Raw genomic sequence first — 60,948 nt, forward strand, 5'->3', positions numbered from 1 at the left:
ACTACTAGACAGGTGTCGTATACCTTGTATGACAAATACTGTGCTGCTCTTAGAAAACTTTGCCATTACAAACTGCTTGTGCGAGTGACTTAAAGGGAATTAATTCATGCATTCAGGGGAGCTGCTTAAGTAAATCATTTGCATATTTCTCTGACTTTTCATTGCTAACCTGCATTCTCATTTAACATTAACCTCTGCATTACTGGTTTACTCTGCATATACTTGTTCACCAGAACCTGCCAATCTTAACTCCCACTAATAGACCCTCCAGTTATTGGGTATTAGTTTATTGGCAATATCAACTACAATAGTTACACAGTGCACTAAAAGATAATATTGTACTGTCATCTTTTCATTTTGTAACACAACCTATACTGGTAATTCCAGACAAAAAGGTTGCTGAGTATTACATAATAAACCAGCCTATTAAAAGTAGTTATGGAGCCCTCTGACATTGCTCCCCAGCTACATAGCCTAAATCAAAGGCTGGATAACCTGACCCAGGCTTTCAGGGATTTGCAGGTGGAAAACCAAAGCCTCAAAGCCTGCTTAAGGGAAGTTTTATCCAATAGAAACTCTGGGAATGATCATCAGGCTGAACCCCAGGTTTCATACCCTGAGAAGTTCTCAGGGGACCGCTCCACTTTTCGTCAATTTCGCAATGCCTGTTTACTGCTATCTGATTTACGCCCTAGGACTTACCCCACTGACAGGGCTAAAGTACTGACCATTCTATCATACCTGAGGGGAGAGCCTAGGGTGTGGGCTGACTCCTTCTATGAGTCACAAGACCCAATACTAAATTCCCTGGATTCCTTCCTTAAAGCCCTCTCATCTCTTTATGACGATCCCTATCGCCAGATTGCAGCTGAGGGCAAACTCAGAGGTTTAAAACAGCTCAAAGCCCCAGTTGAAGAGTATATAACACGCTTCAGGATATGGGCCAGAGATTCCCTCTGGAATGAGGTATCGCTGAAAAACCAATACCGTATTGGTCTATCCGAAGAGATTAAGGATGAGCTCGCCAGAGTCGGTGTTCCAGACCGCTTGGAAGAATTATACATCCTTACCACTACTATTGACCGTAGACTTAGGGAGAGGAGGCAAGAGAAAAACAGCTCTAACCCTCCACTGCACAGGGCTTTACAGACACCACCTACATCCACTTTATCAACAGAACAACCAATGGACATTAGTTTCCTACGAGGACCCCTCACTCCACAGGAAAAATTGAGACGCAGATCACTGAATTTGTGCATGTACTGTGCATCAGCAGACCATGTTGTTAAGGAATGTCCACTACTGCTTAAACAGAAGTTAGGTAAGACACACCCTCTTAACCCTTGTCTAAACACAAGACAGACTGCCACTGCCTACCTTACTTTACCCTTGTCCTTACAGTGGGAACGACACAGGATAAAGAGTGATGCCATCATAGACACCGGATCTTGTGCCAACTTTATTGATTTAAGTTTAGTCACTATTAATAAAATACCATTTTCTTTCAAAAGCACACCATTGCCTCTCAAAGTTATTGACGGCTCACACTTACCATCTGGTCCAGTCTTACAACAAACTATTCCCTTACTTGTTACTACTGCCTCTGGTCACTCTGAGACCATCACCTTTGAAATCATATCATCCCCTCTCTATCCTATCGTTCTGGGAATTACCTGGTTACAGCTACACCAACCCCTGGTGAATTGGGACACACTAACTCTATCCTTTCCCTCCTCTTACTGCTCCAAAATCTGCTTTCCAACTGCTCATTTACTCTCTACCTCTGCTTCTTCAATTCCTCCTCAGTATTCTGATTTCTCTGATGTCTTTGATCAGAAAGAGGCAGAGTCATTACCGCCGCACAGGTCTTATGATTGCCCTATTGACCTCCTACCCAGTGCCAGCATTCCCTACGGGCATATTTATCCCCTTTCCAGACCTGAATTACAGCATTTAAAAACATACATAACTGACAATTTAAAAAACATAATTTATGCTTACCTGATAAATTTATTTCTCTTGTAGTGTATCCAGTCCACGGATCATCCATTACTTATGGGATATATTCTCGTTCCCAACAGGAAGTTGCAAGAGTCCACCCACAGCAAAGCTGCTATATAGCTCCTCCCCTAACTGCCATTACCAGTCATTCGACCGAAAACATGCAGAGAAAGGAAAACCATAGGGTGCAGTGGTGACTGTAGTTTAATGGAAAAATTACCTGCCTTAAAGTGACAGGGCGGGCCGTGGACTGGATACACTACAAGAGAAATAAATTTATCAGGTAAGCATAAATTATGTTTTCTCTTGTTAAGTGTATCCAGTCCACGGATCATCCATTACTTATGGGATACCAATACCAAAGCTAAAGTACACGGATGATGGGAGGGACAAGGCAGGTACTTAAACGGAAGTTACCACTGCCTGTAAAAAACCCTTTCTCCCAAAAATAGCCTCCGAAGAAGCAAGGTATCAAATTTGTTAAATTTGAAAAAGTATGAAACGCAGACCAAGACTCCGTCTTGTAATCTGTTCAACAGAAGCCACATTTAAAAAAGGCCCAAGTGAAAACCACAGCTCTAGTAGAATGAGCTGTAATCCCTTCAGGAGGCTGCTGTCCAGCAGTCTCATAAGCTAAATGAATTATGCTTTTTAACCAAAAAGACAGAGAGGTTGCTGAAGTCCTTTGACCTCTCCTCTGTCCAGAATAGACAACAAACAAGGTGAATGTTTGATGAAAATCTGTAGTAGCTTGTAAGTAAAACTTTAAAACACGAACCACGTCCAAATTGTGTAATAGACGTTCCTTCTTTGAAGAAGGATTAGGATACAAGAATGGAACAACAATCTCTTGAGTGATATTCTTGTTAGATACCACCTTAGGTAAAAACCCAGGTTGGTACACAGGACTACCTTATCCGTACGGAGAACCAGATAAGGAGAATCACATTGCAACGCAGATAACTCGGAGACTCTATGAGCCGAGGAAATAGCTACCAAAAAGGAACTTTCCAAGATAGAAGTTTTATATCTATGGAATGAAAAGGTTCAAATGGAACTCCTTGAAGAACCTTAAGAACCAGCTTTAAGCTCCATGGCGGAGCAACATTTTTAACCACAGGCTTGGTTCTAACCAAAGCCTGACCAAATGCCTGAACGTCTAGAATACCTGCCAGACGCTTGTGCAAAAGAATAGACAGAGTAGAAATCTGTCCTTTTAAAGAACTAGCTGACAACCCTTTTCTCAAAATCATCTTGGAGAAAAGATAATATCCTGGGAATCCAGACTTTACTCCATGAGTAACCCTTGGATTCATAACAATAAGATATTTACACCATATCTTATGTTAAATTTTCCTAGAGACAGGCTTTTATGCCTGTATTAAGGTATCAATTACTGACTCGGAGAAGCCATGCTTTGATAACATCAAGCGTTCTGTCTCCAGGCAGTCCATCTCAGATTAGTTATATTTAGATGGTTGAAAAGACCCTGAGGTAGAGGGTCCTGTCTCAGAAGCAGAGACCGTGGTGGAAAGGATGACATGTCCACCAGATCTGCATACCAGGTCCTGCGTGGCCACGCAGGCGCTGTCAAAATCACCAAAGCACTCTCCTGCTTGATCTTGTGCAATCCCCTCCGGAGGGAATTCCCACTCCCCCGGATGAAAAGTCTGACGACTTAGAAAATCTGCCTCCCAGTTCTCAACACCTGGGATAGGGATAGCTTTTAGACAAGAGTGAGTCTCTGTCCAGTGAATTATTTTAAGACTTCTAACATTGCTAGGGAACTTCTGTTCCCCCTTGATGGTTGATGTAAGCCACAGTCGTGATATTGTCCGACTGAAATATGATGTACCTCAGAGTTGCTAACTGAGGCCAAGTCTGAAAAGCATGGAATATCGCTCCCAGTTCCAGAATATTCATTAGAAGGAGGGTCTCCTCCTGAGTCCACTATCCCTGAGCCTTCAGGGAGTTCCAGACTGTATCCCAACCTAAAAGGCTGGCATCTGTTGTAACAATTGTCCCATCTGACCTGCGGAAGGTCATACCCTTGGACAGATGGACCCGAGATAGTCACCAGAGAAGAGAATCTCTGGTTTCTTGGTCCGGATTTAACAGGAGAACAAATCTGTGTAATCCCTGTTCCTCTGGCTGAGCATGCATAGTTGCAGTGGTCTGAAATGTAGGCGTGCAAACGGTACTATGTCCCTTGCCGCTACCATTAAGCCGATTACATTCATGTACTGAGCCACCAAAGGGCGCGGATGGAATGAAGAACACGGCAGAAATTTAGAAACTTTGACAACCTGGACTCCGTCAGGTAAATTTTAATTTCTACAAAATCTATCAGAATCCCTAGGAGGGAAACCCTTGATATTGGGGATAGAGAACTCTTTCCTTGTTCACTTTCCACCCATGCGATCTCAGAAATGCCAGTACTACGTCCGTATGAGACTTGGCAACTTGGATGTTTGACGCCTGTATCAGGATGTCGTCTAAATAAGGGGCCACTTCTATGCCCCGCGGCCTAAGGACCGCCAAAGTGACCCCAGAACCTCCATAAAGATTCTAGGGGCTGTAGTTAACCCAAAGGAAAGAGCTACAAACTGGTAATGCCTGTCTAGAAAGGCAAACCTGAAAAACCGATGGTGATCTTTATGCATCGTAATGTGAGGATAAGCATCCTTCAAATCCATTGTAGTCCTCTATTGACTCTCCTGGATCATAGTTAAGATGGTACGAATAGTTTCCATCTTAAATGATAGAATTCTAAAGAATTTGTTTAAGATCTTTTAGATCCAAAATAGGTCTGAAGGTTTCCTTTCCTTGGGAACCACAAACCGATTTGAGGAAAACTGTGTCCCTGTTCCTCTATTGTAACTGAATGGGTCACGTACACAATGCAAGAATGTCTCTTTCTTTATCTGGTTTGCAGATAAATGTGAAAGGCAAAAACTCCCCTTTTTTGGGGGGGAAAGCTTTGAAATCCAGAAGATATCTCTGGGGTATAATTTCCAATGCCCAGGGATCCTGGGCATCTCTTGCCCACGCCTGGGCGAAGAATGAAGTCTGCCCCCTATAGGATCCGTTACCAGATAGGGGTCCGTTCCTCATGCTGTTTTAGAGGCAGCAGCAGGCTCCTTGACCTGCTTATCTTTGTTCCAGGTCCGGTTGTCTCCAGACCGCCTTGGACTGAGCAAAAGTTCCCTCTTATTTTGCCTTAGAGGAAGTTGATGCCACACCTGCCTTGAATTTTCGAAAGGCACGAAAATTAGGCCTTTTTTGTCCCTTGATTTGGACCTGTCCTGAGGAAGGGCATGATCTTTTCCTCCAGTGATATAAGTAATAATCTCCTTCAAACTAGGCCTGAATAGGGTCTGCCCCTTGAAGGGAAGTTAAGTAGCTTATTTATTAAAGTCACGACAGCTGACCATGATATAAGCCATAGCGCTCTGCGCGCCAGTATAGTAAAAAACAGAATTCTTAGCTGTTAGTCTAGTCAAAGGAACAAAGGCATCAGAAAACAAAGGAATTGGCTAGCTTAAGTGCTCTAAGCTTGTCAAATATATTCATCCAATGGAGCCTGTAAAGCCTCATCAAGAGACTCAAACCAGAACGCCGCAGCAGCAGTGACAGGAGCAATGCGTGCAAGGGGCTGCAGGATAAAACCTTGTTGAATAAACATTTTTTATCCATTGGATCTAAAAAAGCACAACAGTCCTCGCCAGAGGTAGTGGTACGCTTAGCTAGAGTAGAAACTCTTCTCTCCACCTTAGGAACTGTCTGCCATAAGTCCCGTGTGGTGGCAACTATTAGAAAACATTCTTCTAAAAAATAGGAGGGGAAGAGAACGGCACACCTGGTCTATCCCATTCCTTATGAAAAATTTTAGTAAACCTCTTTAGGTATTGGAAAAACATAAGTACACACCGGCACTGCATATTATTTATCCAGTCTACACAATTTCTCTGGCACTGCGATTGTACACATTCATTCAGAGCAGCTAAAGCCTCCCTGAGCAACAAGTGGAGGTTCTCAAGCATAAATTTTAAATGTAGAAATATCAGAATCAGGTTAAATCATCTTCCCTGAGTCACAAATATCACCCACAGACTAAGCATATTGTGAGGTAGTATCAGACATGGTTCTTAAAGCGTCTGTATGCTCTGTATCTACCCCCAGAGCTGTTTTGCTTTCCTTTAATTTCAGGTAGTCTGACTAATACTGCTGCCAGTGTATTATACACAACCTTTGCCATGTCTTGTAAAATAAATGCTATGGGCGCCATTGATATACTTGGCGCCATTTGAGCGTGAGTCCCTGGAGCGGGAGTCAAAGGGTCTGACACGTGGGGAGAGTTAGTCGGCATAACTTCCCCCTCGACAGAATCCTCTGGTAAAATAAACGCTATGGGTGCCCTTGATGTACTTGGCGCCATTTGAGCGTGAGTCCCTAAAGCGGGAGTCAAAGGGTCTGACACGTGGGGAGAGTTAGTCGGCATAACTTCCCCCTCGACAGAATCCTCTGGTGATAATGTTTTTAAATACAAAAAATTATCTTTATTGTTTAACATGAAATCAGTACATCTGGTACACATTCTAAAATGGGGTTCCACCATGGCTTTAAACATAATAAACACAGAGCCTCCTCTATGTTAGACATGTTAGAACTAATAAAGAGACTAGTAAGCTTGGAAAACACTTTAAATCAAGTTAACAAGCAAATATAACAAACGTTACTGTGCCTTTAAGAGAAACAAATTTTGTCAAAATTTGAAAAACAGTGAAAAAAGGCAGTAAATCAAACAAAATTTTTACAGTACATGTAATAAGTTAACAGAGCATTGCACCCACTTGCAAATGGATGATTAACCCCTTAATGCAAAAAACAGATTAAAAAAAAAAAACGACATTTTTTTAAACAGACACAACAAAACTGCCACAGCTGAGCTGTGGATTACCTTCCCTATAACTGTTTCTATGCAAAATTTAAGCCAGCCATGTGGAAAAATTAGGCCCCAATAAGTTTTATCACCAAACATATGTTAAAAAACGATTAAACATGCCAGCAAACGTTTTAAAACACATTCTTATAAGAGTATGTATGTCTATTAATAAGCCTGATCCAGTCGCTATCACTGCATTTAAGGCTTTACTTACATTACTTCGGTATCAGCAGTATTTTCTTAGTCAATTCCATTCCTTAGAAAAATATATTACTGCACATACCTTAGCATATATCTCTATCAATCAGCCTGGTACCAGTCGCTTTCACTGCATTTAAAGGCTGTACTTACATTACTTCGGTATCAGCAGTATTTTCTTAGTCAATTCCATTCCTTAGAAAAATATTTTACTGCACATACCTTATTTGCAGGAAAACCTGCACGCCATTCCCCCTCTGAAGTACCTTACTCCTCAGAATGTGTGAGAACAGCAACTGGATCTTAGTTACGTCTGCTAAGATCATAGAAAAAACGCAGGCAGATTCTTCTTCCAAATACTGCCTGAGATAAACAGCACACTCCGGTGCCATTTAAAAATAACAAACTTTTGATTGAAGAAATAAACTAAGTATAAAAAACCACAGACTCTCACGACCTCCTATCTATGTTGAGACTTGCAAGAGAATGACTGGTAATGGCAGTTAGGGGAGGAGCTATATAGCAGCTTTGCTGTGGGTGGACTCTTGCAACTTCCTGTTGGGAAGGAGAATATATCCCATAAGTAATGGATGATCCGTGGACTGGATACACTTAACAAGAGAAAAAGGTTTCATCCGTCCTTCCACTTCCCCTGCCGGAGCCGGCATCTTTTTTGTAAAGAACAAGGATGGGTCCCTTCGCCCTATTATAGATTATCGTGAATTAAATAAACGCACGGTAAAGAACAGGTACCCGCTACCTCTAATCCCAGAATTGGTTGAGAGGTTGAGTGGCGCTACTATATTTACCAAATTAGATCTTAGGGGCGCTTACAACCTTGTTAGAATAAGGTCCGGGGACGAGTGGCTGACAGCATTTAGGACTAGGTATGGTCTTTTTGAGTATACTGTTATGCCATTCGGTCTGTGCAACGCCCCGGCAACATTCCAGAATTTCATCAACGATATCTTTAGGGACATTCTAGACACTTTTCTGGTGGTCTATCTTGACGACATTCTGATCTATTCTTCTTCCCTTTCAGAACATATCATACATGTCAGGCAAGTGCTGTCAAGGTTGAGGTCACATAGACTTTATGTAAAATTAGAGAAATGTCTTTTCCATGTCACAGAGGTATCATTCCTTGGCTACCGTATCAGTCAAAGTACGATTATGATGGAAGACAATAAAATCAAGGCCATCACTTCCTGGCCTACACCAACTACCGTCAAAGAAGTACAACGCTTCTTAGGTTTTGCAAACTTTTACAGGCGGTTTATCCAAAACTTTGCAGCTATCACTAAACCGCTAACAAATCTCACTAAGACCACAAAATCCTTCCTCTGGACCTCCCAATCTCAAAAGGCTTTCAATGACCTCAAGACCATGTTCGTTACATCACCGATTCTCCAAATACCAAACAGCAAAGCTCAATTCTTATTAGAAGTAGATGCTTCTGAATTTGCCATAGGTTCAGTTCTCTCCCAAAGGTCTCCTCCTGATAATCAAATCCATCCTGTAAGTTATTTCTCCAGGCTTTTAACACCTGCTGAGTTGAATTACCCCACAGGGGAAAAAGAGCTGTTGGCCATCAAGGCATCATTCGATCAGTGGAGACACTTACTAGAGGGGGCAGAACACCCTATAATTATCTACATGGATCACAAGAACCTCCAATGCCTCCAATCTAACCGTACTCTCTCTGCACGCCAACTCCGTTGGAGCCTCTACTTCTCCAGGTTCAATTTTACCATTAACTACCGCCCCGGTGCAAAAAACGGTAAAGATGACGCACTCTCACGCAAGGACCACAAGCCCCATGCCGTTCCCTCATTTTCGACTATAATCCCTAAAACATCCTTTATAGGTGTTATTTCCAAGGATTTTGCAGAGCTAAAAAACCAACAACGTTTGGATCCCACTACAAGTTCCTACACTTTATCTATGGATGACAATGGTATCCTCTGTAACCACACTAAGTATTATATACCTCCCTCTCTCCGTGACAAGGCATTACAACTCACACGATTCATCACTGGCCGGACATTTGGGTGTACAGAAGACACTAGACCTCCTACAGAGACATTTCTGGTGGCCCTCTATGAAACAATCAGTAAAAACCTATATCAAGTCCTGTCCCACTTGTCAGACCTCTAAACCTTCACATCAATTGCCTATTGGTCTATTACAAAACTTACCCGTTCCAGATTGTCCATGGAAATGCCTCTCAATGGACTTTATTGTTGACCTCCCAAAGTCCCAAGGAAAAACTGCCATATTTGTGGTTGTGGATCTATTCTCTCGTATGGCTCATTTCATCCCAACTGATTCTCTCCCCACAGCCCAACAGACTGCCGAATTGTTCATTAAGGAGATTGTACGCCTTCATGGATTACCTACATCGGTATTAAGTGACAGAGGTTCACAATTCACCTCAAAGTTTTGGAAATTTCTCTGCTCATCACTTTCCATTCAGCAACATCTCACAACTTCTTACCACCCGCAGACAAATGGCCTTTGTGAGAGGACCAACCAGTGGCTTGAGCAGTACTTAAGATGCTTCTGCTCCAGCACACATGACTCATGGGCCTCCTTCATATCTCAGGCAGAATTCGCTTACAATAATACAACTAACTCTTCTACCGGATTTTCACCCTTTTATATTAACTCTGGACTCCATCCACGTTTCCATCCCCTGTCGTCGTCTCACACACCTTGTCCACAGGTCAACGATCTTGTCAATTCCATCAAACTTACCTACAATGTGGTCCAAAACAACATCAGACATGCACAAGCCACTCAAAAACGCTATTATGACTTACGGCATCGTCCACAACCAGATTACAAGATCGGAGACATGGTTTGGTTGAGTATGAAAAACCTTAAATTACCCACTCCCTGCAGGAAGTTCAACAACCTCTTTGTTGGTCCTTTCCCAATAATAGCCATTGGCAACCCACTTACTGTCACCTTGCAGCTCCCTGCTACCTATCGTATCCACCCAACTTTTCATATATCCTTGGTCAAACCCTGTGATACCTCTCGTCTTCAACCTCTCCCTGCTCTGGTGTCCCCAACGCCGGATCCCGAGTATGAGGTGCACTCAGTTTAGGACTCTCGTCGCTACAGGGGACAACTGCAGTACCTTGTGCGTTGGGCTGGGTTTGATTCCTCTGAGGATTCTTGGGAGCCTGCTACCAACCTCTCGGCTCCCCGGCTGGTGTCTCTCTTTCACAGGCGCCATCCCGATCGTCCAGCACCTTGATCCCTCCTTGATGGATCTTTGGGGGGGGGGGAGTGTCATGATCCTCCCATTCCACCTTACATATGTCAAGTATCTATTACATACCACCTTTTTATTTAATTAGCATCCTACCTGAGCTCTATATACACCTCCTACCTCCCAGAGTCCTTTGCTGGTTTATTGAAGTGTAATAGCTTCAGTTCCAGTCTCTAACAATACTAAAGATTGACAGGGTCTAATCTGACTGTTTATACCCTATTTCCAACAGCAAACTCCTACCTTACTCAGAGCTGTCTCTGCAACTTCTCTACAGAATGTCTGTCAGCACCTCCCCCTCCAGCACTTAGCTTGCGTGTATCTCCTAACAACCGGGTGTGACACGCCACACAGTGCTAACAGGAAGCGCAAGACCGGAGCCTGCACACTGCGCACTAAGATCACAAGGACCGGATCTTTGTGAGCAGTGATCACCGCACTCGCAACCGCTGCTGCCGCTTACAAGGGAACCTCCGTTCATCCACTACTAGACAGGTGTCGTATACCTTGTATGACAAATACTGTGCTGCTCTTAGAAAACTTTGCCATTACAAACTGCTTGTGCGAGTGACTTAAAGGGAATTAATTCATGCATTCAGGGGAGCTGCTTAAGTAAATCATTTGCATATTTCTCTGACTTTTCATTGCTAACCTGCATTCTCATTTAACATTAACCTCTGCATTACTGGTTTACTCTGCATATACTTGTTCACCAGAACCTGCCAATCTTAACTCCCACTAATAGACCCTCCAGTTATTGGGTATTAGTTTATTGGCAATATCAACTACAATAGTTACACAGTGCACTAAAAGATAATATTGTACTGTCATCTTTTCATTTTGTAACACAACCTCACTTTCAAACAACCTATACTGGTAATTCCAGACAAAAAGGTTGCTGAGTATTACACAATGTATCACAAATTCTGTCAGAAGACGGTCAGGTGCTTCCTTTTCAGAATTTAGTTAGACAATATGGTATCTCTAATAAGACTTTCTTCGCTTATTTACAAGTGCCTCATTTTGTAACTAGTTTGAACTGCCCCGCTCTATTGCATCCAGCATGGTCTGATATTGAGATATGTTGTGCGAGATTTATAATGGGTGATGCCTCTATTTCATTAATATATGATATTATGCTTGCCAAGCAGGGTGCCCTGTCTATAGATAAAATAGTTAATAGATGGATATATATTTTTTCAGATATAGATATGATAAAAGTTAGTTTTGTGGCTCTTAATTGCTGTACAGTCTCAATGTCTTGGAGAGAGTCCCACTTTAATTTAATAATTATTATATTTCCCCTTATAGACTGGGCAAAATGTGATAATGGAAGTAAATTGCAAAGTGTCTTAAAACTGCATGCTCTATCTGAATAACGAAAGTTTATTTTGACTTGAGTGTCCCTTTAAGGTGGTTTAGCACTGATTCAACTTAGTTACTATTGCAAAGAATGCTTCTGCTATCATGATTATTAAAGGGACAGTATACTGTAAAATAGTTTTTCCCTTAATGTGTTTACAATTGCTTTTTTTACCAACTGCAGAGTAAAAAATGTATGAAAATTAGCCTTTTAAGGCTTATTTGTGCATATTAAAGCTCTGATTTTGGGTTTTGAAGCCACAACCTAATAAAATGGGTTGAGCTTGTAGGTATAATCCGATCTCATTACTGTATCACATTGTGCAAATATACCTGCTCCTTTATCTTATATCTGTCCTTAAAACAATCACCAGTACTTTGAGAGAACAATGGAAAATCAACATTTTATTACCTTATCTCTGCTATATCGCACTGGGAGTGTAATTTCTTCTGCTGGCTGTGTTTACAAAGCTTATCTATAGCTGGTACGCGCGGCCACAAACTTTCAGAATAGGTGGGGATACCATATGCTAAATAAACATTTTCAAATGCCAATATAAGGGTAAAGGAGCTACTTGTAAACAATTTAATACACTCCAGCAGGTAAAGTGGATCATTGGGAACAAATTAAAGGGGAGAAAATTTTTGAGTAAACTGTCCCTTTAATGCAAAACTGATAATCCACCTTTTACAAACATGTGACTGCTGAGAATCTTAGGGGGAGGGTAAAGTAAACAAAAGCTCACTTAAATTGCCTAAAAGTATTAACCCAAACCTCCCTGTGAGAAAGTGAAACAAGGACAATGTTTAGATGTATTTTACAGCAAAAGGCAGCAAAATAATGAATGTATAGTGCAATAATGTTTCACTTGCAATAATGAAACATTTTATATGTTGTTAAAATGTCAAATTAAGTCTAAAAATTGTGGATTTCCTAGTCCTGAAAACTAAAAGAGCACATGGAAGGCTTCTCAAGCATAACATTGTCACATATTTCCTTGTGTGTTGTTTATTATCTTATAATTTCTGTTGACGCCGAACAAAGGAGCTTTTGTTAACACAACAGTGGTAAGCCTTGTGTTCTCCGGAGTCAAACGCAGATTACTTCCTCCATATAAGGGAAGTGGTGGGTGGTTTGGCTATTAAAATATAGTTGCAGCAAACAAGATGTTAATCTGTTCTAATAGCATTCAGATTCTGTTGGAAGACTGTAGAAAAGTATTGTAATTACAAAGCGTTTACTGTCCATTTAATTTGCAAAAACTTAGTATGAGGAAAAAGTCACCATAATTAATGCAAAAATAATTTTTGTCTCATAATTTCTGCTGAACCCAAACAATACAGATTTTGTTAGCTCAATGGCAAGTCTGGGATTGGATCCTCCAAATAAGGAAAGTGATGAGAAGAGTTTAAACATTCAAAAACAATTGCAGCAAACATGGTGTTATTCTGTTCTAATAATGTTCAGACTCTGCTGATATGTTAATCTATTGGAAAACTGAAGAAAAATGATGTAATCACTAGGTGTTTACCGTCTCTAATTTGCACATCACATGTATCAGCTTTTATTTCTGTTTACGCCCTTCAGTCTGCAATATTAAAAAGGAGGTTGTATGCATGGCCAGATAAATGCTGACGGGAATCGTGCAGATTAATGTAAGTCCGTCAGAGTATAGTTACCCTCCCTGGGTAGAGCACATTTATCTGTATATTACAAAATATGTTCTTGTGTCTCTTTGCCATATTTATTTTACTGTAGCGAGCTCATCATAAGTCCTCTTTACGCTGTACTTTCGAATGATTTGTACTTCTGGCACATCGAAAACTCAAATTATCTGAGGCTGAATCTGGAGTGTTCCCCATCCTGGAAAAAAAAAATTGAGAAATTATTTCATATACAGTGAAATGAGTAATGCTTCTATGATGCAAGTGATCACCAATAAATGATTAAAGTTAAATGGATAGCAATTATATAGTTATTAAATAAATGTACGAAGAAACACACTGCCCAGCGTACAAGCAATCAAACAGCACGCAGAGTCAGCAGAAGCTTGTATGCCACTAATTAAGTATTCACAGGCACATACACTCCACTGCCAGCTCTCTGGGTGCGTGGGCCCTCACAGTATATGTGTGAATGCCTCTGAGATATAGAATTAACTTTGAAATAGAAAAATGTTTGCTAATGGAAGTATATTGCAAAAAATGCTTCTATTTCAAATGGAAATACACCCATGGACATTTCATTTTGACCTTTCTACCCCTTTTGCAACCTAAAGGAATTCTGTGCTGATAATGAAGATTGTTCAGTGACACACCCCATAAATATAAGCACAAAAAATGAAAATTTTCAGCATAACAACCCATCACTGTGTAGAATGGTGCAGTAAGATCAAATTCAATAAACTTAGGACATGAAAATGTAACAAGAAATCACTCTGATATGTTAGAACAATGTATTATTGCACTGTTTAACCCTTGTAAAAGGTGGCATCTGGAACTACCATTGCCTAGAGGAATGGGTGGGTCATCATATTTAAATACATGCAAATAAGTGATTGTCAAAAATAAAAGAAAATATAAAAATAAAGACAATACAGAGTTAATATAAAGAAAATGTAACCTTTGAATATAAATCCTAACACAATTTACTGTAATCCACAGTTATCTCAAGTTTAATCAAAACTAGGATGCTAATTTTACAGTTGGTGTATGGGGGTCGATTTACTAAGTGCCGGGCGGACATGATTCGCTGTAGAGAATCATGACCGCCCAGCATTGATAAATGCAGACAGCATACGCTGTCGACATTAAACATTGCACAAGCATTTCTGGTTAAATGCTTGTACAATGCCGCCCCTGCACATTCGTGGCCAATCACAGGGGGTGTCAATCATCCCGATCGTATCTGCCTAAAAGGTGGCGGACAAGTTAAGGAGCAGTGGTCTTACAACCGCTGCTTCTTAACTACAGGTGGAGAAGGCAGGATCCGCTGCTTATTAAATCTCTCCTATGACCTTTACCGTTTTCTTGCAAGCTGTACGAAACCGCTGTCCTTTAAGACAAAACTATGGAACTAAATTTACAGCAAAGTTAAAACCAACTGAATTATATTGCATTTTATTCTCCATATTTGCTTTTCACATTAATACCTTTAAAGGGACAGTCTACATTCATAATAAAATTTATATATTTCGATTGTTTGCCCCATATTAATTTTTCTTACCTGGTTGTCACCATACTGCACACAACGGTTTCTGTGATATTTCAAAGCGATTCACACCGTTTGGTAGATGAAAATAGCCCCTAAACTCCGCCTACCGCCATCTTCTTCAGCACATTTTTTTTCTTTTTGAATTTCGTACCCGTTAATGTGGACGACGTCACATAATCAATGTGAGTAAAGTCTACCGGAAGAGCTGGGGATCGCTTTTATTATAGAACCAGTTCTTCTATAAGTCAGTTCTATTTGATTTTCTCTCAATCGTTTCTTCTCGCAGTCGAATTGTTTGAAGGAAACCGATCACTTTTGTCTCCTTGAGCATATATTTTAGGCTATGCGAGTATCACTGTTAAAGGGACACTAAACTCAATTTTTTTCTTTTGTGATTCAGACAGAGCATGCAATTTTAAGCAACTTTCTAATTTACTCTTATCACATTTTCTTCATTCTCTTGTTATCTTTATTTGAAATGCAAAAATGTACGTTTAGATGCCGGCCCATTTTTGGTGAATAACCTGGGTTATTCTTGCTGATTGGTGGATAAATTCATCCACCAATAAAAAAATGTTGTCCAGAGTTCTGAACCAAAAAAGAAGCTTAGATACCTTCTTTTTCAAATAAAGATAGCAAGGGAAAGAAGAAAAATTGATAATAGGAGTAAATTAGAAAGTTGCTTAAAATTGCATGCTCTATCTGAACCATGAAAGAAAAAAATTGGGTTCAGTGTCCCTTTAAATAAAAAACACAATTAAAAATAGATGGGATTTCCTTTCTCCCAGTGATGCAGCAGTAGCTACTTACCGATCACGTCAAAGGCAAAAAGCGATCCCCCTTCATCCAAGTGCAACGCAAACACTCATCTCTAGGAACTAGTCTTCTGTGATTAATTTTCCGGATTATTCAATGCAATGGCGTCACTGTCTGCATAATGCGCATGTGCACAATACCGGGAATAATGGATGAGCTTTATTTGCTATTTCATGGAAGACACAGGGTAGTGTCTAGAAGTGAGGCATGGCTAATGTCATTAATAGGCGGAGTTAAGAAGCCATTTTCATTTACCAAACGGCGTGACACTTCTAAATATCACAGAAACCCGTGCTGTTCAGTATGGTGACAACCAGGTAAGAATAGTTAATATAGGGCAAACAATCGAAATATATACCTTTATTATGAATGTAGACTGTCCCTTTAAACATTGTATGGAAATAAAGGTAGACTACTAAAGATAATTGTTACTATAGGAGCAGGCTTTGTACTTTTACCTTGTGGTTACTCGAGCTTTGTGATTGGCTGAACCATCCATTGTGTCAATCCACGAAGCTCCACGAAGGACATACATCTTCTGTTTTCCAGGCGATCTGTATTCTGAGGCTGTCCATTCCCACGTGTTCCCAAGCATGTCATACAAACCTATGTTTATCATAAGTCCAAAAAATGGCAACTTATTTACTCACAGGAATTAGGAATTCTATAAAGGAGAATACATACTTTACAGTAAAGGTAAGAAAGGGTGGGATTTTTAAGATGACAGTGGAATCAAAAAGGCAATTACTAATAAGAGGGGGAAAAAACAAAAAACATAATGATGACACTGGGTTTTAAATACTGTTACACCAATAGTTTTGGAACACATGCTGATATATAATTTGTTATAATTGAAACCAATCCCATTTTTAAACTTTAGGCAATTTTTATTACCCTACTTTGCATCAACTTTAATTTTTAAAGGCACAGTCTACTCCAGAATTGTATTGTTTAAAACTATAGATAATCCCTTTGTTACCCATTTCCCAGTTTTGCATAACCAACACAGTTATGTTAATACACGTTTTACCTCTGTCATTAGCTTCTAAGCATCTGCCCCCTTATTTCAGTTCTTTTGACAGACTTGCATTTTAGCCAATCAGTGCCCTCTCATGAGCAACTTCACGGGCTTGAGCCCAATGTTATCTATATGCCACACATTAACTAATGCCCTCTAGTTGTGGAAAAACTGTCAAATGCATTCAGATTAGAGCCGGCCTTCAAGGGCTTAGAAATTTGCATATGAGCCTACCTAGGTTTAGCTTTTAAGTAATACTGAGAGAACAAAGAAAATTTGCTAGAGAACAAAGAAAATTTGCTAATAAAAGTAAATTGGAAAGATGTTTAAAATTACATGCCCTATCTGAATCATGAAAGGATAATTTTGACTAGACTGTCCCTTTAAGGTAACTGCTAGCTAAAATTGTTAATATTAAAAGTGGGTCAATTACTGTTACCATCACCACTGAGGACCTGATAATCTATGGCGGCGTTAATATCGCAAATGATAAATAACATTTAGCCTAACTACGTGTCCAGTGAGTAACAAGGTTATGTTTAATGACAACTATAAGAACTGTTCATTTTTTTATTTTAAAGGGTGAACACTCAAAATAGAATTGTACATAAATGCATTTCAGTTCTAAAATGTTATACACAGTGAACCCTCATTCAAACATTACACCTGATCAGAGAGCCAGAAGTGCGAAAATAGAACTGTTGCCAAAAAAAAATTTTTTTTTGAGCCCACAATCCATTATCCCTAAAAAACTAATACCCAAGTAATTTGAGAGGGAGAAATACATTTGAAAAACGCAGGTGCCTAATTCCCAGACACAACTGCCTGGTGGACTTTCCTACCAAAAGCTGCTTCAGAGGAAGCAAAAACATCAAAAAGGATTGTGGGTTCTCACTACCTTATGAAAGGAATCCAGTTTTAGAAGATTCATCCACTTCCTTTTAATAGAAACCTAGTGTTCTTCTTGATTTCAGATGTATAATCTTGCCAAACCGGAAAACTGATTTTTTTATAATCAATAAGTGGAAACGTTTAAAAACAAAACAAAAAAACAATTCTTTTAAAATATTAAAGGGACAGTAAACTGTAAAATTGTTTTTCCATTAATGTATTTTAAATGACTTGTTATACCAACTGCAGAGTATAAAATATCTGAGAAATTCCATTTTCATGCTTATTTGTGTATATAAAGTAGCTGATTTTGTGCTTTGAAACCACAGCCTATTACAATGGGTTGAACTTAAAGGTAATATCAGATCTCATTATGTTCTAAGTTTGCTTCCTTATCTTTTATTTGGCTGGAATACCAAAGCTCAATACATAGAGAGAACAATGGAAAATTTTCCTTTTATTACTTAACTATCCTGCATCCCACTGAGAGTGTAATCTCTTCTGCTGGCTGTGTATACTTAGGCTATTCAATAGCCTATACTCCAGTATTAATTTGTTCAGTGTAGGTGGCGATACCACAGGCTAAATCAGCTATTTCAAATGCTGAAATAGGAGTAAAGGAGCTACTTGTAACCAATTTAATACACTCTAGCAGGTTAAAAGGCTCATTGGGAATAATTTAAAGGGGAGAATTTTTTTGGGTGAACTGTCCCTTTAAGAGTGCAAATATAGTAATTGAGCAAACGTGAACAGTATACCCGCCATACCTATTTATAAATGGCACTGATATTGTTTAGCAGTTATCAGGATGGATTTGGATTACAATAGGTTAATCTCACATGTGATGATTTCCCCTTACACACTGTACAAAGGGGTTAATACAAAAGAGCATTGGAAGTGCCAATGTATTTGTCAGTTTTGGTTGGATTCACAGTTTAGATCCCACTAACAAGTACTTAACTAAAACACGCTTTCAAGCACTTTCCTATTAAAAACGCTTTCATATCTGTGGGGTTTTAGTGGCTTAATAGACGGGATTCGATATCAAAAAGATTTTGATCAAGGCCTGTGTCTTAAATACTCAGAACCAAATCAAAACACAGTAGCAAATTAGATCATTAGATTTTAGAATGTCTATGGAAAACTGAACAGCTGATCTGCTTTCAAATCTGAAACCCAGAGAGTTTTTTTTTTTGTGAATGGAAAGTTTAGCTGTATAGATAAATGTATTGCTGAAGTCTGTATTGGAATTCAGCTGCTTACCATAATCATTCTGTGCAGCAAACGCTGTTACTGGTGATACTCCATGATAACCATCCTCGGCAGTGTCAGAGCCAGGGAACGGCCCCTGCATTAATATATAATATTACTTCAGCAAATAAGGAGAAAAACTGTAGAGCCTAAGACTAAACTAAATGCAATATAAATTGAATAATAAAGATGAAAGATTAATACATCTAAAAACAGATGGAATTTACTGTGACCACTTATTTAATTTAAAAGAACATTAAAAAAAAATTTCAGCAAAAAAATATTTGTAACCATCAATATATATTTTTATTAAAAAAAAATCAAAACAAATAACATTAGCAAAAAACTATTTGTAAGCATCAATATATATTTTTATTTAAAAAAAAAAATCTAAATACACAATATTACCCCTAAACTCCAAACACCTGTGACACTGGTAAGGTCTCAGCAGCGGCTGTGAGTAGATCACATGCACACATCTTTTTTGTGCATGTGCAGATAAAGCGTTAGCAAGTGCTTCCCGTAGCTCTGACAAGCATGTGCCTACCAAATAGGAGCACACAGCTTAATACCATATTGGCAGTGGGCTGCATGCATACTAGTAACTACACACTGATATGGTAAAATGGCTAATTTACTTCCTGCATTAAAACCAAAGCATTTTATTTCTAAATTGGTAAAATGCTTTTAAAAGTATTTAAATTTCTTACACGTTATTAAATTAGTAGCAGGACTTTGCAAAGAATATCAGAAAGAAAAAAATACCTGCCATAGATTGCTGCGGTTGGACTGGAACTTGTTTCCCCATGGATACACCTTGTCTGAAATAGAATGCCAAAAAATGTCTTTATATGAAGAACTACACCTAACGGTGCTAGTGGCATATAAAGTAGGTTTTAACATACCCTGAAGCCTGCCCCGAACAGCAAACTCCCACTCTTCCTCTGTAGGCAGCCTTTTCCCAAGCCATTTGCAAAAAGCCTGTGCATCGTTCCAGCTCACTTGCAGCACAGGGTATATCAGCTTCTCTTTTATGCCAGATCCAGGACCAACTGGCTGGAAGAGAAAATGTTATGGTATAAATGCTGTAGAATGATATGCCATAAACCACACCCATAAATCAGTAATCAAATCACCAATAAGTAAAGAATCTCAATTTGTTTTACTTTTTGTCAGTCTAGATAATCAGTCATACAGAAAAGAATGAAGAGGACTGATAATAAATGTCATATTTTTATTGGTTTCCTCAGTTAACACAAACTAATACAGAAGAGAAAATAAAAATGACTGACAAAGTCAAAACTCATTGACGGTAACACTGGTCACAACGCATTAAAAAAATATTAGACATGAAAAGGATTTCAGGGACAATCTCTCATCATGGAACCCATTAGCATAGACAAGGGCTTATAAAATGCAAAATCAGTGCCTAAGAACCATTAAGTTATATTGGGAATGGTTCAAAAGACAAGATACACTGTAAACTGATAACATAATTCTACAGTCCATTTTACTAGAAAGGACTTCCGTACAGGAAGGCCAGTGAAATTACTGTACAGCTGAACACGCCTTCACTTATTGGCTATCTCCATCATCTAACAGTTGTTGCCATGGTGCCCAAATAGAATCTCTACGTTTAAGGGACATTAAAGTATTTTTTTATGTGTATAGTATCCGTAATTAGTAAAGGGGAGTGAACACACAATTTTCTTTTTTCATGATTCACACCTTACAATTTAAAATTTTTTCCAATGTATTCTGTTTTCAAATGCTTATTTTGATTAAATGCATACCTAGGTAGCAGTGTGCACATATCTGGAACACTATATAAAAGCAGTTTTGCAACGGTGCTTTTAACAATATTATACATTGTGCCAACACTGCTGACATATAGTACTCAAAAATATATAACATTGTTAAAAGCATTGTTGCAAAATTGGGTAGATAAAATAAACACTATTACACACCAGGAGGAACATCATTTAAAAATAACAAAATAAGAGTTTTTCTTAGCATTAACTTTTATTTGGGAAAATTACATCAAAACCAAATAAAAACAGAAGGCCACTGACATGAGGCAATGTAAAAGGACATTTAACAGCTGGGTACAACAACAGTAGCTATATTATTGTTTTTCCTCTCTTATTTAACCCTTTCGTGTCAGGGCTAAAGTGCCTACATCGGAACAACTGTTCCGAAGGCTTCAGGACAGCCATTGGCTATGACGTTCTATTCCGTCATAACGGCTTTAAAGCCCAGTCTAATTATGACGGAATAGAACGGCATAACGGCTTTAAAGCCCAGTCTAATTATGACGGAATAGAACGGCATAACAGCTTTAAAGCCCAGTCTAATTATGATGGAATAGAACGGCATAACGGCTTTAAAGCCCAGTCTAATTATGACGGAATAGAACGGCATAACGGCTTTAAAGCCCAGTCTAATTATGACGGAATAGAACGGCATAACGGCTTTAAAGCCCAGTCTAATTATGACGGAATAGAACGGCATAACGGCTTTAAAGCCCAGTCTAATTATGACGGAATAGAACGGCATAACGGCTTTAAAGCCCAGTCTAATTATGACGGAATAGAACGGCATAACGGCTTTAAAGCCCAGTCTAATTATGACGGAATAGAACGGCATAACGGCTTTAAAGCCCAGTCTAATTATGACGGAATAGAACGGCATAACGGCTTTAAAGCCCAGTCTAATTATGACGGAATAGAACGGCATAACGGCTTTAAAGCCCAGTCTAATTACATTCCAAGATGGCGTCGCATAGTGTGGAGATGCAGAACTTCACTAACAAGCACTTGCAAAGAGTTAAAATAAACAAATAGCTTTAAAGACAACTGCAGGCACAGAAGGAAAAGCAATAGCACAATGGGTAATAATGCTACTGCAGTTGTACGTATGTCCCTTTAAAACAGAAAATATAAGTATAATAAAGACGACTAAAATTGGTACCACATTGTTGATTATAACTGAGATTCGATCAACCTTAGTCTTTTTCTCTTTCTGTTCAATTCTCTAGTGTTTTTTCACTTGATTCTGTAAAATGGCTAATTATATATCTCGAAATGTACATTTGATTGAAAATCAGTTTTGAGAAACTACTGTAATTGGCGTTTCATTACTGTATGTTTACAAGCAGTGTCATTCCATTGTCGTTTCTTCTCTTTATTGTTGATTAATAAAGCCAATAAACAAAAGCATTGCTGGAAAACTCGTTTATTTCATGAATGGATTTTTTTTAGTCTAATATTCCATAACAGATACCAACTTGCTTACCTGTCGCCAAAAAGCTTTCTCAATCGGAAGCCACCAGGGTGCTGACTATGCAAAAAAATAATAATAAAAAAGGTTATAGTACGAAGATTGAAAAGAACTATAGAACAGTAATGTATTTTTTTATTCATAATGACAGCATGCCCCTGAGAGCTTTTTACCTTGGAGAGAAAATGCACAAGTAATACCCGAAGGCAACTAACATTAGTGGGTGCACAGCCATTGAGAATAACGTCTGCGGCACTATGGCTGTTTTTTTTTTTAAAAGGATATGAAACCAAATAATTTTCCTTTGTGATTGAGACAGAGCATACAATTAATAGAAGTAAAAAAGTTTTTTTTTTTTTAATTCAAATTTGCTTTGTTCTCATGGTATCCTTTGATGAAGAGATACCTAGGTAGGTAGCATGCATACGTCTTGAGAATTACATGGAAGGAAAAATTGCTGCTATTTAGTGGTCTTGCAAATGTATAACATTCTTGAAAAGGTGCTGCCATATATAGTGCTGCAGACACGTGCATGCCCCCAAACTTATCTAACCGGTTCTTAACAAAGGATATTGAGACAACAAAGAAAATGTAATAAAAGTAAATTGGAAAGTTGTTTAATATAGCATGTTCTATGTGAATCATGAAAGAAAAATTGGGGTTTCATGACCCATTAAATATACTATAGACTGCATGAAAAGGATAGGTTTAATTTAAAATATACATAAATAAAACATCATTATGCATCACTTTGCTACTTTATCCTGTGTCTATGATGAACTAACAGTAAACTTTTCTGTATGATGTGCATATTAAGTATAAAACTGCTAAAGGATTATTATCAATAGTGTCAATAGCTCAGGGCAGAGAGCGTGTCATTGCCATGTAAACTTAATAGGTTCAAATCACACACAAGACAGATAATATATTTTGTGCTCATGTTGTATAAAATTTAGTTGTGGTTGTTTATTTCTAGTAAAGTCTTGAAATGTGTTAACCATGAAGTATATATACATGGCTGCAATGCAAATCTGATTTCAGGTATATTATTCATAAATTCACAAAGTTTAGAATTAATTAAATAAAACAAAATTGTAAATAAATGTATATATACACACACACACACATACACACACTAGATTTCTTGTTTTAGCATTGGTATGATTACCATATATAATTATTTCTCAGTCTCTTTATTAGACTACAACCAGAAAATACAGAATAGTTGTATGCAGTATTAAAAAACTGAAAAAACTGCTTCTATAGGCTAAAGTGGCAAGTATTTAGCGTGACCGCCCCTTACACTTAAACAATAGCAGGAACCTGGCTTTCATAAACCTTAACAGATTGGAACCCTAATTAATGTCATTGCTAACACTTGTATTTGTCCTATTTCGTGTCAAAATGACTGCTGTGAAAAAAGGTATATTACACCAGGTTTGTGCAAGACATGCTTGAGCATTACATACACATGTGGTATGAGTTTAATTAATTGGAAGCTTGCTAATAAGACCAACTTTCAATCACATTATTTCATTCAAAATGCCAAAGATCACAGAATTTGACAGACATAAAATCATACTTTTGCATCAGCAAGGCCATGCTCAAAGATAAATCAGTAAACAAACTGTATACTCAAGATGTGGTATTCAAGCAGTTATAAAGGAATTTAAAGAATCAGGAGAGGTCAACAGCAAAAAAAGAACTGGAAGGCCAAGAAAACGTTCAACATCTGATTAGAAGTTTCTCAGAGTTTCTTCTTTGTGAGACTGGAAGAAGGCCAGCAAGGACCTGTATCAGCATCTGGCAGCTTCATCGGGATACCTAGTTAAAACTTCTACAGTCCGAAGAAGCTTGATCAGGAATGGTATTTGTGGAAGGGTATCAGCTAAGAAACCACTTTTTCGGAAGGGGAACAGGGTGAAAAGGCTAAGATATGCTAAAACTCACAAAGATTGGAATGAAGATCAGTGGAAAAGGGTATTGTATAGTGACAAAACCAAGTTTGAAAATGTTGGGTCCAATTGTCGACAATATGTGAGAAGAAAAGTTGGAGAGAGATGGAAGAATGAAAGCTTGTGGCCTTCAGTGAAACATGGTGGAGGGTCTGTCCTAGTTTGGGGCTGCATTTCTGTCAGTGGTGTTTGTGATATTGTCCAAATTGATGGGTATATGAATGCTGAAAAGTACAGACAAGTTTTAATTCATCATGAAAATCCTTCTGGAAAGCACCTGATTGGGAATAGTTTTATTTTTTAGCATAAGGATCCCAAGCACACTTGCTAATGCAGTAAAATAATTTTTGGAGAGAAAAACAGCTGATAAAACATTGACAGTCTTGGACTGGCGTCCACAGAGTCCATTCCTGAATATTAGAGGCAGTATGGGATCACCTGGACAGAGAAAGAAATAAAAGACAACCTACATCTAAAGAAGGGAAGTGCTGAAAGAAGCCTGGTATAATATACCAGAAGATTACTTCAGAAAACTTTAGGACAGTCTCCCGAAAAGAGTTCAAGATCTGCTTAGTGCCAAGGGAAGTCACACTAAATATTGACTTTTGCCTGAAGAAGCCATTTTTTTCTTAAAATTGTGTTTTTTTATATTTTGTGTACATATTTCCTGTATTTTCTGTCTGTATCTTAATAAAGAGACCGAAAAATAAATATGGATGGTCATTAAAACTTTGCTAAAACAAGTAAGGTGGTGATGGCATAAGACATTTGCACAGTACATACACACACAAGCAAATACATATACACACACACAAAGTCTTTGTGGATTTGCTTTGCACTCTCACTATACTGTATATATCTCCAAAACTTGATTAAAAAAATAAAATAATCCACACTCACTGGTATTTTCACAGCAAAAAAATATTTATTGCAGTGACATTTCAGCAGGGAAACAAACTTGGATACAAATTAATGTGGTCATGTGTATTTTTTTACCTCTAACTTCTGAGTAACTTTCTTCTTCAGTTCTTCTGATACAAAGTCCTCAAATACGAAACTCCAGCCAAATGCCTCTGCCTCAGTCTTGTATTTTGTTGCTCTTACAAATTCTCTGTATTAATTAATAGGAAAATGAACTATAGTTTGAGAGAAATGAATTGTAATAGTTACCTGTTTAATAGAGGTTGTTGATTGGCTCTTAGATTTTAAGAAGAAGAAAAAAAAGACAAGACACTACATATTTTATATATATATATATATATATATATATATATATACACACACACATACATACACATATACATACATACATACACATATATATATATATATACATATACACACATATACATACATATATACATACATACATACTCAACGTCCACTTTATTAGGTACACCTTGCTAGTACCGGGTTGGAACGCTCTTTTGCATTCAGAACTGCCTTAATTCTTCGTGGCATAGATTCAACAATGTGTTGGAAACATTACTCAGACATTTTGGTCCATATTGACATGATAGCATCACGCAGTTGCTGCAGATTTGTCAACTGCACATCCATGATGCGAATCTCCCGTTCCACTACATCCTAAAGGCGCTCTATTGGATTGAGATCTGGTAAGTGTGGAGGCCATTAAAGTACAGTGAACTCATTGCCATGTTCAAGAAACCAGTTAGAGATGATTTGAGCTTTGTGACATGGTGCATTATCCTGCTGGAAGTAGCCATCAGAAGATGGGTGCACTGTAGTCATAAAGGGATGGACATTGTCAGCAACAATACTCAGGTAGGCCGTGGCATTTAAACGATGCTCAATTGGTACTAAGGGGCCCAAAGTGTGCAAAGAAAATATCCCCCACACCATTACACCACCACCACCAGCCTGAACTGTTGATACAAGGCAGGATGGATCCATGCTTTCATGTTGTTTATGCCAAATTCTGACCCTACCATCTGAATGTTGCAGCTGAAATTGAAAATCATCAGACCAGGCAATGTTTTTCCAATCTTCTATTGTCCAATTTTGGTGAGCCTGTGTGAATTGTAGCCTCAGTTTCCTGTTCTTTACTGACAGTAGTGGCACCCGGGTGTGGTCTTCTGCTGCTGTAGCCTATCTGCTTCAAGGTTCAACATGTTGTGCGTTCAGAGATGGTATTCTGCATACCTTGGTTGTAACGAGTGGTTATTTGAGTTACTGTTGCCTTTCTATCATCTCAAACCACTCTGCCTATTCTCCTCTGACCTCAACAAGACATTTTCGTCCACACAACTGCCGCTCACTGGATATTTTCTCATTTTTGGCTCATTTTCTGTAAACCCTATGGATAGTTGTGCGTGAAAATCCCAGTAAATGAGCAGTTTTTTTAAATACTCAGACCAGCCCGTCTGACACCAACAACCATCAAAGTCACTTACATTTTTAAAAGATACATATATAACCTGAAGTCCCAGAGAGATGAGAAACGCCTTTCATAGAAAGTAATGAGGCTCTTTGGGATAGAGAAGTTAACTGGAGAACACATGGGATGGTATAAAGTCTCAGTTTTCAGCAATTACAAATTAAACTGAAATATTTTAACTACAATTTAACTTATTTTTGCCACTAGTTTAGTATATTTTACTTTTCTGTCAGTTAAAGGGACAAGAAACCCCAAATTTTTCTTTCATGATTTAGATAAAGCATGTGATTTTAAACAACTTTCATAGTTGCTTCTAATATCTAAATTGCTTCATTCTTAGTTGAAAAGCATATCTAGATAGGCTCAGGAGTTGCAATGCATTACTGGGAGGTAGCTGCTGATTGGTGCCTGCACTAAAATGCCTCTTTTTATTGGTTCACCAGATGTTTTCAGATAGCTCCCAGTAGTGCACAGCTGCTCCTTCAAAAAGGATACCAAGAGAATGAAGCAAATTGGATAAAAGAAGTAAATTGGAAAGTTGTTTAAAATCGCATGCTAGATTTGAATCATAAAAAATAAGAAAAAGAAACATGTTGGGTTTCATGTCCCTTTAAATAATTGTATTGTGAAATTTGACCAAACTTCACCTGCATATAGCAGGCCAGATAATTCAGTGTGACCAGCTTGATTAAAATGCTTACATAATTTCACAAGAATTGCGAGAGCTTCAAACATACCCTGTAGAGCACAAAGAACTCCCCTCTCCCACTTTCTGAAGCAGTGTTTTATTTTACAATAGTGTAATGTAATTTGTAAAAAAGATACACAGAAATATACAAAGTAACTATGATCCTAATTTGGTAAAGTAACATAACTTTCAAAACAATCAGAATTTGTAAATCACTGCTTGATCTAAATCTAAATGTATTAAATATAAAATAGAAAGTGCAAAGTTTATATATAATAATACTGAAAGGACCCAATCTGAAGTATAAAGTAATAAAAAATACAAAGTGTAACAAAACTCTGTCATGCAGTGCTATATTGCACTGGGTTTGTGTCTCCTTCACATACAGATATGCAGATAATACTCCTTAGACAATATAGCAATATATTCCTGTTTAGGATCTTGTGAGAAATCTCACAGTGCTGGAGGGTTTCCTGTGAAGTCCGCAATACAAATTCTCTCCAAGCAGGAGAATCTTTTATGATCGGGCTCTAAGTATCGGCCTTTTATCTTAAGAAATAAGATAAGGAGGGCTGTGTGCATTTATATAGATAAGATAATGAGGTCTGCTCTTCCTGCAAGTTCAGTCCATTTCATTGCGTTGTATAAATTTGCAAAAAATAGATATATCAAATATACAAATAAAACTAAAGGATTCATTTCTGATAGAATGGAAATTATACAGTTGCTATAACAAGTCATTGGAAACCAATTTTACAATACACTATCCATTTAATTATTTAATGGGAGAACAGCAAAACAGTAAACATGGATTTAAATCTGTATTCAAAAGCAATTCAACAGATTTTTTGATGGCATTAATAATGAATGACACATGAAATGCTGCCTTACAATTGTCAACTTAGCTTGGTCATTTATGCAGAAGGAATACAACTTAACACATACATGATCAGTATCAGTATGTTATATAGCACAATACAGGTCAGCATCAACATTGAAGGAAACATCCAGGAAAAAAAAAAAAAACATGGACAAGTGTTTTATTTTTGATAGCTGCACCACAGACACACCTGAATTCACAATTGTCAACGGACGATAGATGGCTTTAAAATTACCTGAAGTCCTTGTTGGTAACTGGATATTTGTCTATAGCAAAAGGGCTCACTTTCACCTGTTTGACTGGACCTTCTCCATCTTTAGCATCAGGGGAACTTGTTCCCATACGAAACTTCCCACCTGTCAGCTGCACAGTGCCACTCTCCTTCTCATGTCCTGATGATTAACACAAAATATGTACTACACTGTGAAATGCAACAAACTTTTAAACTACAGCAAATACTATAACATGAATGCCTTTGTGTAACAAAAGTTTAGTACATAATATTATAGCCATCATTATTGTACCATTATTATATTTTTATTCCAAGTAGGCCTCACTTGTATAATATTATGATATTATACCAGCCAATCATGATTTGATATAAGATAACCAATTTAGACGGTGATAATTGTGTGTCAGGCATATTTCAGTACCCTGCATAAGTACACAATGGAAAATATATATAATTATTTCACAGACACAAACAAAATTAATAGTAACAAAATTTTACATATGGTGCCACAGTGAAATTGTTTATGTGTGACAGCGTAAAAAAACTGTAATATGAATGTGAGTTATCAAAAATATACACTTAAAGGGACAGTAAACGTAAAAAATTATGATACATAATTCGGCACTATGTGCAGAATTATGTAACATTATTCTAGCAATACCTTCAAAAACAAAAGAGAAGATTTAACCCCCCAAAGGTATACTTAACTTCTGTTCCTTGCCAGTGTCTTATAATTTTTTTTCCTTCTTAATATAAGGAGACTCCACGGCTTCATTCCTTACTTGTGGGAAATACAGAACCTGGCCACCAGAAGGAGGCAAGGACACCCCAGCCAAAGGCTTAAATACCTCCCCCCACTTCCCTCCCGCCTTTCGTCACAGGAGGTTGGCAGAGAAGTGTCAGAAGATTCGGAGTAGTTCCTTATGAAGGGTATCTACCCTTCGAAATGGGACTGGAGTTTTAAGTAGTCTTGTCAGCCTCTCAGTGAGAGCATTGACAAAAGTTAGAGTCTGGAGATGCAGGGAGAGTCTTTCTGCGAACCCATCCAGACTCGTATTAACAGCTCCTAAGCAATCAGTGTTGACGAGTTTCACTGCCTGCTTCCATCACTCAAGTCCATGTCAGGAGCGATGCTACAGGACTGTCAAACTTGAGAGGCTGTGTTTCTGTTCTACGGCATAGATTCCGGTAAGATTGTTTCATTTATTTATACATCTGATAACGCCAGAAGACAGGATCACAGTGTGGCTCCTTTTATCTGTATGAAATCAAGGGTTAATATCTCCTGAGGGGGGGGGGGGATTATTGAACAGTGGGGATTAATCTCATAATTTTTTTATTTGATTATACTGCGTTGTGTGAGATGTTTTTGAGGCTCATAGGCTGAGGTTGGAACATACAGGTTACTTTAGGGCACAGCTTTACAAGCTTGGCGCGCTTTTCCTTAGCGGAAACAGTCCTAGGTTACGCTCCATGTGACCGGGTGTGGTCGTAGCTTCACTTCCTACTCTCTGACCGTGCTGGTTATTGGAGAGTAGCGGTTTGCTCTGCATGCCTGGGTCATAGGAGGTGGTGAGTGCACCAGCCATTGGGGGTATAAAGGTGCTGTTTTTTATATTTATATAACGATTGCTATTGTTATATTAGGACATAGCCCATAGCTATGGAGGACTCTGACGTCTTAGATGGTGCTCCCTCTATACTGAAGACTAATGCCTGTTTATATTGTGAGGAGGCCGAGGTATACCCGCCCTCTCAATTATGTTCCACATGCCTAGAAAAAATGATTATGTCAAAGAAGGTTAACATGTTTGATACAACTGAGCCTTCCACCTCTGAGGGGTCCCCGTCCCGTAAGGTGCACACCCTGCTTTCATATACTAATACACATGCAGTTTCCTATAGCTTGCCTGATCCTTCATCTGGAGGAGGCCTTTTACCTCCAGACTTCACTGCGCAGTTACAAACGGCGGTGTCTGCTGCCATTAGTGCTTTACCTCGCCCTGCTAAGCTCAAGCTAAAGGTCAAATATTGCTATCCTTCCCAGGGGTCATCATCCAGTTTATTGGCTATAGCTGATAGACAGTTATCTGATGATGAAGATCTCTCTGATACTTCAGAGTGTGAACTCTCTGGGTCTGAATCGGCTGCCTCTAAGCCTCCGATTGCGGAGGAACCAGATTTTAGATTTAGGATGGAGCACTTGTGCTTTCTTTCAAAGGAAGTTTTGGCTACCTTAGAGGTTCCAGAGGCCAAACTGCCTGAAGAACCTTTAATTCCTAAACTGGATAGCGTTTACGAAGACAGGGTTGTTCCTCAGATTTTCCATGTTCCTGTAAAGATGGAAAACATTATTAACGACGAATTGGAGAGGATTGGTTCTTCCTTCACCCCTTCATTTGCCTTTAAGAAACTGTTCCCGGTTCCAGACTCTCAATTGGAGTTGTGGGGTTCCGTCCATTAAGGTGGATGGCGCTGTTTCCATGCTGGCAAAACGCACTACTATCCCACTGGAGGATAGTTTGTTGTTCAAAGAGCCCATGGATAAATAGATGGAAACTCTGTTGTTTCAACATTTGGGATATTTATTTCAACCAGCAGTGGCATTTGCCACGGTTGCAGGAGCAGCTATCTACTGGTGTGACTAATTATCGGAATTGATCGAGGTGGAAGGTCCCCTCAATATTATTCTTGATAGAAATAAGGTTTTATGGGTCGCCAATTCTTTTATTTGTGATGCGAATATGCAAATTATTAGTTTAAATGCTAAAACTACTGGGTTTTCTGTTCAGGCCTGCCGGGCTCTGTGGCTGAAGTCCTGGTCTGCAGACTTGACTTCCAAGTCCAGACTCCTTTCCCTTCCATTCAAGGGCAATATTTTGTTTGGTCCAGGCCTGGACTCCATTATTTCCACAGTTAAAGTGGGCAAGGGTGCCTTCCTAACGCAAGATAAAAAGAACAGATCTAAGGGACAACCTAATAATTTTCGTTCTGAAAAATCCCAGTGCCAGCAATCCTCCGCTAAGACCGAGCAACCTAAGACTTGGAAGCCGGCTCAGTCCTGGAATAAGCAGAACAAGAAGCCAGCTGAGACTAAATCAGCATGAAGGGGTCGCCCCCAATCCGTCTATGGATCAGTTTCGCTCTTCTCAGAAGCTTGGTTCAAGGATGTGCAGTATCCTTGGGTCCTGGAGGTCACTGCTCAGGGTTACAGAACTGGGTTAAAATCTCTTCCACCCAAGGGCAGATTCCTTCTCTCAAATCTGTCATCAAAACCAGAGAAGAGGGATGCTTTTCTGGGGTGCATTCGGGTTAGGAGTCATTGCCTCGGTTCCCATAGAGGAACAAGGCCTGGGATACTACTCAAACCTTTTCGTGGTCCCAAAAGAGGAGGGAACTTTCCGCTCAATTCTGGATCTAAAGTGCTCAAACAAGTTTCTGAACGTCCCCTCGTTCAAGATGGAGACAATAAGATCTATCCTTCCCTTAGTCTAGAAGGGACAGTTCATGACCACTATAGATCTGAAGGATACTTACCTTCATGTCCCAATCCACAGGGAACACTTTCAGTTCCTAAGGTTTGCCTTCCTGGACCAGCACTTCCAGTTTATTGCTCTTCCGTTTGGCCTAGCTACTACCCCAAGAATTTTCACAAAGGATCTGGGGGCTCTCTTGGCCGTGGCCAGAACCCAGGGCAATGCAGTAGCACCTTACTTGGACGATATCCTGGTGCAAGTACCATCCTTTCGTCTAGCAGAAGAACATTCAGAATCTCTTCTCTCTCTTCTTCGATCCCATGGATGAAAGAAACTTAGAAAAGAGTTCTCTTATTCCAAGCACAAGGGTAGAATTCCTGTGCACTATAATAGACTCTCTAGTCATGAGGATATTTCTCTCAGACCAGAGATGTTGCAAGTTGGCTTCGGCATGTCTTGCCCTCCGGACCTCCTCAAGGCCCTCTGTAGCACAGTGTATGGAGGGGATTAGTCTCATGGTGTCCAGCATGGACATAATTCCTTTTGCCAGGTTCCGTCTCAGACCGTTACAACTGTGCATGCTGAGACAATGGAACGGCAATCCGTCTCAACAGATCTCTTTAGACAACCAGTCGAGAGAATTGCTCTCTCGGTGGCTCTGTCCAGATCACCTGTCCCAAGGGACATCCTTTTTAAGACCATCCTGGGAGATTGTGACTACAGATGCAAGTTTCTCAGAATGGGGAGCAGTTTGGGGAGCCAAGAAGGCTCAGGGCCTTTAGTCTCGGGAGGAGAGCTCTCTTCCGATCAACATTCTGGAACTTCGAGCATCTTCAATGCTCTGAAGGATTGGCCCCGTCTGGGTTTGTCCCAGTTTATCAGATTCTAATCAGACAATATCACCTCAGTGGCTTACATCAACCACCAGGGAGGAACGAGGAGCTCCCTAGCAATGAGGGAGGTATCTCGGATTCTGGAGTGGGCGGAAGCCCAAAACTGGTTTAGAAGATAGATATCTTCTAATGAAAGTATACACTTATAGCACTCTAAAATTTTAGTCAAACAATATTATAGTTTTGTATTAAATTTTTGACTTCTAGTATACAATTTTGTCTCTATTGCCAATCTCTTGTGCAATATGGGCAGATGAGAAAATTTGTTTGAAATTAAAATATAACTTTTATTGGAGTTATGTTAAAATAGGGGGGAAAAATAAATTGAGAATTAAAAACACTTACAACGATCCAAAATGTTGCTGTTATATGTTATGAATTCTAAATTCAAATTAAATATGTGCACCGTAATTAACTACAGGGACAAATAAAGGTGGATTGACTAATGCACGTTGGAAGATGAGTAGGTGGATAACACCTTGATTAAGGATAAGTACTTCAGTATCTTGGTTGTTATGGGGCTTGCAAACATGTAACACTATGAGTTGCGGGGAATATCACACAATAAAATGCAATTCCGAAACACTACGGTTCTATAATTGTATTTACCGCAAAGGGTTAATATGTAGCATTTAATAATCACTCACATCTCTGTTTGTTCCAGGCATAGATGACTGTGAGTTGCAGTGGTTAGTGCCACTAATAAATGATATTTAGAACTTATACAGTTATGTGATTTTATTTGCCTCAGAGGGTTAGTATACAGTGTCAAACAATCATTCTCATCACTACGTATATCATAACTAAATTGTTATGAGGCTTGCAGATAGATTGGATTGTGAGTTGTGATGAATAGCACAATTTATACAGAGGTTATCGATGCATACGAAGTATATGTGAGTGTGAAATCTGTTGACAATATATGTGCTGAGGCTAAATTTTTTACCTCCAGGAGTAGATATATAATGTCAAAAATAATTGCTCACAGCACTTTATATCACGCAACTAAAATTATTTATTGGGCATGCATACATGTGTAACTGTGGGTTGCGGTAAATGACACAAAAGTGAATGTTGTTTAGAACTCCTCAGGTTCTAAAGTTGGGTTGGTTTCATGGGTTGATATATTGGATAAAATAATCACTCACATGAGTATAAATTAAACAACTAGGTTGTCTTAACGCTTGCACCTATATATAATTCTGGGTTGCAGTGAATAACCAAAAGTAAATGTTGTTTGGAACTTTTCCAACTTTGTAGTTATGATTGTTGCGAAGGATTAGTGTATTATATCAAACTATCACTCACTTTATGATGTATCCCACAGCTAGGTTAGTATAAAGTTTGCAAACATATATGGCTGTGAGTTGCGATAAAAGGCATGTAATTGTTATCTAGATCCCTGTAGCTTTGTTTGTCTCAAGTGGTTAATATACTGAGTCCCGCAAACATTCACAACACTTTATTTTCCACATTTAAATTGTTAAGCAACTTTTACAAATATCTGAGGCTATAGGTTGCGATGAATAACACAGGCAGATATCTAAGGCTATGGGTTTCGATAAATAGCATAAGAGTACACTGTTATTTAGGACCAATCCGGTTCTATGAATATATGTGCCTCTAGGGGTTAATGTTTTATGTATATGCCTCTAGGGGTTAATGTTTTTATGTATATGTATCAGATACTCATGCTACTTTGTATCACACGCCTAAGTTGTAATGGTTTCTGCAAACATAAATGGCTATGAGTTGCAATAAATAGCACTCTGATAAATGTGATTTAGATCACCTCCGGTTTTATAATTGTGTTTCTCTCGAGGGGTTGTAAAAATGTCTAGAAGGATCACTGATATCAATTTATGTCTCACTACTTAGTCGCTATGAGGCTTGCAAACACATATAGTTATGAGTCGCGTTGATTAGTAACAACAGTAGATGTTATTTGAGATCTCTCTGGTCCTGAAATTATATTTGACTCAGGGGGTAATACCTTCACTCACAATACTGCATGTACTATAACTTAAATGTTTTGAGGCTTGCCAATTTCTGTGATTCTAATTATAAGTTTATGAAAAATAGCACAAACATAAATGTTGTATGGAACACCTCCGGTTCACAACAGATACACTTCCGTGTGATATCGGCTGTCTAATTACTGCTGCAGTTTACGGGCTTGAAAATTTGTTTGATGAAATTCGGTTAACAGCAGAACTATTGTAACATGTAATAACGTTAATATTGTAGCAAGATGCTGTCTATTAATAATACGTTAACAATAGGTTACTGTTGCAGCTTGACAGCCATTATAGTTGAAGTGGGTTAAATGTCCCTATATATTGCGGTTTGAATAGCGGCACTTTTTTTGGCAACATTGCACAATAGAAGTAATAAGATGCAACATTGGATTTGAGTAGCAATTTAAAAGTTTTAGGGACTTAGGGACCTGTTGAGTGATCTAAATCACATTTATCAGAGTGCTATTTATCGCAACTCATAGCCATTTATGTTTGCAGAAACCATTACAACTTAGGCGTGTGATACAAAGTAGCATGAGTATCTGATACATATACATAAAAACATTAACCCCTAGACGCATATACATAAAAATATTAACCCCTAGAGGCACATATATTCATAGAACCGGATTGGTCCTAAATAACAGTGTACTCTTATGCTATTTATCAAAACCCATAGCCTTAGATATCTGCCTGTGTTATTCATCGCAACCTATAGCCTCAGATATTTGTAAAAGTTGCTTAACAATTTAAATGTGGAAAATAAAGTGTTGTGAATGTTTGCGGGACTCAGTATATTAACCACTTGAGACAAACAAAGCTACAGGGATCTAGATAACAATTACATGCCTTTTATCGCAACTCACAGCCATATATGTTTGCAACCCAGAATTATATATAGGTGCAAGCGTTAAGACAACCTAGTTGTTTAATTTATACTCATGTGAGTGTTTTATCCAATATATCAACCCATGAAACCAACCCAACTTTAGAACCTGAGGAGTTCTAAACAACATTCACTTTTGTGTCATTTACCGCAACCCAGTTACACATGTATGCATGCCCAAAAAATACATTTTTTTTTTTTAATTAAATCTTTATTAAGATATTGAAAAAGACAACAAGGTAACACATTTTCACATTCAAAAAGTACAATGTAGATTATTGCTTCATATTGTAGATTGCAGATACCAAAATTGTCTATTCTGTGAAAGGATAAGTAAACCAATAAATAATTTTAGTTGCGTGATATAAAATGCTGTGAGCAATTATTTCTGACATCATATATCTACTCCTGGAGGTAAACAAATTTAGCCTCAGCACATATATTGTCAACATATTTCACACTCGCATATACTTCGTATACATCGATAACCTCTGTATAAATTGTGCTATTCATCACAATTCACAATCCAATCTATCTGCAAGCCTCATAACAATTTAGTTATGATATACGTAGTGATGAGAATGATTGTTTCACACTGTATACTAACCCTATGAGGCAAATAAAATCACATAACTGTATGAGTTCTAAATATAATTTATTAGTGGCACTAACCACTGCAACTCACAGTCATCTATGCCTGGAACAAACAGAGATGTGAGTGATTATTAAACGCTACGTATTAACCCTTTGCGGTAAATAAAATTATAGAACCGTAGTGGTTCGGAATTACATTTTATTGTGTGATATTCCCCGCAACTCATAGTGTTATAAGCCCCATAACAACCAAGATACTGAAGTACTTATCCTTAATCAAGGTGTTATCCACCTACTCATCTTCCAACGTGCATTAGTCAATCCACCTTTATTTATTTGTCCCTGTAGTTAATTACGGTGCAACATATTTAATTTGAATTTAGAATTCATAACATATCACAGCAACATTTTGGATCGTTTTAAGTGTTTTTAATTCTCAGTTTCTTTTTTTCCCCCTATTTTAACATAACTCCAATAAAAGTTATATTTTAATTTCAAACAAATTTTCTCATCTGCCCATATTGCACAAGAGATTGGCAATAGAGACAAAATTGTATACTAGAAGTCAAAAATTTTATACAAAACTATAATATTGTTTGACTAAATTTCCAGAGTGCTATAAGTGTATACTTTCATTAGAAGATATCTATCTTCTAAATCAGTCCTTCTCAAGTATGCCTATACACAGCACCCTTCAGCTCATAGAATATATCTCTAATATTTCATTCTATTATACAACTTGAGCTATTGGAAGTGTTTCATAATTTTCAAGTAGTGCCTTTGGACCCATTTTTCTTCAAAGGAAGCCCAAAACTGTTCGCTGTCAGCGATCCACATTCTGGGTGTGGACAACTGGGAAGCGGATTTTCTCCGCAGACAATCCTTTTCATCCGGGGGAATTGTCTCTCCATCCCAAGGTGTTTGTGGAGATATGCAACAGGTGGGGGACTCCGGAGATAGATCTCATGGCGTCCAGTCTCAATACCAAGCTACCCAGGTATGGGTTGAGATCCAGGGATCCTCAGGTGGAGCTAATTGATGCATTAGTGGTGCCTTGGAGGTTCAGTCTCATACCTTTTTCCGCCATTACCTCTCCTTCCTTGAGTACTGGCCCGCATCAAGCAGGAGCGGGCATCAGTGATACAGATTGCTCCATCGTGGCCGCAGAGGATGTGGTTCACGGATCTAGTGGGGATGTCGTCATCTACTCCATGGAAGTTACCTTGTCACAGGGATCTGCTGGAACAAGGTCCTTTTGTTCATCATAATCTAGATTCTCTGAGGTTGACTGTGTGGAGATTGAATGCTTAGTCCTAGCCAAGAGAGGTTTCTCTGAGAGAGTTATTGATACTCTCATTCAAGCTCATAAGCCGGTTACTCGTCGCATCTATCATAAGGTGTGGAGGACCTACTTATTCTGGTGTGAAGAGCGTAGATTCCCCTGGCATAAGGTCAGGGTTTCCAGGATTCTTTTCCTTTTCCAGGATGGTCTGGAGAAGGGCCTTTCTGCTAGCTCCCTTAAGGGACAGATTTCGGCCCTATCAGTTTTACTGCACAAGAGGCTCGCTGAGCTTCTATATGTTCAGTCTTTTGTTCAGGCCCTGGCTAGAATCAGGCCTGTGTTTAGATCTAGCTCCTTGGAGTTTAAATCTTGTTAAAGTTTTGCAGAAGGCTCCGTTTGAGCCTATACATGTAGTTGACATTAAATTACTGTCTTGGAAGGTTCTTTTTCTACTTGCTATTGCTTTGGCGCATAGAGTCTCTGAAATGGCTGCCTTGCAATGTGAGCCTCCTTACCTAGTATTTAATGTTGATAAGGCTAATCTTCGTACTGGGTTAGGTTTTCTTCCTAAGGTCGTTTCAGATCGCAACATCAATCAGGATATTGTGGTTCCTTCCTTGTGTCCTAATCATTCTTCTTCGAAGGAACGGTTACTTCATAATTTGTATGTGGTTCGGGCCTTGAAGTTCTATATTCAGGCTATGAAGGAGTTTAAACAGACTTCTTTGTTTGTTGTCTAATGTGGGAAGCGTAGGGGGCAGAAGGCCTCGGCAACTTCTTTATCTTTTTGGTGGAGGAGCATTATTCGCTTAGTTTATGAAACAGCGGGACAGAAGCCTCCTCAGAGGATTAAGGCTCATTCAACTAGAGCAGTGGCTTCCTCTTGGGCCTTCAAGAATGAGGACTCTATGGATCACATTTGTAGGGCGGCTACATGGTCCTCCTTACATACCGTTTCTAAATTTTACAAGTTTGACATTTTTGTTTTGGTTGAAGCAGCTGTTGGGAGAAAGGTTTGGCAGGCTGTGGTGCCCTCAGAATAGGGTCCACCTTCTTTTTTGCCATCCCGTTCATTCAGTGTCCTCTGGAGCTTGGGTATATGTTTCCCACAAGTAAGGAATGAAGCCATAGACTCTCCTCATATTAAGAAGGAAAACATAAATTATGCTTACCAGATAATTTCGTTTCCTTCTGTATGAAGAGAGTCCACGGCCCCCACCCGTATTCTCTGAAGGGCGGACCTAAATTTTGTTTTGTTCTTCTGACACCATTTATACCCTGATATTTATCCTACTGTTCCTTGTTCCCTTGGCAGAATGAAAAGGATATGAGGGAAGTGGGGGAGGTATTTAAGCCTTTGGCTGGGGTGTCTTTGCCTCCTCCTGGTGGCCAGGTTCTGTATTTCCCACAAGTAAGGAATGAAGCCGTGGACTCTCCTCATACAGAAGGAAAGGAAATTATCTGGTAAGCATAATTTATGTTTTTCTCAAAGTGCCTCACGGGTGCACTGTGTAATCACAGTGCGCCCAAAAACGGCATTAAACTAAATGTAGCGCATTCCAGCAGCTCTAGGCTGCTCTACCCAGCGTGGGAGAGCACTACATTTGTGATTAGACAGCGTACCCATGACACGCTTTTGGGGAGAAAAAAAAACAGAATCAGAAGAGGATGACGAGAAGCAAAATGTAAGTATACCTTTAGGGGGTTAAATCTCACATATCTCTTGTTTTTGAAGGTGTCACTAGGATAACGTTACATAATTTTGCAGTGTTCTGTTGATTTTTGCAAGCTTGTCAAGTATTGCTACCTCCATGTGCACAATTACATAATCACACTCCACATGTTTAAAGAATGTGTGGAATGTGATTACGTAATTACAAGCATGCACACTACCTAACGATGTGAGCATACTTGTAATTACATAATTACATTCAACACATTCTTTCCAAACATGTGGAATGCGACTACGTAATTGTGCACATGCGCACATGGAGGTAGCAAGTCTTGAGATAGTATATTTTGACAGAACACCGGATCAGAAGAGGCTAGCGAGGAAAGTAAGGTATGCATAACTGAGGCTAAAATCTTGCAAATCTTTTTTTCCAAGGTGTCGCTAAAGTAATGTTACATAATTCTGCACTTTTTAACATTTACTGTCCCTTGAAAGTCTTTGTTCCATCTGTAAGATGTCAGGTTTTTGGGATATTTTTCCTTCTGCTGTTGGATCAGCTTAGCTTTCTTGGTCTGAATGTGTCTGTCACTAATACCCTGAACACACCCATCTAATCTGTTCTGTTTGTGGTCTTGTAGTACATACAGCAGTTGTGTCCTGTAGTACTCTCACATGGGTCTATGTGGAATGATATAGGAAATAGAAATCTGACCTCTTCTGATAAAATGTTATATTTTTATACATGGTAGGTCACATTAACCTTGCTGCTAAAAATCTAATATTCCATAGTCAGCATAGATGGCACTAGTAGGTTACAACAAGAATCCTGGTTCATTGCCAAAAGTAGAGTCTATGTGCCAAAGATTCCACCAAAGGGTGTGACAACTGAAGTTTATAGGTTTGAGGTAGAGCAAAAGAGATGACCAGTGGAGTGTTTGCAGATAAGGTGAATTACATTGGAGGTGCGACATTGCAGAGGACTTTGTTGGTGATGATTAGAATTTTGAATATGATTCTGTTGGCTAACTGAAGCCATTTCATAGTGTAACAGAGGGGCAATAGAAGATCTATGATGAAGAAAGAGAGACAGACAGAGACATTTAGAGTAGATTGGACTGGAGACTGTCTTAAAAGGTAAGTCAACCAGAAAAATGAGCAATCTTTTGATGTGACTTGAATGAAAAAGGATTCATTTTGTCACTATCCTGCAAGTGGATGCATCAGCGTTTGGTGAAAGAATGAACTGATAATTGAAGAAAGTAAGATCAACTATATTATTACAAGGCAAAGACAATAAGACGCTGGAGTTACGGCAGTTTTTGACAGTGTGGACATTTAAAGAACTGCTGTAACATTTGGAGAATTACTAAGATCCAATTATTTTACATGGACTTTGAGGTGGTCGAAGATCATTCAGAAATACTAGACAATCATCTTATTTTGAAGGTAGTTAGGCAGGGAGAATATATAGAGATTTGGGTGTCATTAACATAGCTATTGTTTATTAGGGGCTGATTATAAGTTCATAGTTGGGCTCTTAGTTCTAAGCAATACGAGACACATTGAGTAGAATTAAAAAAAATTAGCATAGAAGTGGCACCAGAACCTTAAAGGGACATAATACTCATATGCTAAATCACTTGAAACTGATGCAGTATAACTGTAAAAAGCTGACAGGAAAATATTACCTGAGGATCTCTATGTAAAAAAAGAAGATATTTTACCTCACAATTTCCTCAGCTCAGCAGAGTAAGTTCTGTGTAAAAAAATATACTTCAGCTGTTGCTCAGCTGCAGGTAAAAAAAATGAAGAAATGAACAGCAGCCAATCAGCATCATGAGGTCATGAATTCTTTTACTGTGATGAGATTTCATAGTAAACTTCCTTAAACTAAATAGGAAAATAAGATGAGTGTGCACGTAAGCTCACTCCCTTAGCTGTCCCGGCACAGACATACTGATCCTGCTCGCTTCCAGACGCTTTCCGGTTATTGCAGTGATGCCTCGATATCAAGGCATCCTGCAATATCCTTTTTTAGCCATCCGATGCAGAGAGAGCCACTCTGTGGTCCTCTCTGCACCGGACATCGATGGCCGGTATCGTTGGTGGGTGGGAGCCGGTGTAGGAGGCGGCTGGCGGCCATCGATGGGCCTTGTGATTTGAAGGGGGGCGGGATCATGGGCGGGGATAGCCAGGGGCGCGCACATGCAAGGGGAGAGAGCGGGTGGGAACCGATACACTACAGAAAAACTTGTGTAAAAAGTGGGAAAAAGGGGGGGAAGAATACATTTTATAAAAAATGATCAGTCAGGGGGTGGGGGGTTGGTCTGTGGGGGGGGGAACTACACTACAGAAAAAAAAAATAAAAAAAATAAAACCCATTGTTTTTTGCAAACTGGGTACTGGCAGACAGCTGCCAGTACCCAAGATGGCCCCCAATAAAGCAGAGGGGGAGGGTTAGAGAGCTGTTTGGGGGGATCTTACACAGCAGCATATGTAAATATGCTAAAAAAAAATAAAAAAAAATCAAAGATACCTTTTATTTTAGTACTGGCAGACTTTCTGCCAGTACTTAAGATGGCGGGACAATTGTGGGGTGGGGGAGGGAAGGGAGCTGTTTGGGAGGGATCAGGGGGTGTGATGTGTCAGGTGGGAGGCTGATCTCTACACTAAAGCTAAAATTAACCCTGCAAGCTCCCTAATTAACCCCTTCACTGCTAGCCATAATACACGAGTGATGCGCAGCGGAATTTAGCGGCCTTCTAGTTACCAAAAAGCAACGCCAAAGCCATATATGTCTGCTATTTCTGAACAAAGGTGATCTCAGAGAAGCATTTACAACCATTTGTGCCATAATTGCACAAGCTGTTTGTAAATAATTTCAGTGAGAAACCTAAAGTTTGTGAAAAAGTTTGTGAAAAAGTGAACAATTTTTTTTATTTGATCGCTTTTGGCGGTGAAATGGCGGCATGAAATATACCAAAATGGGCCTAGATCAATACTTTGGGTTGTCTACTACACTACAGCTAAAATTAACCCTATTTATCATCTGCTGTTTGTGATTGCATTGCTAATGGGTGTGTTTTGACACACTTACGATTTTTCTCCTATCGGATTGAAGCCGGTTGTTTCTGTGGCTCCTATTGGTCTGGGCAACGGCATGCGCACTATTCGGTGCTAGACGCCGATTTTAGCTTTTTAAGTTGCGAGTCTGTATTTGTTTTATACACCTGATGAAGTGGTCAGTGGACCGGGAAACGAGTTGTGTTACCTTCTGTTTTTAATAAATCACAGTTTGCCTTTTATTCTGTGGACCACGACTATTTGTATTCAGTAAAGAGTATAACCCTTTGACATGGCTAGGAACGCACTAACATTGGTTTCTCTCTGACCCTGATTTTGGGCTTCCTTATGCTGCTCTGGGACTGGACATATTGCTCCTGATTTTGCAAACTTGGTATCCCACACTACAGCTAGAGGATAGCTATCTAGACAGCTATTAATAGTCCAGAGTGCTCCTGTGCCACTTCTCAAGTGCTTTGCTTCTAGTAAGTACAACCGATTACGTGCGTGAAGCTATAACATCACTGATGTTGCACTATTGTGGCACCTTCTTCTCTTTTCTATCACTTTACAGATTCCTGCTTGTGTGCCATTAAGCTTTTGGACGAAGTTTTGCAGCCAAATAGCACCAGGATTTTTGGGACTCATCACACTAGTTATTATACAAGTCTTCTTACCTTGGGACATTTCCAGGACTTTATCACTAAATTATATAGTGATTAATTTGGTTTATATTTTTCTATTTTATTTAATTTCATATGTGTTAAAGGGACAGTCTAGGCCAAAATAAACTTTCATGATTCACATAGAGCATGTAATTTTAAACAATTTTCCAATTTACTTTTATCACCAATTTTGCTTTGTTCTCTTGGTATTCTTAGTTGAAAGCTTAACGTAGGAGGTTCATATGCTAATTTCTTAGACCTTGAAGGCCACCTCTTTTCAGAATGCATTTTAACAGTTTTCACCACTAGAGGTTGTTAGTTCACGTATTTCATATAGATAACACTGTGCTCGTGCACGTGAAGTTATCTGGGAGCAGGCATTGATTGGCTAAACTGCAAGTCTGTCAAAAGAACTGAAATAAAGGGGCAGTTTGCAGAGGCTTAGATACAAGATATTCACAGAGGTTAAAAGTATATTATTATAACTGTGTTGGTTATGTAAAACTGGGCAATGGGTAATAAAGGGATTATCTATTTTTTAAAACAATAAAATTTTTGGTGTAGACTGTCCCTTTAATTTGTTTTAATATCAACACTTTTAGGGTTTATTACAGGGGAACATCTAGCTATTATTGCTTTATTTTATTGGTTCCCTTGAGTGTTTTTGCACTATGTTCTTTGTATGGCTATTCACACCTCTTGTGTTGTAGTTACTCACTAATCCTCATCTTTTTTACACTTGGTTTTTTAGTGGTATTCACCCCAATTAACTCTATTGTTCTATTACTCTGTCACATTATTTGTGAGTAGTGCAACCCGATGTTTGATATTATTTAAATAGGTGGCGCCTCTAACATATCACATTATTTTCACATCATAAAATTAACCCTAGAAGCTCCCTAATTAACCCCTTCACTGCTGGGCATAATACACGTGTGGTGCGCAGTGGCATTTAGCGGCCTTCTAATTAACAAAAAGCAAAGCCAAAACCATATATGTCTGCTAGTTATGAACAAAGGGGATCCCAGAGAAGCATTTACAACAATGCATGCCATAATTGCACAAGTTGTTTGTAAACAATTTCAATGAGAAACCTAAAGTTTGTGAAAAAAAAAATTGTGAAAAAGTGAACAATTTTTTTTATTTGATCGCATTTGGCGGTGAAATGGTGGCATGAAATATACCAAAATGGACCTAGATCAATACTTTGGGATGTCTTCTAAAAATAAAATATATACACATGTCAAGGGATATTCATGGATTCCTGAAAGATATCAGTGTCCCAATGTAACTAGTGTAATTTTGAAAAAAAAGTGGTTTGGAAATAGCAAAGCGCTACTTGTATTTATTGCCCTATAACTTGCAAAAAAAACAAAGAACATGTAAACATTGGTTATTTCTAAACTCAGGACAAAATTTAGAAACTATTTAGCATGGGTGTTTTTTGGTAGTTGTAGATGTGTAACAGATTTTGGGGGTCAAAGTTAGAAAAAGTGTGTTTTTTTCCATTTTTTCCTCATATTTAGTATTTTCTTTTATAGCAAATTATAAGATATGATGAAAATAATGGTATCTTTTGAAAGTCCATTTAATGGCGAGAAAAACGGTATATAATATGTGTGGGTACAGTAAATGAGTAAGAGGAAAATTACAGCTAAACACAAACACCGCAAAAATGTAAAAATAGCCTTGGTCCCAAACGGACAGAAAATGGAAAAGTGCTGTGGTCATTAAGGGGTTAAGGAACGTATTTTTTTTTTTAGTACATGAAAAGGAAAACCCTTATAAGCTTGTTTTTGAAACTCAGAACTGCATTTATGATTAGGCTTTACCATCATTTTTAGAGGTGAAACTGGGACCACCTGGCGCGGTGCCAGTGGGTGTGTGGTCAGGGGCGTGGTCAAGGGGGGTGTGGCGATTACCGGTCCTTTTAAAGTAGTAGCTTTTATGTGCGTAATGTTTTGTGGATACTCTACCCTTCCTCAGTCAAACAACAAGTGAATCACACAGTTTAAATAGACCATAACACCACCCCCTAGTGAAAAAGGCACCTTACGTTTTCATGGAAACCCATACACAACATGAGCAATTAAATGATTCATCTAAATCTCAGATTCTAAATAATGCCAAACATCAAGCGTAATTACCAATTTCATAAAATAGTGACAAGCATATACATCACACAATTTAATATTTGCAGTGTAATATGTGTCTAATGAAAGGATTCCAAAACTTTTGTATTTATTCCACCAACTGACCATCAATATCATATGTAACATGTTTACATATCCTCACATACCTATTTGTAGTGTGAATTAAAGTTTCTAAACATGAGAAATATTCATTTTAATTTTTGTCTGTTACGTCATATCAGCCAACCCTCAAATATGGGAGGCGCACGATACAACAAACCTAACAATAGTAATTTCAATAATTGCATCTCATTAACTTGCAATGTTGTCACCGTTCGCATGCGCATATCGATTTGTCTACCCGTGCATGTGCATATCAGTTCACTGACTCAACATTGAGCCATAAGTGGGTCTGCATGTTTTTTTCCAGTAACGTTTGCTATGACGATTACTTAAAACCGCGCATGTGCATAGCGGCAATAGTCCACCATATTGATAACTTGGGTTATCAGTCTCGATCGGAGGATTAGAAGTTATTGCCTTCAGTGGGTTCGGAATTCAATTAAATTTCGGATGACGATTTCTCAGAAAGGGTAAACATGTGAAGTGCAATGATATTTACAAAAAGTACGTATTTATATTGATCTGGTTAATGGAGGTAACTTTTCTGATGGGTTTAGTCTCCCTTTAAGGTACAGAACTGGATACTGATAAGGCATAAATACAACATTGAATGAAATAATTCAAAAAGAAACATGTACCTGTTAAAGCTGTTTAAGAGGCTACGCTATACTATAATGCAGGAAGCTTACAGCCAAAATGCTATCCTGCATTAAGTAAAGCAAGATCCACGCCAAAAATCCTGCCTGTCTGCACTTCCTGGTCATACCCACAGGGGCGGACTGACAATTCGGCCCTTGCCCGAGGGCCCTGCATCTTAAAGGGCCCCTCAGTCACCACAGTTGCATCATGCAGCCCTAAGATTTTTTTTTTTATTATTACTATTGTTTTACATTAAAATATATTTATTTTTTTTGGCTGAAGCCGACACTTTTTTAAGGTGAGGGGCGGGAGCGCGCTTATGTGTGCTGTGGAGAGCTGGGGGTATGAGCGCTCTGTCGGCGAATGCAGAAAGTGGAAGGAAGGAGGTAAGTCAGAGCTGTGCTGTGGCATATGTGCTACGTCCCCTTTCTTGTTCTACTAAGTCTGTCTCCTCCTCCCACCTAACGGATAATTTTTGAGCCTGTCAGGGAAAGTGTTGCATATACTGATATGTGGGACCCAAATACTTCACCCTTGACATTTGAATTACCTAAAAGACAAAAACACAATTTAACTCCCTGGCTCCAAGAAAGGACTGCAGTTTATTCCTAAGCAGTGTATTGCAGCCCTTTTTGAATCAGTGTTGTCCTATGCATGCTGCAGGGCAGGAGGTCATGAGGGAGAGGACATCTCTGGTTTAAATTTACAACTCTGTCTTCTGCACGGCACTTGAAGCAGCAACTATGTGATAGAGATCAGTCTGTGAGTTAGTTGCTAAAAGTTCTTATGCTCTAAAATACTTAATATACTGTATGTACTGTGGCACAAAGAAGGTTAGCTCAGCCTCAGCTCAGATTATTAATACACTACCACTGCTATATGTTATGAACATTTAAATGAGCTGGACTGGACCTCAAGTTTAGAATAAGAAAACGTCCCAAGAGTATTTTAAAAATAATATTACCATGCATGTTACTGTCCCTGCCTATCTCTCTATGCATGTATGCACGTGTGTGGGCGTATCTCTGTGTATGCATGTATGCACGTGTGTGGGCGTATCTCTGTGTATGCATGTATGCACGTGTGTGGGCGTATCTCTGTGTATGCATGCACGTGTGTGGGCGTATCTCTGTGTATGCATGCACGTGTGTGGGCGTATCTCTGTGTATGCATGCACGTGTGTGGGCGTATCTCTGTGTATGTATGTATGCACGTGTGTGGGCGTATCTCTGTGTATGTATGTATGCACGTGTGTGGGCGTATCTCTGTGTATGTATGTATGCACGTGTGTGGGCGTATCTCTGTGTATGTATGTATGCACGTGTGTGGGCGTATCTCTGTGTATGTATGTATGCACGTGTGTGGGCGTATCTCTGTGTATGTATGTATGCACGTGTGTGGGCGTATCTCTGTGTATGTATGTATGCACGTGTGTGGGCGTATCTCTGTGTATGTATGTATGCACGTGTGTGGGCGTATCTCTGTGTATGTATGTATGCACGTGTGTGGGCGTATCTCTGTGTATGTATGTATGCACGTGTGTGGGCGTATCTCTGTGTATGTATGTATGCACGTGTGTGGGCGTATCTCTGTGTATGTATGTATGCACGTGTGTGGGCGTATCTCTGTGTATGTATGTATGCACGTGTGTGGGCGTATCTCAGTGTATGTATGTATGCACGTGTGTGGGCGTATCTCAGTGTATGTATGTATGCACGTGTGTGGGCGTATCTCTGTGTATGTATGTATGCACGTGTGTGGGCGTATCTCTGTGTATGTATGTATGCACGTGTGTGGGCGTATCTCTGTGTATGTATGTATGCACGTGTGTGGGCGTATCTCTGTGTATGTATGTATGCACGTGTGTGGGCGTATCTCTGTGTATGTATGTATGCACGTGTGTGGGCGTATCTCTGTGTATGTATGTATGCACGTGTGTGGGCGTATCTCTGTGTATGTATGTATGCACGTGTGTGGGCGTATCTCTGTGTATGTATGTATGCACGTGTGTGGGCGTATCTCTGTGTATGTATGTATGCACGTGTGTGGGCGTATCTCTGTGTATGTATGTATGCACGTGTGTGGGCGTATCTCTGTGTATGTATGTATGCACGTGTGTGGGCGTATCTCTGTGTATGTATGTATGCACGTGTGTGGGCGTATCTCTGTGTATGTATGTATGCACGTGTGTGGGCGTATCTCAGTGTATGTATGTATGCACGTGTGTGGGCGTATCTCAGTGTATGTATGTATGCACGTGTGTGGGCGTATCTCAGTGTATGTATGTATGCACGTGTGTGGGCGTATCTCAGTGTATGTATGTATGCACGTGTGTGGGCGTATCTCTGTGTATGTATGTATGCACGTGTGTGGGCGTATCTCTGTGTATGTATGTATGCACGTGTGTGGGCGTATCTCTGTGTATGTATGTATGCACGTGTGTGGGCGTATCTCTGTGTATGTATGTATGCACGTGTGTGGGCGTATCTCTGTGTATGTATGTATGCACGTGTGTGGGCGTATCTCTGTGTATGTATGTATGTGTGTATATCTCTATGTATGTGTTTTTTTTCTTTGTACCTCTGTATGTGTATGTCACGTGTTGTGTGTATCTCTGTGAATTTATGTATGTATGTGTGTGTATCTCTGTGTGTGTGTGTATGTTTCTATATATCTTTGTATGAGTGTGTATCTGTATCTCTTTGTGTATGTGTGTATCTCTTTGTGTATGTGTGTGCGTATCTCTGTGTATGTGTGTGCGTATCTCTGTGTATGTGTGTGCGTATCTCTGTGTATGTGTGTGCGTATCTCTGTGTATGTGTGTGCGTATCTCTGTGTATGTGTGTGCGTATCTCTGTGTATGTGTGTGCGTATCTCTGTGTATGTGTGTGCGTATCTCTGTGTATGTGTGTGCGTATCTCTGTGTATGTGTGTGCGTATCTCTGTGTATGTGTATCTCTGTGTATGTGTGTGCGTATCTCTGTGTATGTGTGTGCGTATCTCTGTGTATGTGTGTGCGTATCTCTGTGTATGTGTGTGCGTATCTCTGTGTATGTGTGTGCGTATCTCTGTGTATGTGTGTGCGTATCTCTGTGTATGTGTGTGCGTATCTCTGTGTATGTGTGTGCGTATCTCTGTGTATGTGTGTGCGTATCTCTGTGTATGTGTGTGCGTATCTCTGTGTATGTGTGTGCGTATCTCTGTGTATGTGTGTGCGTATCTCTGTGTATGTGTGTGCGTATCTCTGTGTATGTGTGTGCGTATCTCTGTGTATGTGTGTGCGTATCTCTGTGTGTGTGTGTGCGTATCTCTGTGTGTGTGTGTGCGTATCTCTGTGTGTGTGTGTGCGTATCTCTGTGTGTGTGTGTGTGTATCTCTGTGTGTGTGTGTGTGTATCTCTGTGTGTGTATCTCTGTGTATGTGTGTGTATCTCTGTGTATGTGTGTGTATCTCTGTGTATGTGTGTGTGTATCTCTGTGTATGTGTGTGTGTATATCTGTGTATGTATGTGTGTGTATCTCTGTGTATGTGTGTGCGTATCTCTGTGTATGTGTGTGCGCGTATCTCTGTGTATGTGTGTGCGTATCTCTGTGTATGTGTGTGCGTATCTCTGTGTATGTGTGTGCGTATCTCTGTGTATGTGTGTGCGTATCTCTGTGTATGTGTGTGCGTATCTCTGTGTATGTGTGTGCGTATCTCTGTGTATGTCTGTATCTCTGTGTATGTGTGTATATATGTGTGTGTATATCTCTGTGTATACATGTGTGTGTATATCTCTGTGTATACATGTGTGTGTATATCTCTGTGTATACATGTGTATGTATGTACAGTATGTGTGTATATCTCTGTGTATACATGTGTATGTATGTACAGTATGTGTGTATATCTCTGTGTATGTATGTACAGTATGTGTGTATATCTCTGTATGTATGTACAGTATGTGTGTATATCTCTGTGTATGTATGTTTCTATATTTCTTTATATGTGTGTATATCTTTGTATGAGTGTGTATCTGTATCTATGTGTGTATGTGTGTGCGTACCTCTGTGTATGTGTGTGCGTATCTCTGTGTATGTGTGTGCGTATCTCTGTGTATGTGTGTGCGCGTATCTCTGTGTATGTGTGTGCGCGTATCTCTGTGTATGTGTGTGCGCGTATCTCTGTGTATGTGTGTGCGCGTATCTCTGTGTATGTGTGTGCGTATCTCTGTGTATGTGTGTGCGTATCTCTGTGTATGTGTGTGCGTAACTCTGTGTATGTGTGTGCGTATCTCTGTGTATGTGTGTGCGTATCTCTGTGTATGTGTGTGTGTATCTCTGTATGTGTGTGTGTATCTCTGTGTATGTGTGTGTGTATCTCTGTGTATGTGTATCTCTGTGTATGTGTGTGCGTATCTCTGTGTATGTGTGTGCGTATCTCTGTGTATGTGTGTGCGCGTATCTCTGTGTATGTGTGTGCGCGTATCTCTGTGTATGTGTGTGCGCGTATCTCTGTGTATGTGTGTGCGCGTATCTCTGTGTATGTGTGTGCGTATCTCTGTGTATGTGTGTGCGTATCTCTGTGTATGTGTGTGCGTATCTCTGTGTATGTGTGTGCGTATCTCTGTGTATGTGTGTGCGTATCTCTGTGTATGTGTGTGCGTATCTCTGTGTATGTGTGTGCGTATCTCTGTGTATGTGTGTGCGTATCTCTGTGTATGTGTGTGCGTATCTCTGTGTATGTGTGTGCGTATCTCTGTGTATGTGTGTGCGTATCTCTGTGTATGTGTGTGCGTATCTCTGTGTATGTGTGTGCGTATCTCTGTGTATGTGTGTGCGTATCTCTGTGTATGTGTGTGCGTATCTCTGTGTATGTGTGTGCGTATCTCTGTGTATGTGTGTGCGTATCTCTGTGTATGTGTGTGCGTATCTCTGTGTATGTGTGTGCGTATCTCTGTGTATGTGTGTGCGTATCTCTGTGTATGTGTGTGCGTATCTCTGTGTATGTGTGTGCGTATCTCTGTGTATGTGTGTGCGTATCTCTGTGTATGTGTGTGCGTATCTCTGTGTATGTGTGTGCGTAACTCTGTGTATGTGTGTGCGTATCTCTGTGTATGTGTGTGCGTATCTCTGTGTATGTGTGTGTGTATCTCTGTATGTGTGTGTGTATCTCTGTGTATGTGTGTGTGTATCTCTGTGTATGTGTATCTCTGTGTATGTGTGTGCGTATCTCTGTGTATGTGTGTGCGTATCTCTGTGTATGTGTGTGCGTATCTCTGTGTATGTGTGTGCGTATCTCTGTGTATGTGTGTGCGTATCTCTGTGTATGTGTGTGCGTATCTCTGTGTATGTATGTGCGTATCTCTGTGTATGTGTGTGCGTATCTCTGTGTATGTGTGTGCGTATCTCTGTGTATGTGTGTGTGTATCTCTGTGTATGTGTGTGTGTATCTCTGTGTATGTGTGTGTGTATCTCTGTGTATGTGTGTGCGTATCTCTGTGTATGTGTGTGTGTATCTCTGTGTATGTGTGTGTGTATCTCTGTGTATGTATGTGTGTATCTCTGTGTATGTGTGTGTATCTCTGTGTATGTGTGTGCGTATCTCTGTGTATGTGTGTGCGTATCTCTGTGTATGTGTGTGTATCTCTGTGTATGTGTGTGCGTATCTCTGTGTATGTGTGTGCGTATCTCTGTGTATGTGTGTGCGTATCTCTGTGTATGTGTGTGCGTATCTCTGTGTATGTGTGTGCGTATCTCTGTGTATGTATGTGTGTATCTCTGTGTATGTATGTGTGTATCTCTGTGTATGTGTGTGTGTGTATCTCTGTGTATGTGTATCTCTGTGTATGTGTGTGTGTATCTCTGTGTATGTGTGTGTGTGTATCTCTGTGTATGTGTGTGTGTGTATCTCTGTGTATGTGTGTGTGTATCTCTGTGTATGTGTATCTCTGTGTGTGTGTGTGTGTGTATCTCTGTGTGTGTGTGTGTGTATCTCTGTGTATGTGTGTGCGTATCTCTGTGTATGTGTGTGCGTATCTCTGTGTATGTGTGTGTGTATCTCTGTGTATGTGTGTGTGTATCTCTGTGTATGTATGTGTGTATCTCTGTGTGTGTGTGTGTGTATCTCTGTGTATGTGTGTGCGTATCTCTGTGTATGTATGTGCGTATCTCTGTGTATGTGTGTGTGTATCTCTGTGTATGTATGTGTGTGTATCTCTGTGTATGTGTGTGTGTATCTCTGTGTATGTATGTGTGTATCTCTGTGTATGTATGTGTGTATCTCTGTGTATGTGTATCTCTGTGTATGTGTGTGCGTATCTCTGTGTATGTGTGTGTGTATCTCTGTGTATGTATGTGTGTATCTCTGTGTATGTATGTGTGTATCTCTGTGTATGTATGTGTGTGTATCTCTGTGTATGTGTGTGTGTATCTCTGTGTATGTGTGTGTGTATCTCTGTGTATGTATGTGCATCTCTGTGTATGTATGTGTGTATCTCTGTGTATGTATGTGCATCTCTGTGTATGTATGTGTGTATATATGTGTGTGTATATCTCTGTGTATACATGTGTATGTATGTACAGTATGTGTGTATATCTCTGTGTATGTATGTACAGTATGTGTGTATATCTCTGTATGTATGTACAGTATGTGTGTATATCTCTGTGTATGTATGTGCATCTCTGTGTATATATGTGTGTGTATATATGTGTGTATACATGTGTATGTATGTACAGTATGTGTGTATATCTCTGTGTATGTATGTTTCTATATTTCTTTGTATGTGTGTATATCTTTGTATGTGTGTATATCTTTGTATGAGTGTGTATCTGTATCTATGTGTGTATGTATGTGTTGTGTGTATATTTCTGTGTATGTATGTGTGTAGCTCTGTGCATGTATGTTTCTATATTTCTTTGTATGAGTGTGTATATCTGTATCTCTTTGTGTATGTGTATCTCTGTGAATCTATGTGTGTGTGTGTGTGTGTATGTATATCTCTGTGTATGTGAGTATCTCTGTGTATGTATGTGTGTATCTCTGTGTATGTGTGTGTGTGTATCTCTGTGTATGTGTGTGTGTATCTCTGTGTATGTGTGTGCGTATCTCTGTGTATGTGTGTGCGTATCTCTGTGTATGTGTGTGTGTATCTCTGTGTATGTGTGTGTGTATATCTCTGTGTATGTGTGTGCGTATCTCTGTGTATGTGTGTGTGTATATCTCTGTGTATGTGTGTGCGTATCTCTGTGTATGTGTGTGCGTATCTCTGTGTATGTGTGTGTGTATCTCTGTGTATGTGTGTGCGTATCTCTGTGTATGTGTGTGCGTATCTCTGTGTATGTGTGTGCGCATCTCTGTGTATGTGTGTGCGTATCTCTGTGTATGTGTGTGCGTATCTCTGTGTATGTGTGTGCGTATCTCTGTGTATGTGTGTGCGTATCTCTGTGTATGTGTGTGCGTATCTCTGTGTATGTGTGTGTGTATCTCTGTGTATGTGTGTGTGTGTATCTCTGTGTATTTGTGTGTGTGTATCTCTGTGTATTTGTGTGTGTGTATCTCTGTGTATTTGTGTGTGTGTATCTCTGTGTATTTGTGTGTGTGTGTATCTCTGTGTATGTGTGTGCGTATCTCTGTGTATGTGTGTGCGTATCTCTGTGTATGTGTGTGCGTATCTCTGTGTATGTGTGTGCGTATCTCTGTGTATGTGTGTGTGTATCTCTGTGTATGTGTGTGCGTATCTCTGTGTATGTGTGTGTGTGTATCTCTGTGTATGTGTGTGTGTGTATCTCTGTGTATTTGTGTGTGTGTATCTCTGTGTATGTGTGTGTGTATCTCTGTGTATGTGTGTGTGTATCTCTGTGTATGTGTATCTCTGTGTATGTATGTGTGTATCTCTGTGTATGTATGTGTGTGTATCTCTGTGTATGTGTGTGTGTATCTCTGTGTATGTGTGTGTATCTCTGTGTATGTATGTGTGTATCTCTGTGTATGTGTGTGTGTATCTCTGTGTATGTATGTGCATCTCTGTGTATGTATGTGCATCTCTGTGTATGTATGTGCATCTCTGTGTATGTATGTGTGTATATATGTGTGTGTATATCTCTGTGTATACATGTGTATGTATGTACAGTATGTGTGTATATCTCTGTGTATGTATGTTTCTATATATCTTTGTATGTGTGTATATCTTTGTATGAGTGTGTATCTGTATCTATGTGTGTATGTATGTGTTGTGTGTATCTTTGTGAATGTGTGTGTGTATATTTCTGTGTATGTATGTGTGTAGCTCTGTGCATGTATGTTTCTATATTTCTTTGTATGAGTGTGTATATCTGTATCTCTTTGTGTATGTGTATCTCTGTGAATCTATGTGTGTGTGTGTGTGTATGCATATCTCTGTGTATGTGAGTGTATCTCTGTGTATGTGTGTGTATCTCTGTGTATGTGTGTGTATATATCTGTGTATGTGTGTGTATCTATGTGAATCTATGTGTGTGTGTATGTATATCTCTGTGTATGTGAGTGTATCTCTGTGTATGTGTGTGTATATATCTGTGTATGTATCTCTGTGAATCTATGTGTGTGTGTGTGTGTGTTTCTATATTTCTTTGTGTGTGTGTGTATATCTGTATCTCTGTGTGTATGTGTGTGTATCTCTGTGTATGTATGTATGTGTTGTGTGTATCTTTGTGAATGTATGTGTTATATCTTTGTGAATGTATGTGTGTGTGTATTTCTGTGTATGTGTATGTGTGTGTGTATCTCTGTGTATGTATGTTTCTATATTTCTTTGTATGTATGTGTTGTGTGTATCTTTGTGAATGTATGTGTTGTATCTTTGTGAATGTATGTGTGCATGTATTTCTGTGTATGTGTATCTATGTGTATGTGTGTGTATGTGTGTGTGTATCTCTGTGTATGTATGTTTCTATATTTCTTTGTATGTATGTGTTGTGTGTATCTTTGTGAATGTGTGTGTGTATTGGTGTGTGTATTTCACGCCAGTACATCCCCTAACATCAAAGGTCCTCATAGCACCCAAGGACCCAAAAACCTTAGAAATACAGCTTCTGTCCTCAAGATCTACCCTTAAAAACACCCACCCAAAATAAAATAAGAAATAGATAAGATGAATTGGTGGGGGGCTGGAAATGTTATGGATAGTGTGGCAGTGGTGGGTCCTAGGAGATCAGTGGATCCCCTTATAGTAGGTATAACAATGATACCTATATAAATTAAATGCCAGTACGTTTTACAAGCAAAATTTTTTTGTTTTCTATGTCTACAGAATGGATAACAGCCCCTCAATTTAATTCTGCTGCAAACTATTCTAAAGAATGAAGCTTTCCTGTTTTGTGCATATGTTGTAACCTTCCTCTGTCTGTCTCTCCCTCCAACTGTCCCTCCATTCCTTCCTTACTCTGTCTCTCTCTCCCTTCTTCCCTACCTCCTTTCCTCTGTCTCTCCCTCCCTTCCTCTGTCTCTCCCTCCCTTCCTCTGTCTCTCCCTCCCTTCCTCTGTCTCTCCCTCCCTTCCTCTGCCTCTCCCTCCCTTCCTCTGCCTCTCCCTCCCTTCCTCTGCCTCTCCCTCCATTCCTCTGTCTCTCCCTCCCTTCCTCTGTCTCTCCCTCCCTTCCTCTGTCTCTCCCTCCCTTCCCCTGTCTCTCCCTCCCTTCCTCTGTCTCTCCCTCCCTTCCTCTGTCTCTCCCTCCCTGCCCCAATGTTAATCCCATGATGTATATTTTTGATAACTAACCCCTTGGCTACTAGTAACATACAAATAAATGATTTTACCTCTTAAGGCTGACAGTAACAAGTAAACAGAAGTGATTTTAACCTCTTGTCTGCCTCTCACTACTTTCCGCTCCATACTGTAGTGCATATAGACAGGGGGATTTTTTTTTGCACAAGCACTTGTTAATTTACAATATTTAGTTCTTCTTAAAAATATTTAAGGAAAAAATGGTCTCTTTACATGAAAATTAAAAACATGGTGGGGGAGGGGCATATGAGGTGGGATGGGCAATAGGGTAGAGGAGGTAGGTAGGTGGAGAGGCCCTGCTATACTTTTGCCCGGGGGCCCTGGTTGGTCTCAGTCCGCCCCTGCATACCCACATGATTCCCCTAAACATGTATCACTGGTGATGTCACCAGGGGTTGGGGGGGTATTAAATTCGTAGAAAAATAAACAAAAGTAGTACTACAAAATTAAAAAAACCTTGACCTGCTCACTCAGCCTGTATTACTAAATGTGAACTTTGAAGGGCACGAACGTTAAGCTAAGCAGGGCTGTATGTAACAAAGTATCAGCATCCAACTATGCTGGAGAGCCACAGACTCAGTGTCAGGTCATTTTGAATAATGTGTCCGGGTTTCAGGCGGTCTGAAACCCGAACACATGATTCGAAACCCGGAGTTGGCAAACCCTACTGGGATAGAATAAACAACCGGGTGTGACACTGGGACAGCGCTTCCAAACTGGAGCTTCTGGTAAGCCTATATATGATTATCTTTATACTTTATCAGGAGTTCCATTACTAAAGAATGTGCATCTACTAGTTATGCTTAAAAGTCTTTAAAGTATCATTAAATGTCATATTCTAAGGAAAAATTTGACTGATAATATGCATGGGCACAGTTCTTTTAATTGTATTGGTTACAGTATATGAAGCACACCGTGTTATATAGGTACCTTGGTTTAAAAGCCTGTTATGTTATCTACGTTGTTGGGGCTGGATAGATCAATTTCAGTGGAGTAGAAGGCATGTAAGGTATAAAGGAGTTAAATATTTAAAAACGTTTAACAATACAAAATACACAATGTTACATGTGCATACCAGAGTAATAGAAAGTGGCATACCTGCTATTACTTATCACCTATTTATAAAAGTGTGTAACTTCATACCATGTACAGAAGATTGATAACTCTTGCAGGGCAGGGGATGATCTGTTTTATTGTTCTACTCGCGCTCCCGGGGACATGTACATAAAGAATATATCAGGCAATATAGGAAGTAAGCAGTTTTACTGTGTGAATGCATCATAAATTGTATGCACTGCATGGTATAGCGGTGAGTACGGACTGAGCTCCGCTGCTTGTTAGCACTCACCAGGAGAAGCGCGCACCACGGACACATACAACAAAATCAGCACCCAGCTCATCGTCATGTGATGAAACTAGTAACGACCAACTGGCTTCAAAGTCTTTATGTTCCCTCTTGTACCCGGAAGTACTCATGCAGGGAATGTATGAAGTTGTTTCAGCCATGTTACAAGTGGCAAAAGACCTGGCACTGGGAGAAAAAAAAAACTATTTTTCATTTACACCATAAACCCGTATTACGTGATCTTAGCTATCTCGTTTTAATAGTTTAAGTTAAGTAAATTTAAACATTTATTACTGCTTTTCATGCATAAAACAACGTGCATAAGTGCCGATTTATTATATTTCAGCTGTATTACAGGCGATCCTTGAGTGAATTCTGCTGGAGGCTGCCAGATTACTTCATATTTAATGAGACAGTAAACACGTCTGCTGTCTTCCTAAATAATAACATAGTAGTCGTCTAAACATTTTCTTAAAAAAAAAGATCTTGTTTGCTGCAATTGTTTTTGAATTTCCAAACACCACCCACAATTTGTCTTGTATGGATGAGCCAATCTGAACGTGAGTCTAGACAACAAGGCTAGTCATGATCATAGTGTTAGTATAAAGTTCATTGTTTAATAGTTGTTACCTGCAAAATACAATTAGGCAAAGATATGTAGCATTATAAGTGTTCTGAGAATTACAAAAACCTAAATTTTCAGAGCTAAATAACTTGAAAAGGGGCAAAATAAATAATGAAATATATTCCAAAAGTTGTTTCATTATGCACAACTAAACATTTTATGTAACAATCTCAAGGTTGTTACTGCCCTTTTAAAAATTATATGTGCACATTATTTTTATATTTACACTTTTTGGGACAACTGCTCCTACTGAGCATGTGCAAGAATTCACAAAATATACGTATTTGTGATTGGCTGATGGTGGTCACGTGATACAGGAGTGGAAATAGACCTAACTTTGAAATTTGTCAGAAAAAAATCTGCTCATTTTAAGTTTAGACTAAGTGCATTGTATTTGTATTATGTATTTGTTGATTATGCAAATCTACTGTATTTACTGGTTCTCTAAAGCAACATTGTAGAAATAACATGCCCTGCCATTACTGCTTTCAGGGCTGGTGCTAGGATTTTTGGGTACACAGGCGAAGACACATCCCCCCCCCCTGTAGTAATAATATACCCTGCTATAACTACTTCATAACAAAATATTCTAGTGATGTTTTAAGCAGATATAGATAACTATTTTATCTATGATACAGAAAATAGATTTCCGACATTATATCAAACTCTTCACTGTTAATCTGATTTATTAAAACAATAATAATTATAATGATTCATTTCTGTATGACATAATATACAAATGTGGTGGCTCTGCACAACATATTAAATCAGTGATGGCTCTGCATAATTAATCAAACAGTGGTGACAATATATATAATACATGAAGCTGGAGACATGATGACTGTTTTTTTTCTTTCCAACCATTACGCCTAGACTGATACTAGCATGTCTAACAGGAAAATGTATGAAGCTCTAGACTGACAAGTTCTGAAGCGAGAACCTGTCCACCTGCAATCGCCACTTGGCAAAATTTAAGACTGCAGAAGAGGTCTGTTGTTCAGTGGAGCTCCCTGCTCTTGGACAACCAATTGCATAAGAGCAGGGGGTGTCAATCAACCTGAACAAGTGAATTTGAGCTCTGGCGTCTAGGATAAGAAACAGAGATTGTTGTCTTACGTGTGTGGTTGCATTATGGATTATCTTTGCAAATACAAGTAATATGGATGAAACAATGATAATACTCCCATACAGTAACAATGCCTCTCTCAGTCGCTTCTGGGACCGATAAATCAAATTGTGTAGTAGGAAAGAGTGGCGCTCATCCTAAGGGGATCCTAATATTTCAATGTCGAAGCACAGCATCTTTTTTTTTTTTTACTGGAATATAGACCCACACTAGTGTAGTATGTAAAACTTGCACACACTAAATGGAAAATACTCACAGAGAGTCAATATCCAAGAATCATAGATTTATTTTAATTGATAGTGAAGAAATTACAGCTCCGTCAGTCTTTAATAAGTTCATCGCGTTTCAACCAATACAAAACAACTTTTCCAAAGAGCTATCAAATACCTGTGCTAAGGCTACTTTAGTCTTTTTACGCACTACATTTAAGCACACTTTTTTTCAGCTAACAAGCGTTCTTAGATGTAAAGGACCCTGCTGTGTGTGCTTCCTTTTAATGTTGCTTAATAGAAATAGTTTTTCCAATACATTTGGAGTACAAAGACTTTTGAAGATTTAGAATTTTTGTGGCATGTCCCTGCCATCTGCTTTGCACCCCCGCTGCAATATGGTTTAAAGAGCTTGCTATAATTGCAGTTCTACCTACATCCAGCCATACTCGATGCAAAATTGTTTTTTTTTGTGTGTGTAATTTTCTATAGCAAACACACAGCTAGATTACGAGTTTTGCGTTATGACTCAAATAGCATCGTTATGGCCCATAACGCTGCTTTTTCTCTAATACTGCTATTACAAGCCTTGTCAAGTATAGCTATACCGCACACCTTTTTGGCCGTCACACAACGTCAGTACCGCACTTTAAAAAAAGTCCTTTTTCAATGGGACTTCCATAGCGCCGGTATTACGAGTTTTGCGGTGAGCAGTACAGCTTAAAATGACAAGATCCGTACCACCATCTAAAGTCAGTAGTTATGAGTTTTATGTTACAAAGCTGTACCATAAAACTCATAACTAAACTGTCACAAAGTACACTAACACTTATAAACTACCTATTAACCCCTAAACCAAGGCCCTCCCGCATCTCGCAAACACTAAAATAAAATTATTAGCCCCTAATCTGCTGCTCCGGACATCGCCGCCACTTAAAAAATGTATTAATCCCTATTCTGCCGCTCCCTGACATCGTCACCACTATAATAAACCTATTAACCCCTAAACCGCTGCCCTCCCGCATCGCAAACACTATTTTAAGATTATTAACCCCTAATCTGCCGTCCGCCAACGCCGCCGCTATAATAATTATAGGAAAAAACCTAAATCAAAATCCACAACTAATTTTTAAAAAAGATACAAATTTTAAAAATATATAGCTAGATTATGAGTTTGACGTTAGCCATAAAAAGCAGCGTTAAGGGGTCCTAACGCTGCTTTTTAATAACGCCCGCTGGTATTACAAGTTTGGAAGGTACAAGTGTACCGCTCACTTTTCTTCCGCAACTTTTCCATACCGCAAATCCCCTTACGTCAATTGCGTATCCTATCTTTTTAATGGGATTTGGCTAACGCTGGTATTACAAGTCTTGGAAGAAGTGAGCAGTACAGCCTCTACCTCCAAGACTCCTACCGCATATAAAAGTCAGTAGTTAAGAGTTTTATGGGCTAACGCCGGAACATAAAGCTCTTAACTAAAGTGCTACAAAGTACACTAACACCCATAAACTACCTATTAACCCCGAAAACGAGGCCCCCCCACATTGCAAACACTAAAATAATTTTTTTTAACCCCTAATCTGCCAACCGGACACCGCCGCCACCTACATTATACCTATGAACCCCTAATCTGCTGCCCCTAACATCGCCAACACCTACATTATATTTATTAACCCCTAATCTGCCGCCCCCAATGTCGCCGCCACCTACTTACAATTATTAACCCCTAATCTGACAACCGGACATCGCCGCCACTATAATAAATGTATTAACCCCTAAACCGCCGCACTCCCGCCTCGCAAACACTAGTTAAATTTTATTAACCCCTAATCAGCCACCCCCCCAACGTCGCCGACACCTACCTACAATTATTAACCCCTAATCTTCCGACCCCAACGTCGCCGCTACTATAATAAAGTTATTAACCCCTAAACCTAAGTCTAACCCTAACACCCCCCTAACTTAAATCTATTTTTAATAAATCTAAATAAAATTACTATAAGTAAATAAATTATTCCTATTTAAAACTAAATACTTACCTGTAAAATAAACC

The 60,948-nt window shown here is 39.2% G+C and overlaps 1 protein-coding gene across 2 annotated transcripts; it reads right to left on the reverse strand.

The window, feature by feature from the left end:
* Positions 1-12,779: 12,779 nt before the first annotated feature.
* On the reverse strand, positions 12,780-57,015 carry SUMF2 (sulfatase modifying factor 2). 2 transcript variants are annotated; one of them, XM_053707454.1, is made up of 9 exons: positions 56,938-57,015; positions 28,412-28,568; positions 25,207-25,321; positions 22,271-22,315; positions 19,882-20,032; positions 19,742-19,797; positions 18,989-19,073; positions 16,275-16,422; positions 12,780-13,650 (listed from the first exon to the last, which is right to left on the reverse strand). In XM_053707454.1, exons 1-9 carry the CDS (start codon positions 56,993-56,995, stop codon positions 13,554-13,556), a joined length of 912 nt encoding a protein of 303 aa, XP_053563429.1. In that variant the 5' UTR covers positions 56,996-57,015; the 3' UTR covers positions 12,780-13,553. The 2 variants fall into 2 exon arrangements, with proteins under 2 accessions (XP_053563429.1, XP_053563430.1); XM_053707455.1 differs by lacking the exon at positions 56,938-57,015 and adding an exon at positions 56,733-56,902.
* Positions 57,016-60,948: the final 3,933 nt, after the last annotated feature.

The sequence above is a fragment of the Bombina bombina genome, chromosome 3 (assembly GCF_027579735.1).
Source record: "Bombina bombina isolate aBomBom1 chromosome 3, aBomBom1.pri, whole genome shotgun sequence".
In the NCBI taxonomy this organism is placed as follows: Eukaryota; Metazoa; Chordata; class Amphibia; order Anura; family Bombinatoridae; genus Bombina; species Bombina bombina.

What these genes read in the sequence shown, in the direction of transcription:
- SUMF2 (XM_053707454.1), bottom strand. Translation starts at nt 56,995, where the DNA reads ATGACGATGAGCTGGGTGCTGATTTTGTTGTATGTGTCCGTGGTGCGC. An exon ending in GTTACCAACAAGGACTTCAG is followed by an intron (nt 25,322 to 28,411) that starts GTAATTTTAAAG and finishes TAATTAATACAG; the next exon opens with AGAATTTGTAAGAGCAACAA. An exon ending in ACCGCAGCAATCTATGGCAG is followed by an intron (nt 19,074 to 19,741) that starts GTATTTTTTTCT and finishes ATATTAATGCAG; the next exon opens with GGGCCGTTCCCTGGCTCTGA.